The sequence below is a fragment of the Camelus bactrianus genome, chromosome 5 (genome assembly GCF_048773025.1).
Source record: "Camelus bactrianus isolate YW-2024 breed Bactrian camel chromosome 5, ASM4877302v1, whole genome shotgun sequence".
NCBI lineage: Eukaryota > Metazoa > Chordata > Mammalia > Artiodactyla > Camelidae > Camelus > Camelus bactrianus.
This window is the reverse complement of record NC_133543.1, coordinates 91,783,161-91,855,249: the sequence shown is the minus strand read 5'-3', so window position 1 is coordinate 91,855,249 and position 72,089 is coordinate 91,783,161. Positions and strand designations below refer to the sequence as shown.

Here is a 72,089-nt window from a genome sequence, read left to right as displayed (position 1 = left end):
GAGATGATTTAAAGTATACAGGAGGATGCATGTAGGTTAGACGCAAATATCATGCCATTTTATACAAGGCATTTGAACATCTGTGGATTTTGGTATCTGAGGTGGTCTTGGAATCAATCTCCGAAGATACTGTAGGACAACTGTATCACACAGCTGCTTGGTGCTAGAGCAGAATTCACCCACTATGTTATGAGGCCCCATGTCCATCACTCATTTAACTGGGGAGGAAAAGTCTCACAAGGAAAAAGAGGGCTCTGTGACCAGGAAGGTAAGTGGAAGATAAATTCTGAAATACCTCAAATATTAAGCAAAGAAATTTAAATTGTATCATTAAGGCAATAAGAAGCCATTGAAAGTTTTTGAAAAGGGAATGACTTGGTGAAAATCATCTTTTAGGGAGACTAGGCTGGCCACAGTTGGCCTGTCTGGAAGGAAAGAGACCGATGAAGGACCGATGGTTCCTGCATGAAGAGCTGGGGCCACACCTGGTGGTGACCCTAGGGAGGGAAGAGTGAGGAAGCGTGTGCCAGTGGGGCTGGGGGAACACACTGCCATGCCTGTCCATTAACTATGATACATGCCCTAGAAGGCGGAGGTGGACATTGTCTGTGCCCCACCCAGGTCCCCTTGGCTCCCTTTTTACAAATTTTGTGTCTCCCACTCCGTTTCTTGTGCTTTTGCTTCTGACAGCCAGCACCTGGGGTTCTTCTTCAGAGCCCAGAGCTTGGCTTCTGGATGGGTTTGCACCTGGGTGCAGATGGCATAAGTTGAGACTCTCTAGGCGTGCGGCCTCACCAGCTCTTGTCCAAGACAGATGGGGCGGAGATCTAATAACCTGGCTCACCTACCGTGGCTCCATCTCTGTGGGGGAACTCCCAGTCCAGGGTCTTTTGTAGGCTCCATGGAAGCTTCTTCTGTGGAAGAAGCCTAGAAACACGCACACTTGGCTTTCTCTCCTGCTTCTCCTGCTTCTCCTGCTGCTATTTCCTGAGGACCTGGGAGCACGTCCTTCATCAGCCACACCTACACAAATCCTCATCTCAATTCTGCTTCCATGCTGAGACCAGGGGGAAAGAGGAAAAGAGCAGCCCTGAACAGGAGGAGGAGAAGAAATGGGTGGAGATGAGCAGTCAGATCCCCATGTGGGGTGGGATGTGATGTGCCTTGAGGCCACATCCAACCCACTGAGGCCACCCGAGACCAGACGCAACCCTGCTCCGAGTGATCCTAGAAATGTTCTGATCTGCGAGAGATCTGGAGTCATCTCTCCGTATCACCCTTCCCTGGGGGGCTCCTCCGAGGGCTGGGCTTTATTGCTCCAGAACCTACCTGCCATGAAGAGGTCTTCCATCCCAGAGTTAAGAAAACTGTAAAAAAAAGAAACTTCAGAGTTCAGGAGGCAGCTAGACCTCTGATCTCAATGCAACCATGTTTAGCTCCTCTTTATTCCCTGAAACACACTGGAAGATGGGGTGCAGGGAGGTGTTTCTTTTTTATATTTCTTGTTTCAGAGTTTGGGGAAAGGGAAGAAGAGCTCTGTTTACATTCTGACCTAAAATGAGATGGATACAGGCATCAGACAGGAATTCCATGGAGGTACGTATCTCAAAACCAAACTATGCCTCTGACCCTGAGAAATACACATCTTTTCACACTTTGTGATTTAGTTCAGTGGTGGATTCTGGGGTTCCTTGCTCCGTGGGAAACAATATTCTCACCCCTGGGGAATTCATTTGCCAAAAGCCTCCTGAGTTCATCTGGTGCTGAGAAGTCACCTCCCACCAGTGAAATTCCATTTGACTGCTGGTGTGGTTTTTGATGAGATTGTGCCATTTTATTATTAACACTTACATCATGTTTTAGCCAGAACATCCGTAACAACTATTTGACTGATTTATTTTATTTCCATGACGTAAAATCAGAACTTAGTCCAACTGGATACTACTTGATATTTAATCATGAAGTTGGAGATGATGACATTTCCAATTATGCGATAATTCACTCAACAAATATTGAGCAGCTACTATGTCCTGGGTCCTGATGCTGGAGATACAAAAGTGAGACCAAAAAATAAGTATGGCCCAGGTCATGGAGTCATTAGGAGAGAAAGGCATTAGGCTAAAAATTATAAACAAGATATAAAATTGTGAGGGTGACAAATGCTATAAAGGAGGAATATATGGTGCAATTCCAGTGTGAAAAAGGGAAGTTGGATCTAACTGGGAGCTCAGAAAAGACTTTCCCGAGGAAGTGACACCTGTGTTGGGATTTGAAGGATGAGTTAACTAAGTAAAAGAGGAATGGATGGGAGTCCAAAGAGCTTTCCAGACTACAACTTAGTGAAGACAAGGGACCAAGAAAAGCCCACTTGGCCAAGTCCTAGAACATAGAAAGACTGGCAAGGCAGGTGGGTCATTCTGTGAGAACTGGGGCACCAAGCAAAAAGGGACTAAATTCATCACCCTAAGAGCCATGGAATGTCATTGGGAAGTCTGTAAAAGAGGTATGATTAACCATGCAACCCACTCCTAGGTGTAGACCCAAGAGAAAAGAAAACGTATGTCCACACAAAGACTTACACATAGGTGTTCAAAGCAACATTATTCATAAGAGCCCAAAAGTGGGAGTAACCTAAAGAGTCATCAAGTGATGAGCACGTAAACAAAATCTGGCATATTCACGCAATAAAATACTATTCAGCCCCCAAAAGGAAATGAATTACTGATGCATGCTACAACATGGGTAAATCTGGAAAATATTACACTCAGTAAAAGAACCCAGTCCCAAAAGACCACATACTATATGATTATATTTATAGAAAATGTCCAGAATAGAAACATAAAATAGATCAGTGGTTGCCCTGGGCTGGGAATGTTCAATAATAGGAGGTCACTGCTAATGGGTACGGGGTTTCTTTTTGGGGTGATGGAAATATTCTTAAAATTAGATTCTGGTGATGTTTGTACTACTCTGTGAATATATTAAAAAGCATGAATTTTATACTTGAAATGAGTAAAGTGTGTGGTATGTGAATTACATCTCAATACGATTTTTTTTTTTAAGTATGATTAGATTTAGGTTTTGGAAAGATCAGCCTGGTAGCAGTGTGGGAAAAATTAGGAGTGTAAAAACTGAACACAGAAAGACCAGTGAGGAGGCTGTTTTCACGTTCAAGGTACGTGTTGATGACAGACTGGACTACGTGGTGGTAACATTCAGGACCAGCAGGGTAGCTTGGAAAGACCCAGCAGCATTAACCAATAGAGTCTGGGGTCAAGGAGACTGGAGTTCAGCAAACTAGTCTGTAGTGTGCTTCAGACTGGGTGCCTACGCAGCTGTACCACTTATTCATTTCAGTGCTAGAAGCCTCAGCTCCCTCCTCTGTAAAGCAAGACGAACAAGGACACCCATTTTTGTGGCAGTGTCCTGGGAATTAACGCACATCAAATACTTAGCAAATTTCCGTACCCATAACCAGTTTCAACATCAAGGGCGTGGAGAGGACCGGTGGACACGGGTGTCTTGCTGCGGTGAGTCTGCATCCATCAGCCCCTCCACCTGTACAAATAGCCTTTCCCGCTGCACCAGAGTCCTCTGAGTCTGGAGACCCAGGCGAGAAAGGCCCCGTGTTTATGCCACTTTGGGAAGACGGGAAGCTGCGTGCGGCTGGTGAACATCAGCGTGCGTGGTGGACAGCGTCACGGGGCGATGATTCACGGGAGGAGAATGGGTGGAAGACGGTCGCCGTCAGCAGCATCAGTTATCCCCACACGGCCCCTGCTGCTTCCCGTCAAAGCTGCGGAGGAGAAAAGGCAAGCTCCCCAGCGGCAGGGCTGCCTCAAGTTCTACAGCAAATACCTGCGTGAGCCTCTGTTTGTTTGATTAATGGTCCTGGATTGAGGGTTTTTGTTTTTTTTTTTTTTTTTTTTTTTTTTTTTACTTATTAGTGAATTCCTGGGAAACAGCAGAACAAAACAATTCCACCGGTGACTCAAAAGGCATATGAAATTATAATTTATAATCAGGGGGAAAATGAGGAAAGGAGGAAGGGAAAGAGGGAAGGAGAAAAGGGGAAAATACATGACCAAAAAAAACTTAATCGGATGGTGTCTATAGCGGCTCATAGCGATGGGCCTGCCAGGGTCCTGTTGCTCACCATCTTTGCCCTTGTTCCCTGCATTTTAACCTGGATTAAAGGCTAATTGATGAAAATAAAACTGTAGCAAACACTTAACACCTTAGAATATTAGAAGAAAGACATATTACACTAAACTTGGCGGAATACGAAGAATCACTAAAGTACCCACATCTTCTGGATTTTAAATTTGCCCAAGGAGTTACGATATATACATTCAGAACAAAATACCAGTTGGATAACTTGCAAAAACTCCAAGGTTTGATCTAGCAGGTCCTGTATTAGGGAGCTATCCTATAGTGGGTTTGCACTTATGCACAGAAATGCTAGTAAGGGCTGTTTGTTGTCACATTGATCCTAGCAGTAAAAATTGGAATAATCTAAGTACCCAGCAACAAAGAATGACTAAATACATTATAATACATCCATGGTATGGAATACTATGAGGTGGTTAAAAAGATCAATTTCTTAATTAATGAGGTCAACTTATGCAAACTGACCTAGGAAGATGCTCCATGTACAGTCTCAATGAAAAATGCAAGTTCCAGAACAGACACCAGGGTCCAATTATGATCTGTACTCATTTGCTAGGGCTGCTAAAAGAAATACTACAGATGGAAGTGTTTAACCAGAAGAATCTATTTTCCTCACAACTCCAGAGGCTGGAAGTCTGAGACCAAGGTGTCGGCAGGGCTGTTTTTTCTGAGGTCCCTCTCCTTGGCTTGGCTCCTGTGTTCTTCCCTCTGTGTGTGTCTGTGTCCCAACCTCTCCTTATAAGGACACCAACCACGTTGGATTAGGGCCCACTCTAAAGGCCTCATTTTAATTTAATTACCTCATTAAAGGCCCTGTCTCCAAATACAGTCACATTCTGAGGCACTGGGGTTAAGGGCTTCAGCCCATGAATTGGGGATGAATATAACTCAGCCCATAGCTGAATTATGTGTTCATGTGTTGATGAGGATTTTCATTTTCATTCTATATTTCTGAATTGCTAGAAATTTTATAATGAGTATAAATTCATCTATTATGTCCAATCAGCAATTCATTAAAACCTATTAGGATATTTTTGCAATGTTTATGTCTGGAGTTACTTTCAAATGAAACTTTTTTTTAAAAAGTGTATCACAGTAGGGATGGGGCCACAGGCCTGGCCTTTAAAGGACGTTTGATATAATTGTCCCACAGCGGTGGCTGCTGGCCTTGGGACAGAGAACAAAAATGACAGGGACACACCAGTGCCAAGAACCAGAATCAAAAAAATCAGCCAAAGACAAAAGCAAAAGGTGAAGGAGAACTGAGCAGCTTTTGGGAAAAAGATAGAAAGAAAGTAACTCTCTGATTTTCCTTCTCTTGTGGGAGCTGTTTTTAAAGATTAGCAAATTATTTACTAACTTCAATGGATGATGATCTGAAAAGCCATACACCACCTGACCTGATACTGATAAAGTTATACGTTGGGGGAGGGGAAGACAGAACAAATCTACGCGACATACATGAAAGGTTCAGAAAAGACCTGCTTGGAGCACAAAAGTTCCACAGCAGCCGGCTCGAGGAACATTCAAACAGAGTAATGAAGCAGGAAATAAAGGGAAAAAATTAGATTAAGTGCATGAAAATAAAGACATTCAGAACAGGGAAGGAATTACCAGAGGGAAACATTTTTTAATGGAAGAATGGAAAACAGGGTCAGATATGCAAAATATCACATTATAAAGATAAAACAAACAGAACAAGGCTGATAAGCAAGAATGTAATTGAAGAGAGCCTTCAAAAAATATACAAATACAGTTATGGGCTGAATTGTGTTCCCCTGACATCCCGCTCAAAAAAAAAAAAAAAAAAAAAAAAAAAGTCATGTTGAAGTCCTGGCTCCTAGAACCTCAGGACGGGACCTCATTTGGAGACAGCCATTGCAGATGGTCAGGTCAAGATGAGGTCGTTAGGGAGGACATCAATCCAGCATGACCAACTCCTTACAAAAAGGGGAAATTTGGACACAGAGATACTGGCAAAGGGAAGATGATGTGAAGACACAGGGAGAATGCCACGTGAAGATGGAGGCCTAGGGAGATGCATCTGTGTTCCAGGGAACACGGAGGATCACGCGAACCTCCAGAAGCAAAGAGGAGGCAGGGAAGGATTCTCTTCCAGGTGGCAGAGGGAGCCAGGCCTGATGGATACCTTGATTTCGGACTTCTAACCTCCAGAAATGTGAGAATAGATTCCTGTTGTTTTAAGCACCCAATTTGTGGTACTATTTTATGACAGACCTTGGAAACTAGTATAAATACAATGAGATTAGAAAATAGAAGGGTTTCTGGGTTATTTCTTTACCAAAACATGAGACAATTTCAAGGCTTTTTTGTCTTAAAAATTATTAATTTTGCCAGGATAAGAAAAATAAAAAAGGTTTAAACTATTGATTCCCATAAGCTTGGATTTTTATGAGAGCCAAATTGTAAAAAAAAAGTTTTAATAAAGGAAAGCAAGATGAGAAAAATAAGTCAGCCACATTTCCAAAACCACCATCATGGTAACACATTTCCTTCCAGGCTCTTCTCTATGCAATATACACACAGCACACACACACACACACCCTACACACATATAAACATCCTTTTATGACCTGAAGTTCCTGCTGAACTTTTATCCTCACTTTTCTTCCCCTCAAATAGTTCATAATGAAGTAATCTTCATGGTATAAGAAGTTATATCAGTACTTCTCTTGCTCATATAACCAGTCAAATGCGTGCTAGATCTAGCTGTTTAGATCTTACTGTAAACTTCACAATGAAGTTCTTTGTGCAGGAACGCTCAACTTACATCTCCGGTATTTTCTGAGGTTCCTAAAAGTGGAATTAAAGGGCAAAAAAAACCAGGAATATTTTCAGCCTCTGCTGCATCCTGCTTTCCAAAATAAGACGAGCTATTGATCAACAGAACAGGTTTAAAACGGGCTCTGGCGGCTGCTTGTGACGGTGGCTGTAGAACGGCAGTCTTTCCCACATTTGTGGAAACTTTTCTCTATTCCACGAGGTCTTGCCGCTCTCCTCTTGAAGCAGAAATCACTCAGACCCAGAGAGGTAAGTAAGTGATGGCGTTGTCAGCGCTGCTGCTGAGCAGAGGGCTCTTTTGCAGGGCAGGCCAAGCACGTAGCCCAGGAAGGGAGTGCGCCCTGGGCTCCCCTGGGATGTACCCAGAGTGGGCAGGATGCCCGCAGTGGGCTGGGTGGCTAAAGGGCCATGAGGCCCAGCTCTCAGCACCCACACCAGGCCTTTCGGGTACACATTGCTGGGCTATTTTATATATCAGCCCCTCTCCTTCCTGTCCAACCCAGCCTGAGCCCCTCCCATCAGAGCCATTCTCTGATCTCATTCAGGCCTTTATCTTCAGCATCGTTCTGTTCTCCCACCGAAATGGACATGGAGTGCTTCTCGGGGATGGCAGGGTCCAGAAAAGGGCCGAGCAGCTGACGGAGCGGCTAGGAAGGGTGTTGGAGCTACAGGCTTTTATGAATAAAATCTTGAAAGTGGGGGCAGCACATTACTTGGACAAGACAGAGGCAAGTTTTTCTTTTTCCCATTCTTATTTTGATGAAGAATATGGGACTTTGCAACATCACAGAACAAGTAATTCACTGCTCTTTTCTTGCAATAGCTACACTTTTCCCCCAGAGGGGAGCTGGGAGTCAGGGGTGGGGACACACACACACCCTCCTCTCTACAAACCCCTTCCCTTGCCTCTCACTTTTAAGTTTTTATCTTAAAAAAGACAACGGTCGTCAAGGAAAACTGAAGTGAATGATTTTTAAATTCAACACATTTTATGGTAAAGCACAAACTCTTTAGAGAAAAAACTTGTGATGGTTTAAAATATCAACAGATATAAGCCACAAAATCCAGTTTTCTAGGGTCCTCAGTAATTTTGTCAGTTTTTTTCAGATAGTTAAGCGGTCTGAAGCCACAGTTATGAAATCCTATGACTGTAAAATACTGATAGTCTCTAGGGACTGCCCCCTCCCTTATTCTATGTGGAGAGTTTGTACAAATGGAAAAACAAAACCTTTACGAATGTGAAGAAGATGGGGAAATCTTTAGCTATAATATACCCTTCAGTCAACATCAAAGAATGAATTCTGGAGAAAACCCACAAGTGTGGTCGTCGTGGGGAAGCCTTCACTGGCAGCTTGCCCTTGGCAAAACATGAAAGAACTTGCACGAGGGTTCTATGGAGAAACCCTGTGAAGGCATTGTTGAGAAACCTGTAGCTCATCCCTCTCTGAGCACAAGGACACATTTCCAAGAGAATGTCTACCAAATGCGGAAAGACCTTCGCATGAAAAAACTCTTACTAGAGAGAAACCCTATTCTATACAGGTAACCTGTGCAGAAGAGGCTTCAGTGTGAGACCCTGTGTTACTGGATAACATAAAGCTCACACAGCAGAATAACCTTTCTTCACAAAGAACCAAGGATTAAACTAAGAAGGCATCACCACATGGGAGAAGCTGCTTCTGAATGAATCCCACCAAAGTGAACAGTGTTCAAATGTATCAGTAAAAAAGGACCCTGATGGTGAAGGGTTTGCTGAAAAGGGTTTTTAAAAGTCTGAACTGACTAGAAAGATGCACGTAACATTAAATGTGGACACACATACCCATTGCTGTAATTTTAACATTTTAATCCACTCAAAAACGTTCATGAAGGTCTACTCAGTCCCGTTAAGGCACTGGGGCTAGAGGTGATTTCCAACAGACGTGGCCTTGTGGCCTACGAGCCTGCACGTGGACTGGTTAGAAAGCAGCCTGAGAAGTGGGGGTTGCGGTGGGTAGGGGGCAAACCGAAGACAACGCGTTTGGCTTCCGTCAGGCTAGATAGGTATACGGCCTGGTTTTTATACAGTTATGTCAGAACCTTCCCGTGACAACAGACCTGCCCACCTCATCCTAAAATCACAGGTATGTCTGGTATGGTGCTAACATTAAGCTACCTGTGTTTACAATCTGAGCAAAATTAGTGACAGAAATGAGGCACAATCATCTTTCTAAACTGATACGAAACAAAAAACCACACTGAAGCTGCCAAATGTTGTTACAGTTTTCAAGACCACTACAAAGACCTACTTTTATAAAAGTTCGGGTTAGCAAAAAAGAAACAACACTGACTGGCAGCTGACGGCAGGGCCTGGCAGATCGCCCCCCGCCATAACCCTAGGACATAACGCTGGCACAAAACCTAGACATTTTGACACTATATTGCTTTTACCCCACAAATTTTAATGCCTTAATAATCTCTAGTCAAGACTTCATGCTAGGTGAATGTTTTAAGTGCAGAAAACCTTTTATCAGCACTGACACAGCAGACAGCACGGCACCTGCGCTGTCAGAACCCAGAGGAGAGAGAGGGAAGGAGGACTCAGGGGGGCTCCGGGCAGGTGAGTTTGAGAGAATGCTACAAAACAGAGCAGATCAGGAACAGAATTTCTAGGATAAAGTCTCCGTTCAAGTGGATTGCTAGGCCAAGAAAGACAATTCCCCTAACTCCTTTTCCAACAAGTATTTCAATAACGTCAATGAAGTCTGACCTCACTATGGAGAGAGCTTGCTTTCTTTAGAAAAACAAAATACTGAGTTTTAATATCAGAAACTTTTTACATATCTTTATTTTTCAAACTTAATGTCAGGTTACAAATAAATAGTTCATACCGTGTAACTCTGCTGCTGCTTTCTGATGTACACTCCTTCAGGCAGAAGCAGCAATAACCAAGACCACTGAAAATGAACCCACAGTGAATACGCAGTTTTAAGTGTAGGAAGGGTGCGTGACATCTCAGCGTGGGCCAGTATGTACACTGTTTAAAAGTGGATCTCCCCTAAAACATCACAGATGTACTTAATTGTCTTACAAAAGAACACGCACACAGATTTATTACGTTCTCAATTTGTACCACAGGGAATAACTGTTTAAAAACTATAAGATCTTATGTATTTTGGAAGCAAAGTTATTCCAGGTTCATCTATTTTTAAACATTGCTGGAAAAACTGCAAGCTTTAGAGAACATGGATGTCAAACTCATTACTTAAAAACACAAGCAGTATTTAGAAAACAGGTAACAGTTTTAGTTTTGCTCTGTTGTCAGTAAAAAAAACATATTAATTAACTTAAACTAAGAAATGCCAGCAGGGGAGGTGGGCATATGGGAAGAGGGGAAGACGGGAGGTGGCCACCATCTACCTGATAAAAACTACTAGACTTACTGTTACAGGAGAGATTCAAGAATTCTTCATACAGCTTACTTTCAGAAAACAGTTCTTAGAAAAAACATTCTTAGAAACTAGTCTATTTTCACATGTATTAGAGTTAGCAATTTATTTTGAAATTCCTGAAAATTCCCTTCCCCAAGTATCTTCTATTTAAACCAGTATTTTTCTCATAATAACATTGTAGTTGTTGGATGGCCTTTTCTTTTCCCCCCAAATCAACCAACTCTTTCTTTTTGAAAGGATATTAAAAGATACTATATTTCAAGTCACTAAAGATGGTTTGGATTAGAAAGGCGTTCGAAAAGGGGATTCTACTTATTTCACATTCTGCTGTGGCCTCTGACATCTGGCATCTGCTATTTTAGGACTGAAAAATGGGAAAAATGGGACTATATACAGATTAAACCATCCTTATTAGATATTTCTGAAAAGAAACAACTTTTATTGTGAATCAGTGATAAGATATATATTCATCTGCCTCTATTTCAAGTCACAATTACATTGATATCTCTCCTTTGAAGCACTGAACCATTTTTTCCTAAATACTTTTCAAAACATCATTTGAAAGCAAATAATATTCTAAAGGTCAAGCATCAGAAACAAAATCTCTCACCCAAGCTACCTTTAATTTAGATCACAATACTTTTAGGGAAATTCTATTTTAATTTTTCCTATTTTTACTTCTTCTTGGCAGTTCTTCCAGACTTTGTGAAAATTTAAACTACGGCAAGAAGAGCATTCAAAACACAATGCAAATGTATACAAGAATATAACAGAAGTTTAAAACAAAAAACACCATATTGCAATGTCTCCAAATATGATGTGTTCATAATATGACCAAAAACTATAGGGTCCCAGGTCCTCCATACTCCCACTATCCTAAATAGATCTACGTTCATATATTTTCATATATATTTTTTTGTTTGTTTTGCCTTTTGGTGCCTAAAAGTAATTGAGAATCAAGAAAATAACTAATATGACATGAAAAACATGGTACATATGACTTTTTTATGTCCTAATCTGAACACATCTTAACTGGTGCAATATTACTCTTAATAATAAACAACAGACAAGCAATACATATGAAAAGACTATGTATAATGCAATGTTTTTAGGATCACAATTTCCACACTGGCATTAAAAACCTGCAAAATTAAATCTTAACTCACCTCGTTATAAATTCTCATGTATTGCAGTAAGAATGCTATTATCAGAAGCATTCTAGATTATTTCACTTTTTAGTGTGGAAAGGTTATGGCAGAAAGGGTAAGGTGCTTTTTTTAATAAGCTATCAACAGACACTGACAGTGTCTCACACACACACACACACACTCAACCAGTGCAACGTATCCAAGAAAAAGTACTAATTTTGAAATGAGATACATGATTAAACAGCTAGACTTTAAAAGTAGGAGTGGGATAGAATAATTTTTCATGATTAATGTGACATACAGACAACTCAATGTACATATACAGTCAGTGAAATGAAGAATAACTTTTCATGCTGATTTTTTTTTCTTCTATTTCTACCCTACCTTTAAGAATTGTTTCCAATTCTAAAAGCTTAGGCATTTTGCTAATGCCCACAGCTAACTAGGAGACTCTGGGTATTTCAATGAGGAGCCACCAGATACCAACTACCCACTTCTGTTCCCTTGCTGTGTTTCCTCCATTACTATGAAACCCATAACCCGCTATTGCTATTTTGTTTCATGCAGAACCAACCTAACTTCATTCCTTTTTCTAAGAAAAAATAAATATATAAAGAAGACACTGTCAGGCATACGTTCACAAGGTCTCAATTTCTTAAAACATAAGTATGGGTATATTTATTTCTCTCAAATGCATACAAGACAATAATTACACAGCAACAAATCTTTTGTTCAAACAATGATTTGATTCATAAGCATTTGAATGAAATTTACATAATTTCACATCCATACCCTTGCATTTTTAAATACTGTAAGTAAAAAAGCCCCCCAAATAACCAATTCTTATATTTCCTATGTATCTCTCTATACATCCAAACTTTAAAAAGTTACAAACTGAACATTGTACAGAACATATAAATCATGTTGAAAAACTTGAGGTTTTAAAATCACTGTTCCCCAATATGATTCAGAAAAGTCCTCATGCTGACAAGTGCAGTCCTAGGTGGTAAAGGACAGTGGAGGAGGGGAAGAAAGAAGAGACAGACACAAGTTTGCTGTCTTAAAATTTTACTAATCCTGTCAGTTAAAAATGGCAATGTCATGAGAAGTTAACAGTTTAGGTTTAATATGAGGAATGGAGTCCGCCTCACAGTCTGAGACATGCATTTCAAGTATTTTCCTATTTGATCTGAGCTCCCTGCAGCAACCCGATGCTGAAAGAGAATGACTATTTTCTTCCATACATTCGCTCAATGTCCGCCTGGTAATGTGTTTTAAGCTCTTTGCGCTTCAGCTTGAAGGCATCTGTCACCAGACCAGTTTCAGGGGTCCATGGCTCAGGGCTCAAACGAATTTTTACTGGAATTTCAAACTTTTCCAGACTTGCTGTGATGGCGAAGAAAGAAAGAAAAAAAAAAAGCAACCACAAAGGCATGAAAAACATACAGTTAAAATTCTTAGCAAATAATTTAACTTCCTCAGTCTTTGATTACCCATTAAACCAACCAACAGCTCATAAATCACACTTCTAAGCTATCTATCCCTCAGAAATAATAGTAGAAGTAAAAAAAAAATAGATATGTATGAGAATTATAATAGCAAAAACTGTTTAAAAAATCTACATGTCCATCAACAGAATGAGTTGGATAAATTATGATATAGGCATAAATGTACAATTCAGTCATTTAAAATGAGATCCATTTGCTATATATATCTAATAATATTTGCAATAATACACTGTTAGGTTTAAAAAGACGATCTTTTTAAAATACTAGATAAACCTATATGCAACTAGATATGGAGGCCAAGGATGCATACCAAACTAAACCAGGTCCTTCAAGGGGCTAGGATCCAGGATTAGGGAAAAGGAACTGTCACTTTTTATTTTATGCCTGTTCGTTTTCTTTGAAATTATTATTTAAAAAATCACTTTAGAAACTAAAAAACAATAATGTTGAAAGAGAAACTTGTCACTGAACCAGGATATTCACTGTAAGGTAAGAGGGCAGAATGTCTGCTCACTACGTGTTCCTAACACAGATCTGATACCCAGTAGATTCTCAGCAGTGGAGGGATGAAGGGGTGGGGGAGAGACGCAGTCTGAAGGAACATCTTCTTAGTAAAGAAAGTAAACATCTCCTTGCTTCATTTTTCCAGCACTCACTTAACACATATTTACTGGAAAAAATTACTGTGTAAATGCTTTGCTAAACATTCTTTAAAAATATAAAAATGAATAGTTTCTGCTTCCAAGTGGCAGACAATAGGGAAACAAGTAAAAACCTCACCATAATAATGTATATACTTTAAAAGTACTAAATTAAAGGAACAAAAGTGATGTAATAACTCAAGCCCATAAAAATGAACAGAGATAACAAACAAGGTTTTATACTCTTCAAAGATTAAAAATATTTCAGGAGTGGTTTCCAAGAGGAAAAACCACTTTGAGAAATGGCAGCAAGGCAGGGACCAAGGACTTAAAGGACAGGAGTCTGACCTACTGAGATGTGGGGCAGACTCACAAGCGAGAACTGATGACCACGTTCAGCTTTTAAGTGCTCAGCACTGCACCCTATAACTTGACTCAAAATTATGTTAGGTGTGTGGTGATATTGTCTAGACCAGGTTTTAGAAAAATAAACACAGCTACAACCACATGATCAGCTGGAGAAACGGAGGCTGTAATAACTATGAGTTTTTCTTCCTTATTTGGTTGTGAATATGTTTGTATATGTTAAGCAAATACTTGTTTTCTTACCTCTTATTCTCTTACCGTAATGTGTATTAATGAGTTAACTTTTTATCATACTATTTAAGTTACATACAGGACACCAAAGGAGAAGAGTAAAAATCACTCACGGAGGTTGCATCCTCTTGTGGGGAAAATACTGTATTTTCATTTGTACACAGGACAGTTGTATAATATTAGGTGATAGTCTGACTTTGCTAATGTCTTTACTCGGAAATTAACTATGGTTCAAGAAAATGTGTATGGGTGCCAAGTGGACAATGGATGGAGTGTGATGGTCAGTTTTATGTGTCATCTGGGCAACTCTAGAGTTCCCAGTTATTCAACTAAACAAGTGTTTTGCAGATTTGATTAAGTCAGCTGAAAGGCCTTGAGAGCAGAGCTTATCCCCAAATAAGACACAATCCTGCCTGTGGACAGGACCTTCGGCTTGTGCCTAGATTTCCAGGCCACCTTTCAACAGTCTGCCCTACAGGTTTCCAACTCTGTCTAGCCAGCCCCTAATGATCATAAAAACCAATTCCTTATAGTAAGTTTCTCAATATATTTAACCTACTAAATATATATATATATGTGTGTATGTGTATGTGTGTGTGTGTGTGTATATATAACCTACTGATTCTGTTTCTCTGTGTAAACCTAATATAAATTTTGCTTAAAAATGAAGTTGGATCTCTTCTTCACATCATTTATAAAAATTAAGTCAAAATGGATTAAGGACCTAAATGTAAGATATAAAACTCTTAGAAGAAAACATTGGGCTTTCTTTGTGACCTGGATTAGGCAATGGTGACACTAAAAGCACAAACAATGAAAGAAAAAGAGAAGAAACTGTATCTTATAAAAATTAAAACTGATGTGCTTCACAGGATACCATGAAGAAAATATTTACAAATCACATTATCTGATTATGGACTTGTATCTAGAATATATAAAGAACTCATACAACTCAATAACAAAAAGACAATCTCACTTTAAAAAATGGGCAAAGAATCTGAACAGCCATTTCTCCAGAGAAAATACACAATGGCCAATAAGTACATGAAAATATGTTTGGCATCACTAGCCACCAGGGAGACACAAATCAAAGCTACAGTGAGACATCACTCCATGCCCACCAGGATGACTAGAATCAAAAGGATGAACAGTCACAAGTATTGGCGAGGATGTGGGGAAACTGGAACCCTCGTACAACATTCGTGGGAATGTAAAATGCCACCATCTAAAAAGTAGTCTGGAAAATAGCCTGGTAGTTACTCAAAAGGTTCAACACAAAGGTAGCACAGGCCCAGCAATTCTACTCCGAGGCATCTACCCACAAGAAGTAAGTATGTCCACACAAAAGCTTGCACACAAATGTCCACAGCAGCATTATTCACTAATAGCCGAAAGTGGAAACAACCCAGGGGCCCCTCAATTGATGAACAGACAACGTGTTACTTGGCACTGAAAGGGAATGAAGTGTTGATACACGCTGCAAGGAAACAAGGATTAACACAGATGAACATTACATACTAAGTGAAAGAAACCGGTCACAAAAACCCATGTATTACATGGTTCTACTTAAACAAAATCTTCAGAATAGGCAAATCTATATAAAGTAGCTTACTGGTTCCCAAAGACTAGGAGGTTTGAGGTGTGATGGGGAGTGACTGCTAATGCACACACAGTATTTCCTTTTGGGGTGATAACAAATTCTAAAACTGACTGCGATTATAGTTGTATAATTCTGTGAACACACTAAAAACTACTTAATTATACATAAAATGAGTTGTTTGGCATTTGATATCTCAAAGCTGTTAAAATATACATAAAATTTTAAAATAAACTAAAAAAGTATATAAATTTTAAATGTTTAATTATTGTTTCAGTGTTCCACCTTACTCAGAAAGTATGTGGGTTTGTAATATAATATCCATTAATTAATTCAATTTAGCATCAGCCCAAAGTTTTTAAATTACCTAAAAAAGTTGGAAACTATCTTCAAGCTGACATACAACAAAACATAATTACTGTTGAAATAAAGGGTCAGAATGATTTCATCTGATTAAATGCAATTAACATTTTTCATAATCTTGAATAACATTTCTAAGAATAAAAATGCACACTTGTACTATACTTTTTGCTGACGACTCAGAAGGTAGAGCTGTTTTTTTTGAAACCGCCAACATTAAACTAGTCAACCTGTGCTCACCCCCCCCCCCAACACACACACAAGGGTGCAGAGGATCTGTGAGCACAATCAACCAGCAGCACACAAACAGCGCAGAAGAGCCTCAGACGGCTCACTGTGGGCTGGGGTGTCCAGGAAGCCGAGCAGGGCCCTGGGAACGGCCAAGGTGAGTGGAGAAAACAGAAGCCGCCAAGAACATCCTGATACATGTACATCCGTGGTGGGAGTGCATGATTTGTGTGTCCCTACAGGGGCTTGAATGGGGGACTGATAAATATGATCTTCTCCCTACTAATGGTAGGAAAATATGATGGGTTTCTGAGCAGGAAATGTAACCTAAGCCTTTGTAATGTAACAGGATAAATAAATTTAAGTACTCTCTTGCCAGCTCAGTTCTTGGAATCAGTTGAACACTTACTCACCTGAAGTAGCAGCTTCAGAAAGCACTTTAAGTACCTCATTTTCCATTTCACGACTGTTACACAGCTCCTCCCAAGTCCCTTTAAGTCCTTTCTTTTGTGCTAGTTCTGTTAGTTCCTTTTGATTTGGCACAACAAATCCAATGACGTAAGAATGGTAACTGAAATGTATAAAACATAACTTAGCTAAGGAGCTAAATGGCATACCACATTAATGGTGGTTACTGACCACACTGACGTTTTAGGAATCAACTGTCTACTGAGGTGCTGACACACATATTTCGTGCAACAGCCACTTTTACTGTATGATTTATAACACGTTCCAATGCTCTGGCAGAATTCATTGCTAAATAAACCTTAATCTGTTTCATGCTAAGTTTCAATTATGCATAACTATTATGAATAATGTTTTTAAAAGAAAACTAGAAATATTAAAAGACTCACCTTTTAAAAATCAGTAATTCACATCAATAGATTAAACAAAAATAAAAGCTAATGTAAATAAGAAACTGTTTCTTAAAAAATTGGCAACAAATCAAAACAATGTGAATATATTTTTTTCTTTTGTTCTCTTAAGAATTGGTGCTGACAGAGGAACTCTGAGTATGCCCCCTGGGGGAAGCAACCTGAAGAAATGGCAGCAGCATCAGGAGGAGATGGTTCTGGTTAATATCACACAAGAAAACCCAGAACTGTAGCATCACTAAAGAAAATACTTCATGACTAATAAAGGGCAGAATCATTTATAAATTAACGTAATAAATCTTTAGCGTGGGCTATACCTCAAAGTCAATTTCTAAATAGGTTCTTCTAACATGAGGTTTTATTTTTTCATAGTAAGTGTTAGGTCATAAGCATCTTCTCACAGTAAGTAGGCTGGCCACAAAACGTATCTAACTGTTAGCCCCGGAGAGTAACTGCCACATGGAATACCTTTAAGGAAAATGCAATCAGAGTGCCAAGCCGAAATTCCAAGAGTGAACTTCTGGGACTTTAACTTTAAACTCTCCTTCCCAGCTGCCTCCGTATCATCATGGGCTAGAGATGCTGTATGTTATGCCACAGCTTAACACAGCCTGGGGCACAGGGGATGGAAGCCCATAGGCCTGGTTAGGGTCCCGAGCAGGCTCCAGTTTAGAAGAGGGTAGTCAGAAGGCAGCAGAGCACTGCTTGCTGACCCCACTTCTTTCTTTATTCCCCTGTCCACTGGACTGACTGTGGGAAACTTCCCTGCGCAGAGGGATAGGTAACTAGGGGGTACCAAGGCAGCAGGAAGGAGGATTTTATTTTCTTCATCTCCCTAGCACACAGAACACTGCAGTGAGATGTGAAACAGGAAACAGGGACAGAGGTAAACCAGGAGACTAAAGCACCACAAGGAAAGAAGCAGCTAACGGCTGTACTAAGAGGCTGTTCCCCGAGACAATGGATAAGAAGGAAGAGTTCTTGGTATAATATTACAAAGAAGGCCCTTATAATAGACAGGAAATGCCAACAGCACACCAAATGTTTTAAGTAAAAGTAGCATGAATTCTACTTTCTTACCTGTTTGCATATGCACAAATGTTATCTATTAGTGAGAGGTTTTTCAAAGCTGCCTCTACTTTCCCAAGAGCAACATACTCTCCTGCCTGTAGTTTTACAAGGTCCTTTTTACGATCTGTAAAAAACAAGGCCGGGAGAGGGGGCACATTAGAGGATAATATTAATACATCTTTACTACATACAAATGTTGGCCATTCCCTAAGTAATTTGCTATCAATTAAGTTCATTATAAGTTATGCTAAAATTAAAAATACGTAATAAAATTAGACCCTAATTTTTGTACTACCAAATATATTCTTAAAAAAATAAGCTTCTAATTAAGGGCACCCATCATCAGGGCTTCAGGTATGTTCTGCTGAACAGACTGTGTTCCTGGTATACATTCATACCAGAAAGATCAAGAATATACTCAATGCCATCTGAAAGCACACATTCTATCTAGAGAGAACCAAGACAAAAAATCATTACTTCAACACAATACAGCAGTGCTAAGTGATAAGACTCTCCAACCTGCTGATTTTGAAAGAATTCCCACAAGAGGGGCCTCAGCTGAGTCTTGAGGGAAGGCTGAGCAGTAGCCAAGTCGAACAACACTGGCAAAAAACAGAGACGTCCCAGCCTGAATTTGTGCAGCATCAAGGAGGAGGAAGCAATGGAGATGGAGGCAGAGAGGTGAACAGGGCCACCTAACAGAGGCCCCCTGAACCGAGCCACTGGAACCACCAAAAGGTTTTCAGCAGGAAAGCAGCCCAGTGAGATGGGGGTTAAAAATCACACGGTGGCAGTGAGAGGGTGCATTCAGCGAGGGTTAACAGAAAGGAATTTCTTGCAGTAGGGTGACAGAAGGTGCAGGCCTGACCTGTGATCACAGAAAGAGGGACAGGCAGAGGAGAGAATGACCTTGAGGCATATTTCCGGAGGTAAAGCAGTGGGATATGGGTTAGACATGGGGGCTGACTGCAGAGACTCTCATCTCCTGCCGGCGCCCAGACAGCATGACCGGGACAGACACGCCATTAACTGAGAAACAGAGCCGAAGAAGAGAAGCAGAGTAAAGTATTTTCACTCCACAGATCCCCGAACTGAGCTGCCAGGCCCTCCTCAGTTCTCACACGCAAGGGAAGAACACGGCTCCGACAGGAGAGAGCCCTGTCCAAGAACCTCTAGATACCAAAGTATTCACAGAAACGAATACTCCCTATTTAGAACTGAACTCTTTAAGGATTATCTAATAGTAATTAAAAATATCACTGCTGTTGAACAGACCTGAAGACCTCGGAATATGTCAGGCCTTATAAATTCTGCATGGTCCCTATTGTACATTTTTATATTCTGGGGATGATGCAACAGAAACCATCCCACTATTACATAAAAATAAATTCTTACATTATTAAACAGCTTCTTTTGTAAAGCTATTTCAGAAACATCCACTTTAAAAACAACTGTTAGTTGGCTCACCAATAATCTTTAAACAACCATCAGGGTCAAACTCTCCAATGTCTCCAGTACAGAGCCACCTCTGTCCATTTTCATCTTCAAAAAAATCAGCTTTTGTTTTTGCTTCATTTTTGTAGTATCCCATAGTCACATTTTGACCACCAATAAGAACTTCACCCCTTGGATGTGGTTTATCGGTATTGAAGTATCCACCTAATAAACACAGAATAATTTAGAGTTAATTTAACTCTTTTATCCCTATATGCGTCATGTGAAAATTTGAAATTATTACTTTCTAAACAGGGACATCCAACTTTGACCCAATTAGAGTTTCCCAAAGGAAATAAGCCAGACACTATGAACAAAACTCATCAACATAAATTTACAACTAAAACTAGTTGCAAATTTCCAGCTGCTTAACCGTAAGCACTTATGCTTTCAAACTACTATTCAAAGAAAAATATTAAATTCAAAAATCCAACATCTATTGTATAAAATAATTATATACATATACTACACAGGTTAATTCCTTTAAGGATTCTTAAATATCAAACCAATTAACTGATAAACAAAATTTTAAAAAAGCAATCAGTATTTAAGTGGCATGAACAACACATTTTTATGGAATAATACTGAAAATTTCCTTCTGATAATTTTGGGTTGAAGCCCTCAAAAAAAGAAAGAAAAAAAAAAGGTGTAAACATCTTCAAGTTTCACAGAATAAATTTCATGATTTTGCTTCTACAAAATAAAGTTATGATGATTTGCAATTTATGGGCATTATTCATTTAGCACATTTCTCAAGTTTTTCCCATAATTCTTACTTGCATTTTATGTAATAAAGTAAGCAAAATTAAAACAATTATAATTCTTCAAAATCATCTTTGAAACAAGCAAAATAAATCATTCATATAGCTCTAGATAAAATATTTCTATTATAAAGGACAAAAGCGAGCACTTGTGGGTGATTTTATATTCCAAAATAAGGAATGAAGTAAAGCATAATTCTAATTTTAAAGTTTAATATTAAACAAATTAATATTGTGGTTAAAACATATTACCTTCCTCCCAGTTCTTTAATTTGATTTCACAGCAAACTATTGGTGCTCCCACTCTGCCAGTGTTGTAGTCCCACACTAAGATGCAAATGAAAAATAGCATTTGATTACAGTAGTTAATAAACTGCCTCATTTTACTAGATTACAAAATAAATAAATAAATAAAAATGATGATTTATCCCAAAGCTTAGGTATCCCTAGGGAATTCTGAAAAGCGGAAGTCACACATCGGTGAACTGAGGGGTTTGGGTATTTTTTTTAAAATCTGAGTTGGCTGTGGATGTATAAAACTCAAGACATTTTTATACATAGGCATGAATCTCCAGAACAACGGGCCCACATTTTTCCAGCACAGAACAACTGTTACCCCCAACAGATGGGGCAGGCCTGCTCCAGTTTCCCCAGATTCCTTACCCATCACATTTTCTTATAACAAGGCCCACTTCACTCACTTAAGGAGATGCCTGGTTCATGAGTTTCTATTCTCTTCCAACACAATGCAGCACAATGATTTACACCTGTCCTACCTTCTTATTCGACTTAACAGCTCTGCAGTGCAGTAACCTCTCCATCCTTCTCCCGTGGATCACTATTTCGAAGTGAGACCTCTGACACGTCCCTCCCATCCACTTATGCTATCACACCCTATTTGAATTCATACAGTCAGACTTCAGACACCAGGCTGGAGACTAAGACTGTTAACTTCCAAGCTCTGGGAAAGGAACCTACCACTATTAAGAATTACTACTGCATTATGTTTCCTCTTCAAAGATCATTCAAATATCAGAAAGAAAAGGTTGATATTTAATATTTTACAGACTATTTATAACATAAACTATAACTAATCAATCACACATCCAATGGAATCCTTAAAATAGGAAGAAGTTAAGGCTCCTCAGGAACCATATATGCATGTATTTAAGATTGTTTGTTTATTTCCTGCCAAACAAGACTTACGAGTAGCTTCCAAGAATATACAAAATATTAAAGAACATAACGGAAAACAGGAAAATACAGAAGTAATGCAGGATAAACCTGGCATAAGGACAGTACACAAAATCACTCAAGGTAAGCCGGGGAAACTGCAAAGTTAAGAGGTTAGTATCTACGGGCATCGAGAAAATACAAATTAGAAGCATAGATTTTTCTAATACTGGAAAACAGAGTAACTTTCTTCCATAAAAGGGCACATGAGGCACTAGGGGATTCAATCTGGGAACTACTTGGGTAATGGGTCATCCCCTCAACCACATCACCACAAAAAACTCTGGAAATTACATTCTCTAGACCTAAATCTAAATTTTCTCTACATTTAACAGAGACCCTCCTCCTCAATAAAATTTCTGAATTTGAGCCTTACTAAACATACCTAAACAACTAGACAAAACACATTAATCTTTCTACATAAAAAGAAACTTCATAAGAAATAAGATAAGAAGAATAAATGCATACAGTACAGCCAGTGCTTGTTACTGAAACCTCTAGAATGCTAAGTAGTTTTTAATACATTATCATAAGTTTAATAATTCCTCTGGAGGAATTATTGAGAATTAGATGTACCTATTACATTCTAAAACCTGATATATCACTCGTCTCCTATATATTTGCAAAGAACAATCCATACCAAAAAATGCCCGGAGTTGCACCCTAGCCTCTGTTGGACACACCACTTTGTGGACAGCACTAACCTTCTGTGATTGTTCCAGCCCCAGCAGATTCAGTGAGCCCATATCCCTGACCAACAGGACAGCAGAAACAGATGTTCATGAATCGCTGTGTGGTTGCAGAAAGTGGAGCACCTCCACACAGCAGAAGCCGAATATTTCCACCTAGTAAGCTTCGAACTTTCCGGAAAACAAAACTTAAAAAAAAAAAAATCAATCAAATAATCATAGAATTTTAAAACTGAATTATTTAGACTAGTCTCCCAATTTCGATAAACAGAAAATAAAAGCACACTATTAATAGTTTTTAGTGCAATCCTTTTGACTTTTTAAAATAATTTTTTTCTTATAACATCTCAATTAATTGCGCTATTAATGTGAACAACACAATCAAATTACCAAGGAGAGGGAGAGCCCTTCTGTACTCACCTGTCACACAGCGGAGTACTATACCCCTTTGAAATCTGTTCCATTTTGTAATTATAGGCCAGAATAAACAGATTGCGTTGAAAACTACTCATTTCGTTCACTTTATTCATGATATTTTTGTAGATCCGATCCATGATTTCCTAGATGTATAAAAATGAGTTAATACAGTCAATAATGCTATGAGTTGCCTTACTTAAAATCTTACCATCAGATTACTATTTCCATCAATAGAAGCATTTTAAAAGATACTCTCTATCAAGAATAAACTTTCAAAATGGAACCACAAAAAAAAATTAAATAAAATAAAGTAAAGCCACAATTAATTTAAAAATGAGATTTCAGTAAAAGTAATTTTCCATAGGTGCTCATGAGCAATGGAAAAAGAGGGAGAATGTAAGAACATTAGGGCAATAATATGCCGTTACTGACTCTTTATACTGCTTTAACCTTATTTATTCTGAACTGAAAACCTATACTCAATAAATGAACAACTATATGAAGTGACTTTAAAATTTTCAAAATTTTGTAAGGACAGAAAGTACCACATTCTTTGCTCATAAAAAGACCATGAGGTTATTTTAGTCGCTTGTTTGATTTTTAATGCTGCACCCAGGAAAATGTTCCTTGTCTGCACTACATTTTACTTCCAAGGCCTGTTACTATGACGTATATTTTAACGACCTGAAACACAAAGATGATACTACTAAGGAAATGACCTGCCTACTGAAACTACTGGTCGTATATTTGACTTCAGAGTAACTATGTAATTTTGCTTGGATGTGAACACTTAGGTATCTAATAACAATTCCTAACACTTTCAAGCAAAATCAGAAAGCCACGTAAAATTTACATTAAAGAGACAGGAAATTGTTGCTGTCCCATTTCTACTGATCTTATTTCCAAGACCATCCCTATGTCTGGCATTACTAAGATGTATGGTGCTTCTTGAGTAATTCAAAGTTGCAGCAACATCTCTGTCACTTTTTTTTTGGTGTCTGGCCAGACTTTCCCTAAGAACTTGGGCAGTAATTATCTGGTTTGCTTAGGAGGAAAGGATCTCAAACCTTCCCTCCAACCTCCTGCTGGGCTTCAGGTTTCTATTAAAAGCAAACAGATAATCACAAAAATGATCTGAGCAAGAAGCTAAAGGAAAAGAGCTGATAATATCACATAGAAGCTAAAACTAAGTTGAGATTTTAATAAAAAAGAAGCTAAAACGAAACAATAAATCCTGCAGAGCTCAAAGCAATACAGATAATCAACAAGGAAAAAATCCTACATAAACTACCTTGTCAACAATACCTTTTCCACTAGCATTTATGTTGTATAAGTGCTTTCTAGCACTCAATGTTGATTAATGGTCAATTCTTACCGGGACAGCTGCCATCAGTGTTGGTTTCAACATGGATGTATCCCCTTTGCTTCCTTTTTTTATTTTTGAAGACTATAGAGAGAAAAAGTGATCTATATAAAGTGATCCTTATTTTAAAAATTCAATAGAACTCAAATCAAAAAAGCACATTATAAATTCATCATTGTAATTCATTTATATTCTAAATGGCACTTAAAAGGCAAGTGCCTTTAGAATGATTAACTGTCATCCTTACAATATATTGTCATACTGATTGAAAAATTTGTTAAAGATAATTATCATTTTTTAGTAACCCAAGTTACAGGCACTACTTTACCTGATCTGCTAAAGTCTGTGGTGAAGAGTAGCCAATGCAGCATCCATGAGAAAGACAGATAAGCTCAGCACTTAATTCTAAAACATGGGCCAGAGGCAAATATCCGATGTAGATATCTTTCTCCCTAAAAGAAAGGGAGATACAGAAAGTAATGGTCAGGTGCTGTTTCTGCTGAAAGTGACTGTAGAGGGAGCAGGCTCTAAAAGGCACACGAAGGACTCTCAATCTGGGCTCCCTGGGGGGGGGGGGTGCGTGTGTGTGTGTGGGGGGGTGTATTTTACAGAAGAGATTCTTGTTCTGAGAGTTAATTATACCTTACGTAATAAAATGTACATGTATGCATGTGCATATATTTTAAGAACTGCTCCCACTCCCATAGCATGAAGGGCAACTGAGACAAACCCAGAAGAAACCAGTTGCTCTGAATTTTTTCTGAAAGTTATACATAAATTTCTCTCTCCATCCCCAAATTCAGTTCCACAGTAACATGTATATAATTTCTGCGCATAAGGGCAACAAAAATATCTAACCACTGCACCAGATCAGTCATCAGAATACTGATTCCGTCTCTGGGAATGCTCTCTTTACCATTCCTAAAACTCCCATCTGGTATCCTCCATCGGCTTCTTTCCCACTCCTGTATACCCACACTCCCCCGTTACTGCTGGAATGTCTCTTAAAAAGGAAAACCACAGACTGAATAAAGAAGCCCAATAAATACTTACTGGGCAAATTATTTGTTCACTTGAATCATAACATTAAGGTATAAAAAATGACTATAGTGGCAATAACACCAGCTGATTAAAACATTTTAAGTCATTTAAAATTTGCACTTTTGAAGTAACAATGATATCCATAAACTGTAATTTAAATTTCACAACTGTAATTGTCTTGTAATTTTTAATATCCTTTTTTGAAGGAAATGCCTACTGTACACACAGATTCTGAAGGACTAATTTAACCAAATACTACTTAAATGACACAAATGTGAATGTGACGACCAATATAAACACTGGACGACCCCACATTTACACTATGACATACCCCAGTTCTGGAATCCTTTCCGCCATCCCAATTATACCAGCAATAATGTTACTGTGGGAGATCATGACCCCCTTTGGAAGTCCCGTGGATCCACTTGTATACATGATTACTGCAATATCTAAGGGCATTGGTTTGCTATGAGGTTTGTCTTCTGTATTGGAAGGAAAAAAAACACACACACTTCAGAGAAATTTAGCTGTATCATCAACTTTTTGCATAATCATTCGTTAACTCAATTCAACAACTATTAATTGTATTCATACAAAGGTCAACAAAACAGATCAAGTCCCTATACATTAAGAGACATATTTTACTGGGACAGACAGACATAAATCCGTAACATTATAAGAGCTATAAAGAAAAATGAAGCAAGACAAGGTAAGAAGATGACAGGAGAAGTGACAGGAAATGAAGGTGACGGAGCTGCCAGAACCACGATGTGCAGAGCCTCAGAGACTGCATTTCACTCTGGGTGGGAAGCTATGTTGTTTTGAGCAGGGACTTGTCATCAACTGTGACAAGGATCACTTTGGCTGCTGCTACCTAACCTAAGAAAGCGAAGAAAAGAGGTCAGGAGACAAAACGCTATTCCAGTAACTCAACTAAGAAATAAGGGTGGTTACACTAGGGGACCTAGACATTTGCTAAAAGATGTTAGCTGCTTCACACTTGGCTACACTCAGAATACTGGATTAAAAAAAAGACAATGTCCCCCATTTGCACAAGTCTAAACATAGCAGCCAACATCCTACAGAGGTGACACAGTAGAAAGACAAAGAGAAGTGGGTCATGGATAGCACTGCTCATCTGCCTGAATTAATCCTGGAACTACCCTGAATGTAGCCTTCTTAAACAGGAGAAAATATTTTAAACATGTTCCCAAGTAAACTCTTTCTCTCTTACCTGTCAAGATTTATTTCTTGACAACTGTTTTCATTCCAGTTCTTGCTTCCTAATCTGCCATTCACTCCTTCATCCCCTGGCACCATTCTCCACTGCCACCATTTCTAACTGCTTTCTCTAATGTGACATCTGCTAAGTCCAATGGTGTGTTGCAGTCCCTGTGTCACTGGACTCCTTCAGTGCACCTGGTCCTGCTAGAGACTCCCACCTCACCGAGAGGCTCCTTTCACTCAGCTCCATGAACCACACACTACGTGTTTTCTTCCTTCCTTTCTGACCAAGTCTCAGGCCTCTGGAGGCACCATTCTCAGACGGTGACCTCACCTACTCACAGCTTGAATTAAAATCTGTTTCTAGCTTCTAGATCTTTTAACTCCAAACTCAACTGCAGCATACTAGACTTGTATATGCCACTCCCCACTACATATCTACATTCGAATGTCGCACTAGCACCTAAATTCAATATGCCCCCAAATTAATCTCAGCTAAACTCCCATTCCCAGCTAACTGAATGCTTACATCTAACTAATCACCAAGGCTCCAATTGTGAAGGAAGTACAGTCCCAGCATTCTAACAGTTTTTGTGATATCCCTAAACACCAGTACATTCTCTAACACTTTGTGACACTTATCTGAGAGCAGGAATTTCCAGTCACCACACTTGGGCGTGCTAGTCAGAGGACAGAAAAATGTCCCCTCTGGAAACAGCAGGGGTGGAGCAGAGAGTGAGAGGAGGGATCCAGGTTTAGCCACTCTAGCCATCTGTTACCACTCTCAGACAATTCACAAAGGCCAAGTTTATGGCATTACTTGTAAGACTAACTTTAAACCATCTAAAACTATCAGAAAATGGAGAACAGGAAAACTGTATAATGTAAAAAGTATTTTAAATTAATTGCAAATAAATACTACTTTTAGACCGTTAATAAATTGCTTGTATTTTTCCTTTTTAGTAACTTTACTTCCCTAAGTGATAGCCTAGAAAACTGGTTTGTCACTTTATCCAACTTCAGAATCAAATATTTGTGACACTTGTGGAGAATACGGTCATTGCAGGAGGTACACAAGGACATACCCACGCCGGCCTTGGCTCCCAGAGCCTGCACTGCAGCCATGGTGTGCACGATGACACCCTTGGGGAACTCAGACCAGGTGGGCGGCTTGCCGTCCACGGTGATAATGTGCCGCAGGCGCGGGACCAAAGAAACTATGTCCTGGAAAAACACAAGCAGTCATCACTGTCCTCACTCTTCTTCACTAAACGGCCTGGCACATAGTCTGGGACACAAGTCCCACAAGCAGTTTACCACAGTCAGCAAATTACTAAAGTAATTCCTTGCCTCAAAAACACAAGGGTGAGAATGAAGATCCCTTTTTTCAGATGGAGAATCTACTGATCTGAAATTTAAACTACCGCTTTATAACATTAGATGTACTGTGTATACCAATTCTCCTTTGGTAAAATCCTTATCAACAAAGTTAGTTCCTTACAAAATGGTCATGTAAACATACACTGCCTGAACTGCATGGTAGCCCAATGTCCTTCATGCTTCTAAAAAGCAAATAAAGAAATGGGAAGAGAGGAAGGGAATTCTCTTATGAGCTTGTATTAAAAAAAAAAAAAATCAGATATTGTTTTCACAGGGAGCTGTCTAGAGATTAAAGAAATCCCTTTCTCCAGTAGTTTCATAAAGTTTTTTTTCCTTTGAATAATTCTGAAACTCATAATGACCTAATACTTCAGAAATAATTACTAGTTTAAAAATAACCCCTAAAAATTACAAATTTATTTAAAATAGACTAGAAGTTGTAATCCCTTCACTTTAAACATGGACATATTAACAATTAAGTTTATAACTTTCCATGCTACTTATAAATACATATAAAATCCACTTTTTCTTTTCTAAAGAAGAATAAAGTATTATATTCCCAGAAATTTACAAAGATATTAAAGATTTTAAAGATTATACAAGAACTAAGTATAAATAATGAGTCCACGACACTGAAAATTTTAAAGTATGAGACAGTTATTGAAAAACTATTCCTCACCTTCAACTTTGTTTGCAAGAGTTCCTTACTAGTAATGATGTTGGTCACTTCTGTTTCATTTAATCCATGAACAATCGCTGGACCTCCCAGAGTAGCATACAGCGTAACAACTACAGGGAAAGAAGGCCAGGTCATGTATTTGAACACTTCATGGAAGTACTAAATGAAATTAAATAAAGCCTCTTGACTGCAGCCGTGAATTATTAGAGAGCAAAGTAAACCGTAAATTGTTAGATCCATAGTTTGTGATCTAACTGTGCTGTGTTTTTATAAATTACTTTAATATATTAATCAACATATGCCTAACTCACCCTTATGTAATTTCCCTCAAATATTTTTAAAATGTAGCATTTTAAATTTTTTTTAATTTTTGTTTTATTTTGTTTCACCTATGAATACTACTGAGACTGTCACATTGCAAGGAATTACATCTGACTTCTAAAATGTTGAAGTCTTAGTTAACTACTTGATACTAAAATATGGAAAATACACCAACAAGGTATCACATTGAATGTCACATTTAAAATATTATATGTTAAAAAATTAGCATGAACAAGTGGCAGTACTGCTTATTCTAAAGTAGAAAAATCTAAAGAAAAATAATCTTAGAAATGTTGAAATTAAATAATATAATAATGAGGAGAAGGAGTCTAAGTTCTAATAATTCTAAGTTGTAACAGTTATCCACTGATTGGATACAAGGTAAAAATTAACATCAGAATATTAATCTCTTGAGAGTAAACATTTATAATAAAAAGTTAGTATCATCTCTCCCACAACAACATTAAGTCCACTGAGAAGATAGGAAAGTCTACATACGCTGGAAATTATACATGAAGCAGGCCTGTGCCACGATCATCCATTCGGCCCTGGTTTCACAAAAGATGGCAATGGTGGTCTTTGGTTTCTGACCCAACATTTGTAAGCCATTTCCAAAATTAAAGGCTCTAATGAAGACATCTTCATAGGACAGCCAATTATAGTTTCCAAGAATAACCTAATAAAATAAAACACAACCAAAATATTAATGTCGAGAAAGAAGCCGGGACATGCTCTCAATTTTGACAAACCAAAATGTTGTTTGTATATAAACTACTTTGTTCTAACAAAAAGCCAGAAAGTGAGTTTCAAGAGAAAAATTTATTTTGAAAATTAGCTATTTTGTGTTATCTTCTATGACAACTCAGAACTTTTTCTAAATCTTAAACTCTAATTTGGGGGGGGTTGTTTTTCTTTTAAAAATGTTCAGAGTTTGATGTGATCTTAAAGGTCAATTTTCTGGCTGAAGGCATATAGACTAATAATTCACTTACAGACTTCATCCACTTAAACAATTTAGATGTTAGTTTATAACTGAGCCTAGTGTCAAGTGCTACTGACGGCAAAATTTGTACTTTCCCTCTACTTACGAATCCTGGATTTTAACATCAGATAGGACAACCTGATAACACACAGAAACTGGTCAGGCCCAAGTTAACATCTGTTTGTGGCTACTTAATTTGAATTGCTGCATCTAACTCTGGATAAGCAAAGTAAACAAGTCTCCCTTCACACAGCCAGGTAGGGATCCGACCACTCAGCAAAGCCCCTCTGCTGAAAGCTCCTGGCACAGCTTGCCAGAAGCACAGGTAACGTCAAGTCTTACAGTATTAACAACTCCCTTTTAAGGCTCTTTAGGAATTTTCTCCAATTTAGATCAGACCATAAACCCCCAATTATATATAGATAAGATAAAAAGTTGCTCTCACTGCAAAAATATACACAGTTCCCAAACGTCGCTGTGTCATTAACATATGTCTTACGCACCTTATAACTGTCCAACCACACTCATTTTCAAACATTCACATAACATTCAGAAGAGTTCTAGAAAGAGGCTGAATGAAAATAAAAATGGAAAAACAGATAAATACTGCCCTCTAGTGTCCCATTCTGAATTGGACTTGAGAAATAAATTCTTTGACAGATAAGGCAACTGAATTTAAAATACTTATTTAACTTTGGTGGTCCCAAACTCTCATCATGCTCTGCACCACCATGAAATGCTCAGCACGGGGAGCTCCAATGACTTCAAAAGGAGCTCTGTGGGGGGTGAGAAGATGGAAGAGAATTTGGCCAAAACTATAGGAACTGGGTTACAGTTACTAAGAATTTCACACTCCAAAGATAAACATGAGCTATTTCCTAGATTCTAGAATCTAAATTACGAGTTGTGTAAGTTTCAGAGAATATATGTATCCTAAAAAAGCATTAGATGTAAAATCCAAATATGTAAACCCATATGATGGTTGCCACCATGTGGCAAAGAACTTACCGAGCCATGACTTTAAGTCAAATGTAACCAAAATCTGGATTTCATTTAATTCTTTAAACCACTGAATCTTCTAGTAGTGATCTTTACCATGAAGATTACATTTAAGAGACACTACCTACACCATAATTTTATCTGGCTTGTGCTGGAATAGGTTTCTAATGCTAACTTTGTCCCTACAGTTAGTTCAACCTGCAGTTAAACTCGTTTATTTGTTCCCTGCCTATACTGTTGAACCTTATTAAATCCAGAATCACAGTTCTCACCACCCAGCAGTCCTATGACACTTTCCTGGTATATTCATTTCCTCACCTTCTGAAATGGCTATGTGAAACCTCCTCTCTACTCAGATACCCTCCACCCTGGCCCTCCCTTCTCCACTTCCAGGTGATGACACTACCGCACACTCACTGAGAAATTGGAAATTAAACAGAACTTCCTTATCTTCCTAGCAACAAGTTTAATAACCTACATCTACCTGTACGCATACCCTTTGTAGTCCCTCAGGGTATTACAGTGGTTGAAGTGTCCATGAAAAAAGCCCAACTCCTTAGGATTCTGCTTCGAAGAGCTTCCCAAATTTCCATTTCTAGTTTGACCACCCCTACTTGGATAGCCAACCTACTCTTCTTTTACTTGACTATTCAACTAAGATGTCTAACAGATATTCCTCAAAAGCAGCCATTTCATTTCACCTCTACCCTGTCATCCTAGTCCATTAGTTTGGGAAATAATGAACACTAACTGGCCAACTCCCGTTCTAACTCCCCTACAGTCCCTTTTCCCTACAGTAGTGAGTTTTTTAAAAACATAAATCAGCTTACTCCTCTGCAAGTGTTTTCCTTTTCCAGTAGGAATGGATTCAAAGCAACTTACACTGGCCTACAAAGCCCTAAGGACCCTACATGTTGCCAGGGTCTCTGTGCCCATCTCGAACTCTCTGTCCTTTCTCACTTCCTGTAAATATAACTTTGTCCTTTCTGTCCTTTAAACAGGCTGGGCCAGGGCAGCAACCTGGATGAGGCAAGACAGGTGCTTAGGGCACAAAGTTTAACGAGGCACTGCCTCAGGGTCTGAATGCTGTCCTGAACATGACACCCTAAGTGCTTCACCCTGCTGGCTCATTCCTATTTTGGAGCCACTCCACTGCACAATCCCGTTCCACTACAGAGATGGTTCATTACCCAGATGTTTGCAACGATGGCTTCCCCGTGTCCTTCAGGCTTCCACTTGGCCATAACTTACTCAGAGGGGCTATCCCTGAACTCCAACCAGTTTTATTTCTTCACAGTAGTTATTAAGTCTGTTAACTTTTTATTGCCTCTCCCCCTCCCATACAAATATAAGATCCTGAGAAAAATAACCTGTGTGTCTTGTTCATTATTGTCTCCTAGTGCTCAGGACAGTACCTAGCACGTAGTAGGCACCCAGCAATTACTTGCTAAATGTGTGGAATGGACTCATGTAACTGAACAACTTCAATTCACTCTGGGCCTTGGAGCCTTTGACCTCTCCTCCAGCAGCCTCATTTTTGAAAAGATTGCTTTTTTAAAAAGTCCATATCCACCGGATCATCTAACTCCATGGCTTCTTTTGTGCTAATCACTATTCAATCGCATACATACTTTGCTGCTACCTCTTAAGTATACTTACCTGTGGCTCACGAGACATAAGTGTGTTCAACTGTGCTGACAGAGAGTCAGGAAAACAAATGGCCAGTGTGGCTATGTGGTGAGCACTGTGGGTCATCTATAAACTGGGGGCAAGGGAATGGAAATCAAGGATGGTTTGCCAAAAGTAGCAACTAAATATGACAAAACCAGGCATCATTATGATAGTTTTGCAAACTATAATCTACAGGCAGGAGAGGAGTAATCAAACATGCTTAACTACATGACTCCAATGAAGCGAAACACTACTAACCAACCCCAGCTAGATCTTAAGCTGATTTAGCAAAAAAAAAAAAAAAAAAAAAAAAAATTCATTTAAATGAGGCAAAACTAAGTTAGCAAAAGAAAACAAGGAACATGTCTTAAGAGTAGAGTGACCAGAGAATTTTTCCAAATCACTCTTGAGGTTGAAGGGGGCACTATTCATGTCAGAACAGGTGTAAGTCAAGACTGTTCCAAGCAAAATAAGATAAAACATCACTCTATTTGAACGTTAGGAACACACAGAGATCCTACTGTCTAGAGTTAAAATAGTGTTTTTTAATTTCTAGGAGTTACTGACATTAACTTGCTTGTCATCTCATTTATCTCTAAAAGATGACTGGAATTTGTATCGTAAGTGGCAAGATTAATGGACCATTCCATTAAACATGAGTCCCACCCCCTCCCCAAACCCCACCCCCCAAGAACAGGAGGAAGCCTGAGTGTCTCACTCCAAGGCTGTGCGCATCTGCACTCTCCTCCGAGATCGGAGAGTTCCTTCAGGACTGACGGAAAAAAAGCAGCTGGAGCCAGGATGCAGTTGGGAAAAGAGGACAAGAGAAAAACCACTTTGCCTACACAGGAATTAAACCTATAACCTAACCAAATTATCAGCTAAATGCAGGCAATCTCACTGCCTCTAAAACACATTTTATCTTCCATTTTCACCTAACGGAGCTTCAAGAACAGGGAACTATACTCAACATACTGTAGTAACTTATGGTGAAAATAATATGAAAATGAATATATGTATGTTCATGTATGACTGAAGCATTATGCTTTATACCAGAAACTGACACACTGTAAACGGACTATATTTCAATGAAATATATATACACACAAATACCCAAGTTCATAAGCAGCATCTTCATGCCATTTCTATACCTATCACCCTTTACAGAGCTGCACGACTGCGTGATACAAACCTTCATATTCACTCAGACAACTGTGCTTGTTCAATTCCCAAGATGATGATAATAAAAGCATTTACACTCATGTAAATTACTGTCATTAAAGCATTTACAGTGGATGCCACCATTGTTTCACACACACTCACTCTCTCTCTCTCTCAATTAATCCTCTCAATAATTCTCTGAGCTAGGATCAGTTTAAGAAGTATGGAGCTGGACGGTCTAGGTTCCGGTCCCAGATGAAGCTGCTAGCTGTAATGCCCTTGAAAAAGTTACCTAACCCATCTGTGCCTTAGCGTTGTCTTCTGTAAGGGAGGGATATCCCCATAACATTAATCCATAAGGCTACTGTAAGTCTTAAATAAGATAATACATGTAAAGTCCTTAGAACAGCCTGGCTCATAAGAAATGCTAATCAATGTCGGCAATGATCATTATCTCCATGTTACAGATAAAGAAACTGAGGCAAATTTGGTTCAACAGCTTTTCCAAAGTCACACAGCTACTGAGTGGCAAAGCCGAGTTTCAAATCCAGTCTGGATCTGGAGTCCAGGCTCTTAACCACTACCTACACTGCCTCTAAAGATGTCTTAACCTCTGTTTCACATCAATAATGGCAAGTTCTTCTTGTATTTGTGAGAAGGAAGTTTTTAAAAACCACGCACTGCCACACCAAGTACCAAGACACTGAACATCCAATGGAACCTACATTATAATCAGAAACAGCAGGTCGCATCCCAAAACCCAGAGCAGTCTCAAGCACACACAGGTGCTTCTGGAACTAGCAGGGAATATACTTGCAAACCCAAACTGCCCTAGACATTCTATTCCAAGCCCTGGTAGACATGCAGGCTCAGAAGTGGCCCTCGCCACTGGGTGATCTCAACGTCTTTATGAGAGTCTGGAACAAATCCATGCCGGAGGTACAGAAGGAGATTAGAGCACAATCTAGTCCCTTCTGCCCTGTTTCTCCCGCCACACCAGCAAATTCCAATAGCTTGTCCCGTGCCACCATTCCTAAGCATACACTTTATTCAGAAAGAATTCAAAGGCAATAAAAGGTCACGTTACCTTTTTAAAAACTTTTCCATTTGGTTGCACTTCATCTTCCTCATTTAAAATTTCACGTGTTCCCAAGAGTCTTTTGTCCTTAAATTTGTTTTTTGCATGCATAAAAACTTTATCTAGTGTATCGCATCCAGGGTATAATACTGAAGCCAAACCATCCAAGCTCTTAACAGATCTGTATGCAGACCCAGGTTTTGAATTTATGGGCTTCGCTTTAATTTGGTTTGATTTTTCTCGTCTTAACTCATACAAAAAATAATATGGAATGTATGTTAAAATAGTATAAAGTGATATTATAAAATGTATGAAATATAAAAGAATGGGGTTGATGGTGTGCTTTAGCTTCATGGTAGATGGTTTTGAAGATACGTGGTTATTCATAGTGCTCAAAAAGTAGAATTAACAGATTTCCGTAAGAATCTAGAAAGAAGAGAAAGAAAGGTTATTAGTCAAAAATCATTCTTAAACAACTTTAAAGAAAAAGTCTTCATATTAGAAAAAGAGACGATTTTTTCCCCAACAAGCAGCAGCTGGTATATTGACCACCAGCCAGGTCCCATCTACTCCTGGAATTTGGAGGACACTCATTTGTGCCATATCTATTAGAAATGGAATTTCCACAGAAAAGTTTCCACATCATTCTGTAAACAGGTGGCTTTCCCAGCCTAACCCCAAGTATCCACAAATACTTCCCGGTGGTGAGGAGGAAGCCAGCCAGGAGACCTACAACAGAATGGAGACCAACAATGCACCCATTTCCAGTTCTTCAGTGCCTCATTCAGTTAGAGAGGCAAACACTTCGCACATACGCCACGTTCTCCTCTCTCCTGGCCGTCACAGCCACTCACTGCTAAATCATCACTGCCTTCTTTCCCAGTGAGCCTCATTCTCTCACTCTAGGCAGCAACAAGTAGTTGGAGTTGGCAAACAACATGAAATTCACTTGCCATGGTGATTCTAGATATTTTTCAATTTAAGCAGATTAAATTGTGAAGCAGGAAGGCAGTAAACTTTGGTCATTTCATATGCTGTGTTCAGATTTATTGAGAATCTACTATGTGTCAGATAGTGTCCTAAGTACAGGGATTATAACAGTAAACAACAGTGAACAGTCTAAGTCTCTTCTCCTGTGGAACTTTTACCTTCCTTGGAAGAGGTAGACAAATATACACACATATGCATGCCAGGTGGTGATAAATCCTACAAGGAAAAATGAACTCAGTAAGGGAAATACCAAGCAACCGGGCGAGCCTGGAGAGGCGCTCGGTATGCGGGTGGTCCGAGAAAGCCTCTCTGGCCAGTGACATCTGAGCTGAGCCTTCAAGGAAGAGGGAGAGTGGGGAAGAAGCACGAGGCAGACGAACCAGCCTTTGTACAGTAGGCAGGCCATAATATTCGTGAAGAAAACAAAACTGAAGCAAACTACTAACTGATTACTCCACCCAGCTCCAAATTCAGGATTATGTTTTGTAGCATTTCCCATCTCCATACTGTAGAAATTCTATGCCAGGGAAGTGTGGCCAAGAGATCTAAGGAATCCTTTCTTTCACCCAGACCTCACCCATAGGGCAGAAGCTCTACTGCAGATGCAGCCGGCAAAGAACACAGGGACTGTGGTTCACAAGGCAGATGCAGGAGAGAAGCTCCCGACACAGACCAGGGGCTACAGCCACCGCCCAAGACCCCGCTCACAGAGCAGAGGTTCCCCACAGGCCAAAGCAGCAGGCTGTAAGAACAGAGAACCTCTTAGCAATCCCTAAGAGGACTGACCTCGGAGCACAGAAGAGCGAAGCTCAAGCCTAACGTCACTGCGGAAAACAATGGAGCCTGGTGAGGAGCAGCCTAAGATGAGGCTGGTAGTTCCATGACAGAGACAAGCCAAAAAGCAGATGAGAAATTCAAAGGCATCAGGTGTCTCTTTCCCTCCTAGCTTCAGGGCAGCTCCAAGACTGGCCTCAAACACAACCCCTACAAAGGCCATCTAATTTACCTGAAGCACACTATGGGGCAACTTACGGCCCAGAGCTTTGTTCAGAACAGTAAAGCAACTGGCCAGCCATCAGAGGAGAATACTTGCTGGGTGTGACGCCAGAAAGACCAGGGGATCAGACAAACAGGCTGTTAGAGAGCCCTACCAAAACCGTGCTGCCACTGCTGAAGAGAGTAGTGCAACGTGACTGCATGCTCCCAAGGCTGTGCTCTCAGAAGAGCACCATCAGAGGATGCACACTGCAGAAAATACAAGCTTCACCAAAACAGGCCAGCTGAGACACTAAATGAAAAGAAACAACACAAGAAGGTGTGGAAGGCGGGGGAGGGAAGCTAGCATTCAAAATTACTATAAAATACCTAAAATGTCCAATTCACAAAATATTATAAGGCATGCAAATAAACAGTAAAGCATTATCCATATATGGGGGGGAGGGAGCAACAGAAATCCTCGAGAAGACCCAAATGTCAGACTTAGCAGACAAACGCTATCAAAGCAGCTACCACCAATGTGTTCAGAGAACTGAAGGAAACCATGTTTAAAAAAACTGCAACTTTACAAGGTAAGGGCCACCTCCAAATTTGCCCCCACATACTTGGTGAGAAGCCAGGACTCTCAATTGATTTCTGTGCTCTGCTGATCGTTCCAATCTCCTTTCTGTGACAGACAATATACTGTATAGCACCCTAGAGAATGAGTCCAGAGAATCTAGATTTCTGCCAGAAAGGCATGGGGAGCCATAGGTTTCTGTACAGAAAAATGGCACAACAAAGTCACCGGTCCTACTGCTTGCAGGACATCAGAGCTGCAAAGAACAGATGCACCTCCGTAACCCAGGAAAACGATGACGCCTCGCTAAGTATTCTGAAATCCCACTCCGTGCTCTGAAGTTTAATGTTCATGCTTTTATTCTGAGTTTCAAAATACTGTGATTTATTTTTTAAAAACTACATTTATCCACAGATGAAATGATTATAATATAGAAAACCCTAAGGAATCCACTGAAAAACTAGTAGAACAAAGAGTTCAGAAAAGGTTGCAGGATATAAGATGAATATACAAAGATCAATTGTATTTCTGTATACTAGCAATGAAGAATCAGAAGATGAAGATAAGAAAACAGTTATATTTACAATACTTTCAAAAATACTTTGGATTAGATATAACAGGAAGTGCAAAATCTGTACTATGAAAACCACAAAACACTATTTAAAGATATTAAGGACCAAAATAAACAGAAAATGTCCTGTTTATGACTGTAAAACTTAATATTGTTAAAATGGCAACATTCCCTAAATTGATGTACAGATTCAACATAATCCTTATCAAAACCTTTGCTGACTTTTATACAGAACTTCATAAGCTGATCCTAAAATTCACATGGAAATTCAAAGTAGCCAGAATAGCCAAACATTTTGAAAAACAACAAAAATCTTGAAAAAGAACAAAATTGGAGGGTTCATACATCTCAATTTCAAAACTTAATAAGAGCAATAGTAATCAAGACATTGTGGTACTAGCAAAAGGACAAACATACAGATCAATGGAATAAAATTGAGAGTCCACAAATAAACCTTTATTTTATGCACAACTGATTTTCAACAAACGGCAAATAATTCAATAGGGAAAGAACAGTCTTTTCGACAAACGGTGCTGGAACAACTAGATATCTAAACATAAAATGATGAAGATGGACCTTTATAATAATACAAAAAAAAAAAAAAAAACAACTCCAAATGGATCATAGGCCTAAATCTAAGAGCTAAAACCATAAAACTTTTAGTAAGCACTAATCACTAAGTATAAACAGCGTTTCAGGAAGAGTGAAGGGTAGAGGCCAGTTCTGCCTTTTTCTGAGTAGTCTTCTCGGACCAAACCTCAATTTATTACGGTCTTAAAAGGCCAGGGGTAGGGAGGGCAGAGGAATGGAGGTTTTGAATAGATGACAGATATCACATAGCTTGAACAAGCACCAAAAGCAGCAGCCGCTCAGCCGCCCAACAGAGCAGGATAGAGATGAGGAGATGAGGGCAGGTGTTAAAGGCCCAAAATTTTAAAGGTCAAATTCTTGTGGCCTTTGGTGCTGAGAAAAGAACTTAGTTTGCATTCCAAGGTACATAAACACAAAGTTTTAGAGAATAACTGTATGCAGAGGATAACCTGAAGGCAGCAAGAACTGGAGGGAAGGAAATTTACATAAAGTAAATTTACACGGAGTCAGCAGCTAGGATTCCCGGCTCCCGGATCACCCGGAGGGTGGCAAGGGGAGCAGCTGTTCCTCCAGCCTTCCCAACAACTGAAATCTTTCTGCTTAATATAGTGAGGGGTGTACTGTATCTAAATCATGAACAGAATAAGGTCACAAATTAGAGCAGCGGCAGTGAAAGGAGGGAAAATAGTTTCGGTGCCTTCAACTGAGTCAGAAATGCAAGCCGCGAAGGTGGTCAGTGGTTGGATGACTGGTGGAAAGGAGATGAGCACAAGTACTGAAAATAATGGGTTTAAGATGCCTGTGAGTCATCCAAATACACAAACTGTGAAAGTTGAGAAGGGTCAGGGCCGTTCAAGGACAGCACACAGATGAAATCTCCAAGATCAAGTCCAAGAACAGAAAACTCTGGAGGGAAACCAATGCCAAGACTGAGAGGAGGAAAATCCCACTGAAAAGTCCGATTAAGTAGGAGAACTGGAGAGGGCAACGTCATGAAAGACAAGGTGGGGGAGTCAAGTGGTATCAAACGCAGGCTAGATGTACCAGCCACATGCAATTAAGACACTTAACTTTCCTAAAATGTTTTAGGAAAACTAGGTAAAGTAACAAAACTTTGGCCAACTGCACCCAATTTGCTGAAGTGGCTATAGAAAATGTAGACTAGTGTCAACTGAAAAAAAAATACAAAACTGATAAGGTGAGAGTTACGTTTTCATTGCACAAACTGAGGGCTTAAGCCCAGGAGACAGAGTCTCAGAAAGCTCTGAGGGACTGTTCCAAAGAGGTAGGGGGAAAAGCCAGGATATCTAGGAGTTTTACAAAAACAAACCAGTAGTTGATCACAAAGAACAGACATCTCTAGTTAATGAATTTAGTGCTTTTCTATGTACAGGAAGATGCAAGAGTCTGGGCTCATTGTAATCATTTCTTTGATAAGCATCTTAACTACCTAGGGCCAGTATCCTGTTTTTCTCTATCCTGAATCCCCTCAGGGTGCACGCTCCAAGGCTGCAACTGGCTGATGGCTTGATGGCCACAATATTCTTTGTTTACTGATATGACAGGTTGCGTTCTTCATCCACACTAGGAAACCAGTCATAGGTACTTAATTACGTTGCCACATCTTAGAATGAGTATCGTTTTCAGAAAGTAAATCTGAACTACTAAAGCTGTTCATCTTTTCCTTCACAGCCTCTAGGTTTCCAATCTCCATCCCAGGGTTAAACTAATGGTATCCTATATTTTTCCTAGTATTGGTAGAATCTTTATATTTGGACCTTTAATCAACAAAGAGTTTATTTTTCTCCATTGTGTGAAGGAGAACGCTAACTTTTTCTTTCAGATGAACTGTCTGAATCATTTACTAAATAAACCATCCTTTCTCAATTAACCAAAATGTCATCTTCAGTAAGTTCTTATTCACACTTGCACCCATTTCCAGACCCTATTCTATTTCTTGGATCCATCTGTCTACTGCTTTGCTAATACCACACTACACTGAAGACAGCATATTTACAGTAATCTTTCTTCAACTGTGAGCCATGGTCCAATCGTATCAGATTACCTTAGAGAATATTTAAAATGAAGACTCCTCAGACATATCTCTCTTTTCCTTACCTTCCCAACACCTATAAACTGAAAACTAGTGGCAGACTCAGTTTTAAACAGCAATCGTGATTTCAATATGCACTAATGTCTGAGAACTACTGCTTTAAATATCTGGTAAGACCCTCACTAGTCATAGTTTTCAAATTTTTCTTATTAATTCTTACAGAGTAATTCCATGTAAGTTTTAAAGATTTAAAATTTCTCTATGAGGAAACAAAATTTTAAAAACCAAAAGGAAAACAAGATTTAGGGAGGAAAAAAATGACAAAATATTCAGAGAAGCCTTATAAATTAAAAAAAAAAAATGCAAGCAACACAAAGGAAAACTGGGCAAAGAATATGTATAGAGAAGCCAAAAGAGGCAATGCAGATGGCTAATACATACAGACAATATGTTCTCCTTAATTTGTAACCAAGATCAAAATGCAGCCATACTAATTTTCATCCAATAGTTTTACAAATATGTAAAAGACTACAATATCCAGACTGCAATGAAGTAATCTGGCAGTATATAAAACACACACACACACACACACACACATTCTTTGCAATCCCACATTCAAAACTCCAATCTACAGAAAAGCAAGTGCACACAATGATTAAATCATTCATTTGCCAAACATATATTGAATACAGACTCCATGCCCAGAACTCTTCCAGAAAATGGAATCACACTCATGAACAAAACATAGGAGGCAAGCAGACCATGCACAAACAACTAAATATCAAGAGGTAACAGGAGCTACTGAGACAAATAAAGCAGGTTAAAGGGAATGAATTTGGGGTAGGAGAAGGCTGTCGCTTTATAAAGCAGTAAGGAAGGCATCTCAAATGTGATCAGCAGACAGTCACGTGGATATCTGGGAGAAGAGTACTCTAGCTGAGCCCAGGGAGGGAGGGGGACAGTGACAGGAGATGGGGTCAGAGAGGACAGCGAAAATGGGGCCAGATCCTGAAAGGCCTGGCAGACCACTGAGAGAACCATACCGACACGAATGAAACCATATGACCTACCACAAAAAGGACGACTATGACTGCTGCAGGAGCCTCACCAGGGACCAGATGTGAGATGACACCGGCTTAGACCAGAATGAGGATGATGAAGGCAGGGAGAAATGACCCAATTCTGACTCTATTTTGAAGGTACAGGGAGAGAGAAAAAGGTGTGACTCTAAGGTTTTTGGCTTGAGACACTGAAAAATATTGAGGTGTCCTTTATTGAGAAAGGGGAGACCATAGGAGGAGAAGATTTAGAAAAAGAATCATTTCATTTTATAATAGGTAACTTTGGGAGTTCTCAGCATATTCATGGTATTTCAGCCATGAGACTGGATGAGATGGTCTAGGGAATGAGAAGAGGTGCAAATGGCAGATCCTGGGGTCCGTCAGCATTTAGAGGATTCAGAGATGTGTGGGACCAGCAAACAGAGCATGAGGAGGTTCAGTGTTGACAGAGGAAAACCAACAAGGTGGAGTCAAGAAGGACTGACCAGCTTTACACACATCACCGTAAAGTCAACATAGATAAGGACAAAGATAAATGTAAACAGAAGCATCAATGAGATAAGACTTCACACCCATTAGGATGGTCATTATCCAAAAACAAAACAAACAAACAAAAACAAAAACACCTAGAAAACCAGAAAATAGCAAGCATTGGTGAGGAGATGGAGGTTAAGAAACTGGAACCCTTATTCATTGCTGGTGGGAATGTAAAATGGCACAGCTGCTACTGAAAACACACTGGTGGCGCCTCAAAAAATTAAACGCAGAATTACAATATGATCCAGCAACTCCACTTCTGTGTAATTTCCAAAAGAATTGAAAGCATGGACTCAAACAGATATTTCTATACCAGAGTCCACAGCAGCATTATTCAAAACAGCCAAAAGACAGAAACAATCCAAATATCCATTGACAGGTGAATGTATAAACAAAATGTGATAGCCACACAATGGAATGTTATTCAGCCTTGAAAAAGGAATGGAGTTCTGATACACACTACATATATGAACCTTGAAGACATTTCACTAAATGAAGTAAGGCAGACACAAAATATTTGATTCCACTTACATGAGATATCTAAAATAGGCAAATTCATGAAGACAGAAAGTATAATGGTGGCTGCCAGGGGCCTAGGGGATGGGGAATGGAAAGTTGTATTTAATGGGTACAGAGTTTGGAATGATGGGAAAGTTCTGGAGATGGCTGATAGTGATGGTTACACAAAAATGTGAATATATTTAATGCTAACGAACTACACACTTAAAGATGATTAAAATAGTAAACTGTTGCATGTATTTTACCACAATTTTTTTTAAAAACCGGAGTATGAGATCATTTAAGGGCAGGAGGTCAAGGAACCGAAAGGCTGTCGTGTTGGAAAAATACTGAAACCACGAAGAATCATGATAGGGTAGTGGTAGAGTCATAGGAAGCCTGATGTTCCAGTATTTAAGGAATAAGGGGACAGGTGACAATAATAAAAAGGAATGGTAAGTAGTACAGTCTGAAGGCAAAGTTTAGAAGACATGGAAGTATTGTTTCAGGGGCAAAAGGCTGTGTTAAAGTAACCAGATTAATCCCAAAATGGAGTCTCTGATGCTAAGCCCAAAATCAGCAAAGCAAAACTTAGCTAAATTTCTATGCTCTGCAGTTCCAGACAAGGCAGGCCTAGGTCACCCAACCAGCAATGGCTGCTCAGCACAAGTCACCTGATCTGGCTCCAATACCACCACTTTGCTCCATATAAGGAAAGCAATCCAGCTTTAACCAATCAGCAAATGCCCAGTATAATGCCCTTGTCCCTGATAATTGCGATCTATAAAAATCTCTTGCTTTGTACAGCTCTTTGGAGCTCCCTTCTGTTTGCTAGACTGGATTCTACAACACCAAGACATGCATCAATACTATATAACTATTCATATCTGGAAAAAAAAATACAGCTTAACATTTTATCTCTAATGAGGTATAAGTAAGTGGATTGCACAGCAATAGATATCAAGGAATCCATAGTAGCTAGCAGATCATGCCCAAAGACACAGCTAACAGATGATTTTAACTAACGTGTTTAACTCCAAAACCCACCTACATGCTTTAATTCCTCCATACTTCCTAAGCTCTAATATTGTACTAGTTTTTTTTTTTTAATACTGGTCTAGTTTTTAAAAGAAAAAAAAATAGATAAAGTCCTTCATTACCTTAGAGTCTACTTTCCACAAAGGTCACAATCATATACACTCTACAGAAACCAAAAGTCCCTGATAAATTATCCAAATTACTTATTCTGAAATAAATAACTGAGGTCAAGGGCGGAAAGAAAAATTTCCTTCCCAGAACTAGTCTCTAATGAGTTGTAATGGAAAACACAACCAGCAAATATGATTTGCTATCAGGAAAGTTTCTTTAGAGGTGGGCTCCTGGCTCTGATGAACATGTTTGCTTTTTGCTTCCCAATGCTAAATCCCTAATAAAGATATGAAAAATACATTATCTGATTCAGAAGAATGGCTTTGAAATATTCACTGACTATATTCCCTGCTGCCAAAAACAAAACCAAACAAACAAACCAAACCCAGACCCAACTGTAGGAAAGTTTTTTTTAATTCTTATAACTATCAACATACAAGCTAACTTATTATGCTGACTCAGCACTGCACTGGTTATCATTCTTTCCTTATTGAAAGAAAAATAGTTTTTCCTTTCTAAAACTCCAAATAGTAACACAATCTTTAGCAACTTTAAAAATCTGAACTCTGACCCCACAGCTATTACTGTTCTATGAATGAAATCATAGACTGCGACTAAAACTCGAGCTCATTAATCCATGTAAGTACTTCCTTAATACAACAAGTTAAAAAGGTCAAGAAATTCTGGATCAGAAAGTCATTATTAAAAGATTGAGTCATCTGGATTAAATGAACGTTCATTCACAACTAGGAAATCTGACAAAGAAGTCATAGTTTAGTCTTTTTCTTTTTAAGAAACTATGGAGCTTATATCCATTCTAACCTCAGAAAATAAAATTTTGGCCCTAAAGGCATATATTGGAAGACAGAGAGGAAGAAAGGGAAGAAAAGAAAGGGGAAAGGGGAGAAAAAATTCAAGTCTTCACCATAAATATATTTAAATTAAAAATTGAAAAGCAGTTTTTTTTAAATCCCATTTAAAATTGCATCAAAATAAATAAATAAATAAATTACCTAAGAATAAACTTAACCAAGGAGGCAAAAGATCTATATGCTGAAAACTATAAAACACTGTTAAAGGAACTCAAAGATGATTCAAGGAAATGGAAAGATATCCAATGCTACTGGATTAGAAGAATAAATATTGTTAAAATGACCATACTACCCAAAGCAACCAACAGATTTAATGCAATTCCTATCAAAATATTCACGACTAGAACAAATAATACTAAAATTTATATGGAACTACAAAAAACCCAGACTTGTCAAAGCAATCTTAAAGAAAAAAAATAAAGCTGGAGGCATAACCCTTTCAGACTTCAGGCAATACTGCAAAGCTACGGTAATCAAAACAGTGTGGTAGTGGCACAAAAACACACACATAGATCAGTGAAACAGAATGGAGAGCCCAGAAATAAACACACACACCTATGGTCAATTAATCTATGAAAGAGGAGGTAAGAAAATACAATGGAGAAAAGACAGTCTTTTCAGCAAGTGGTGTTGAAAAAACTGGACAGCCACATGTAAATCACAGAAGGGAAGTTAGAACGCTCCCTCACACCATACACAAAAATAAACTCAAAATGGTTTAAAAAGCTAAAAACACGACACCAAAAAATTCTTAGAAGAGAATATAGGCAAAACATTCTTTAATATGAACTGTGGCAGTATTTTCTTAAATCTGTCTCCCAAGGCAAATGAAATAAAAGTAAAAATAAACAAATGGAACCTAATCAAACTTACAAGCTTCTCTGCACAGAATGGAAACCATAAAGAAAATGAAAAGAGAACCTAAGGAATGAGAGAAGATATTTGCGACCAATGCCACTGACAAGCTATTAATTTCCAAAATACAGACAGCTCATACAATTCAATAACAAGAAAACAAACAACCCAATCAAAAAATGGGCAAAAGACCTAAACAGATATTTCTCCAAAGACGACCTGCAGATGGCCAACAGGCACATGAAAAGATGCTCAATATCGTTAATTATTTGAGAAATCCAAATCAAAACCACAATAAGGTGTCACCTCACACCTGTCAGAATGGCCATCATCAAAATATCTACAAACTATAAATGCTAGAGATGGTGTGAAGAAAAGGGAACCCTCCTACACTGTTGGTGGCAATGTAAATTGGTATAGCCATTATGGAAAACAGCATGGAAGTTCCTTAAAAGACTAAAGATAGAGCTGCCATACGATCCAGCAATCCCACTCCTGAGAATGTATCTAGAGAAGATCAAAACTCTAAATGAAAAAGATACATGCGCCCCAATGTTCACAGCAGTATTACTTATAATACTCAAGAAATGGAAACAAACCAAGTGCCCATTAGGAGATTTAAGAAGAACAGGTTTAAGAAGATGTATCTGTGTGTGTGTCTCACACACGCGCGCACGCATACACACGTGTGCGCACGCTCGCGGGTATATTACTCAGCCATAAAAAAGAATGAAATATTTCCATTTGCAGCACCATGGATGGACCTAAAAAATATCATACTAAGTGAAGTAAATCAGAGAGATTGACAAATATTATATATTACTTATATGTAGACTCTAACAAATGATACAAATGGATCTATATACAAAACAGAAACAGATTCACAGATATAGAAACCAAACTTACGATTACCTAAAGGGGTGAGAGGGATAAATTAGGAGTATGGAATTAACAGATACAAACTACTATACACAAAATAGATGAGCAACAAGGATCTATTGTATAGCACAGAGAACTACATTCAATATCTTATAATAACCTATAATGGAAAACAATCTGAAAATATATACATATAACTGAATCACTTTGCTGTACGTCTGAAACTAACAATATTATAAATCAACTATGCCTCAATAAAAATATTAAATAAAAAATTAAACCTTTGGAAATATTTTGAAAAATTAAAAAGCAACTGAACAAAGACAACTTTACATAATCCTCAGTTATCCACTGTAAATTTTAAATTTTCAGTCCTTTTATTATAATAGTTGAAATAACAGAGGACCTTTGGGTATTCTCCTTGAACCACAAATATAGTAACCTAACTTCCCTAACCTGATTGAGATATTTTTATTTTTAATCTACTACTTTTATTCCATTTTCCTTTTCTAAATAAAATCCAAGCCAGATGCTCTTTCAAAAAAAAATGCTGGATACTACCATAAATTCAAGTATGAAACAGAGAAATTAGACAAGGGAATTTACACTTTTTTCTGCTCAACATAAAACAGGGATTTTAAATACATCCATGCACAAGAATACACACATACACACCTACACCAGTCTCAGCTCATTACTATGAGACCTTGTTCCAAGTCACTAAAGCCTAATTTGTTCACCATTGATGTTGAGGAAATCCAACTAGAATTATTTCAAGACTATATTCTACTGATGACAAGGACTCCCAAACTGATTTAGAAGTACTGACAACCATTAAACACTGGAAATTTAAATGACCTGAGCAACCCATTTCTGTCTTCTATGTAAGGTGTTTCCCTCCACCTTTTGGGAGTTAGGGGAGGAGTAGGAAAGAGGTTCCCTGCTTCAAAAAAAAAAAAAAAAAAAGATGAAAACACTCAACAAGAAGACTTCTAAAAGTCCATTTAAAAAATTCCAACATTTTCCAATTAGATCAGAGTCTCCATGCTGGGGAAAAGGAACAGGTGCAAGAAAGGGGTGGGGAAAGCCTTTACTTCTTTTCATTTTGAATCATGTGAATGTACTACCTTAACAACAACAGAAATACTTTTTAACACATTAGACAATGTGGGTGGTCTGTGAGACTGCAGTGTTTGACAGACTGATCCAACAAAGAGGAGAAGGGCTCAGATTTAGGTTAAGTTTCCTGAAAAAGTAAAGGAGAATTGCTCAAACCAACACACGCTCACGCTCACGCTCTCGCTCTCGCTCTCTCACACACACTCACACACACACACACACACACACCAGTTGTAATGCATTGGCAAAATCTGGTTTCATACAATCATCCTAACCTCTCACACCTCTGTTCACTTGGCTAAAAGAACAAGTCAAGTACCCCAGAAAAGGAAACTGCCAGATGACGATGCTTCCTTAAGCAGATAAATGTATAAAGCCTAAGGTCCACACAAAAAAGCAGGAAGTGGACTTTTACCCATTGAAATGTCCCTTCATTCTTCCTTAGGGTTGCCAGATTTAACAAACAAAACTACACTACACCCAGTTAAAGCTGAATTTCAGATGAACGACAAGTAAATTTCAGCATACATATGGTCATTCAATATATGGGACATAACAGTAAAACATTATTCAATGTTTATCTGAAATTCAGCTTTACTATGTTCCCCGTATTTTATACGGCAATCCTACTTCCATCCCCAACTTACCACAAAGTGGGATAATTAATTAGAATGATCTGGGACTTCAGGATTTCCTGGACACAGAACTTTCAGTATTAAAACTAGGAAAGTTCCAGGCAAACCAGAACGATCTAGTCACTCTACAATTAATCATTTCAAGAAGTTAAGCAAATCAACTGTAGCCTGGGCTCCAGTTAAGTTTGATCTTTTTTTATAAAGTAACTTTTCTGTACCTTATATATCCCCATATGCACAAAATTTCAAGTGTAGATAAGGTGAAATGCAGTAGATATAAGGGACTCTAGAAAATGTAAAGGTGTAATAAATGCTAGTTATTAGTATAGCTGGTTTGGGTACAAAGTTCTGTTTCATTGGAGTTTCAAAACAGACAGGTATTTGTTTTATCTACATACTTCACATGACCTATTGAAGGTCCTATTACTTGCAACACTAGTTTGATTGCATATAAAAACTGTTCAACAGGCTTGCTCCTTTTAGAACTACAGCTGTGCTCTGGATTTGATGCTGGTCCCCAACTTACTCCCTGTGTAACATGGGGCAAGTCAACTAACCTCACCAAGCTTCAGGTTCACTGTAAAACCAGGAGGATAACAAATCCTCACAAAACAAATGCCTCCGGAAATTCCCTTAAGGAACAAACGAGTAGGTGAAAGCACTCAACATAAATTATAAAATAACAATGTATGTTTTAGTAGTGCTTTAAATTTTGTTTATACAAAACTAAGGATATCAATATCAATATCTTTCTTTTATCTTGATTATTTCTTACACCCCTCTGATTCTGAAGACACTGAAGCCAATTCAACTGTACTCTTATTGAGAGCTTAGAATACAGAGCCAGACTGCGTTTGACACTTAGCTCTACTACTTACTAAATGTCACCTTAGGTAAATTACCTTTCTAAGCCTCAGTTTCACCATCTGCAATATGTGGACAATAATATCTGTATCACATAAACAGTTAATACATGTAGAGGATGTAACATTTGCCTTATAATAAACACTCAGATCTCAGCTGCTATTATTACCGATCCATGTTTAATAAAGACTTCAAAGATTAAGAGGCTGAAATCCATCCATCAAGTCCTTTATAAAATAACAGCAAGCAAAAAGAACAATGATGTTTAACATATCTTGTATTTGGAATTGGTACTACTCCATCTATCCCTAGATAGCCAGTCAGTTTTGGGAATTTCTCTCCATGAGCTTCAGCCAGATGATTACAAATTTGTTTAAGAAAATATATACATACTAATATCTTTTCCTTATGTCTAGTACTCCATGCAGATTTAAATATCCTTAGACTTTATGACACAGAACTATTGAATCCCACACTCTAGATCCCACTCAAGTCCCAAAAGTAGACAATACATGTGGAATATACATGTGGAACTGAGGACAAACTCTGTTTAACCAATTCAATTTACACAGCATCCATACATCTAAAGATGATCCTCAACGAGCTTCCCCAACTCTCAAGGGTTTAGGTCTATCCTTAATAACCTCATGCCAGGACCCAGCAACACACAGGGGAGTACTCGGAGGTGGCTCTGCAGTCATTCATCTACATCACTGTAGTGCGGTCTACCGCCAACCACTTCCTACCCAGACAACCACACACATACCCACCCCAGGTTCAGGGTTCTGAAACATTCTGCCTCAACCTCCTCATCTATGCGAAAGTTTATTCCTACTGTGCGTTCTCCTTACGTTCCCAAGCTATACACCCTCCTCTTTCTATTATTATATCCAAAAGAAATGATAAAGACATTCTCTGTACAGAAGTACAGCTTTTTATATTAGAATTTTGCTCAAGGTTGATTCATTGAAGGGGAATGGGGAGAATGGCATGTTCAGTCACCATTACATTACCCAAATGGTAGGGCAGAAAAACATTCCTTATTTATTCCAATTATCTCATACAAAAAGTAAATGAGAGCCAACTACATAAACATTTCAGGAAATATGAACTATTAAATTATATAATGACATCAGCCTGTCTAGTTGGTACCTGAGGGTCTTTATAATTCCAATTCAATCCAGCTAAGTAATATATTTAGTATTCATAAACTATACCTAAGAGAGTCAAGAGATGACCTAATTTTTAAGTGAAGGTTGATTTAGCTGGATTAAAAATTTCACCTTTGAATTTACCTATTTCCTTCCCTAGGATAAAATTAAAAATAAAATTAAAGAAAATTCTAAGGCCAGAGGCTAAATATAAGTTTCAAATATATGAAACATGTCAGCAAAAGTAAATGTGCTTATAATGAGCAAAATATGAACGTGTGATTAAAGAAAGCTCTTCTGGTAAGTTTAGCCTTTGAGAATATAAAGAGATTCAGGTGTCTAAGATTTCAAGATAGTTTAATCTAAGATAATTTTAAGATGCTTATTCTATTTATGAGTAAAAGCTACAATAGCCTAGAATAATTCTGCAATACTGAAGACTAGCCAACCTAACTCTATGTCTGTTATTTCACGTTCAAGGATTTATAAATTGTCCAGTAAGATTCCTTAGACGTTTCCTTTTCCACCATTTACCTCCTCATCCAAAGAGCCCCTCTTATCTATATTCTGGCATATCAGTTAAAAACAAACTTAAGAAAAAGCAAATAACATATATAATCAGGAAGTTATAACTACACTGTGGAACTACATATAACTGGATGAATGACAGTATCACCATTAAATCAACTTAATTATTTGTACTATCTAAATGTTAAATAGTTAAGAAGGTTTAAACATGCAATTACTTTCTTTAGTCAATACTCAGTCTTTTTTTTTTACATTTTATTCATATGATCTTATTCCTTTCCTTTTTAAATTATTTACATAAAGTATTTTCTTCTTTCCATTAATTCTCAACTATTTTACCACTAATAAAGCTTTTTCTAAACAGGTTTCAAAATCAAAGCTACTAAGATAAAGAGTTGTCCTCCCTCTCCTCCCCTCCATTCTCCTGTGTGCCCAGTTTTCTGGCCTCTGCAGCTTTCCCATAAATTTTCAAAAATTAGATTATGTTTTAAAAAATAGAAGGTGTAAAAAAAAAGAATCCACCTTCAATAACTATGAGAAGTATTTAGCCTGACTCTAAGAAACCTTTTCATGTTCAGCCAACAGAGTAGCAAACCTGCTGCTGTCCCCATCTCCTTCCAAGCGTCTAACCTAGGGCACCTTCACATACGGACGAAAGTATTCTGAATACTTTGTCTCTACTGCACGACTAACACTTTCTGCTACCATCCAAATGTTTAATATTCCAATGGGCTTATATGGAGTCAGAATTAGTTTAAAAGCTATCTCCTCATACCCTTCATAATTCTACACTCACAAAATGGAAAGAGAAAGTTTTTTCTTTGACTGTTTACCAACACTTGGTTTTAACTTAATACACTGTATGCCTAATAAAGAGAAATTTTGTAGTTAAAAAAATTAAACATTTTACCAGTTGACAATGGTAGGAGGTGCTAGTGCCTTCAAGGTATGTGCCTTTGTTTCAATACCTGTCAAAACAAACACATGAAGACAAGCATTACTATTCATGATCTGGTTAATCACAGCCAAATATCAACCTTTTCCTGGAGACATTTCTACCTCCAAACCTTATAGGAAATATTCTGTTGAGTTTTTCTGGAAACATCGTCTATCATACTAGCAAATGACATCTCATCATGTAAGCTTTCAACAAAAAAGCATATTATATACCACCACACACCTATTAGTACAGTCAAAATCCAAAATCACCAAATGCTGACAAGAATGCAGAGCAACAGGAACTCGCATTCAGCTGGTGGGAATGCAAACTGGTACAGCACTTTGGAAGACACTTTGGCAGCTTCTTACAAAACTAAACACACTCTTACCATATGATCCAGCAATCAAGCAATCAATATCCTTGATATTCACTCAAATGAGTTGAATATTTATGTTTAGAGAGAAAAACTACATGCAACTGTTCATAGCAGCTTTACCCGTAACTGACAACACTTGGAAGTAACCAAGATGTCCTTCAGCAAGTGAATGTTAACTGCTACGTCCGGACAATGGAATATTATGGAGCACTAAAGAGAAAGGAGGATAGTGACCTATAATGAAAAAGAATATGAAAACAAATATATGTATGTGTATGTATAACTGAACTGTTATGCTGTACACCAGAAATTGACACACCATTGTAAATTGACTATATTTCAATTTTAAAAAAAAGTAAAAGAACAAAAAAGAAATGAGGAAACTCAAATGCAGACTACTAAGTGAAAGAAGTCAATCTGAAAGGTTACATACTACATGCTTCCACCTATACGACATTCTAGAAAAGGCAAAGCTATTGAGAAAGTATTGAGACTACCAAGACAGCAGAAAGTTGCCAAGGGTTAAGGAGTAAGGAGGGATGAACATGCAGAGCAGAGAGAATTTTTAGAGCAGTAGAACTACTCTGTATGATACTATAATGGTAGAATACAAATATGACATTACATATTTGTCAAAATCCATGGACTGTAAACACCAAGAATGACCTCTAATGTACACTAAGGACTCAATGATAATGATGCATCAACATGAGTTCATCAGTTGTAACAAATGTACCACTCTGGTGTGGGATGTTGATAATCGGGGAGGCTGTGCATAGGACAGGGGGTATATGAGAAATCTCTCTACCTTCTGTTTAATTTTGCTGTGAACTAGAAAACACACTTAAAAAATAAAGCTTATTTTGTTAAAAAGGTATATCCAAAACTTTTATAAAGTATATTAAGTTTTTCAATCATTATTATGATGGCCAAGAAGAATTACTAAGATTTATAAACAGTATGTCACTGTATATACAATACTTCTACTTACCGTCTCAATGCTTTTCTTAATCACTTGCAGATAGCTTAGCCGTCATTATAGTCATTAAAAAAAATATTTATTAACAACAGCCCAAGTTCACAGAGCTAGTAAACAGAGCTAGTATTTAAGTATTCTGAGTCAAAATTCAGCACACCACTGCCTCATTATTAACTTCCTCATTCTCTGCAAGGCAGCCAAATATACTCTAAAGAAGAGGCTTTAAAACCAGATACAGGTGGGTCCAAAATCCCTGCTCTATTTTTTAATCAGCTATGAATCTAGACGTGTTCACTCACTTATTCATTCACCTATCCATCTGTCCATTAGGTGGGGGGGGGGGGAATCTTTTCAATTTACTTATTTCTTGTGCCAGTTTCCTCATATGTAAATAAGGATAGCAACAACCTATATGAACAATTCATATCCATAGTATTTGTAGAATTTCTATAAATAAAAGAGAACTCAATAGAAAAAATGGACTATGTATATTCACAGAAAAAATCCAAATGTCTATTAACTATGGAAAAAAATGGTCAACCTCACTAGTAATCATGGAAATGCAAATTAAAACAGTATCATTTGCCCCCATCAGATTTTTTTAATAACAACAAACAAAAAAAATCACACGTATTGGCAAGGATATAGAAAATAAGACAGCTTTTGACATTACTGGGGGAAGTGCAGCTACTTTGGTATCAACCCGGCAGCTAAACCTAAAAATGTAAATCCCTATGACTTAGCAAATCCCTTCTGAGAAATTTGCGCTGGAGAGGTTTTGGTGCAGGTGCACACTTACTATACCTTTCGTTTTCCTAATTAAATAGTCTCTCATAGCAGGTCCTAGTATTTAATACTCAATAAATGTTGAAACTCCTCAACAAATATTTACTGGTCCGTACATTTTTGGTCAAGTAGACAAGAAGAGAAGCAACTGCAGGCAGTTATAGTATTTGCAACAGAAGAGGTATTCAAGAAAAGGGCAATTTAAGAAAACTCTAAATACTTGTTGTAGACTGATAAACAACCTCCAAGATATCAGGTCTTAATCCCTGGAACCGGTAAATGTTACCTTATTTGAGACAGGGTTCTTTGCAGGTGTTATTAAATTAAGGCTTCTGCAACGGGGAGACAGTCCTGAATTAACCAGTGGGCTCTAAATGCCATCACCAGCGTCCTTGTAAAAGAGAGGCAGCACACAGTCTGACACACAGTGAAGGCAAAGTGAGGGAGAAGTAGGGAGAGAGATTTGAGGATGTTGGCCTGAAGGACTGGTGTGGTGCCACCAAATGCAGCAGTCACAGAAGCTAAAGAGGTAAGAAAAGATTCTTCTCTAGAGCCTCTGGAAGGAACCCAGCCCTGGGAACACTTTAATTTCAGCCCAAGAATGCTGATTCAAACGTCTAGCCTCTAATAACTGTAAGAGAATAAATTCCTGTTGCTTTGAGTCACCAAATCTGTGGTGTGACAGCAGCTCTGGGAAACAAATACTGCCTCACTGCCATAGCCCCACGTGCTGTGCTAAGTGATTTAGACATTATCCAAATCTCTGATGAGCCATTTGGATTTTTATGCAGGAATATGGCATAATCAGATCTATTTCTTAATGTTAAATCTAGTGCCAATGTTGAGAATTTATTGATGAAAAAATAAATTAGGAACAGGAAGATATAACAGAACCAAAATCCAGACAGAAGATAAAATTCTAAATCATCAGATATTTGAGTAAAAAAATATCACAATGAAAAACAGAGATGAAAACAAAAGAAGGGGGAGAGACGAAAGGGAACAAAATGGAAACAGACAATGCAGAAAACAGAGGAAACACTTTAAATATGTATATGTAATTAATATTCTCAAAGGGATAAGAGAGACTATCCTGTTGATTAAACAACAGGATGGTATATAGAAGAACTAAAAATAAGGAAAAGCTTTTGGAAATTAATAACAATACCTGACATTAAAAATTCAAAAGACTTTCTAGCTACTGAACACCTGAAGTGTGCCTTGTCCAAACTGAGATGTGCTCTAAATGTAAAATATTCATGGGATTGCAAAGACAGTATGGGGAAAAAAAATGTAAAACAATCCATTAACACTGTTTATACTGATTACATGTTGAATATATTGGATATACTGGATTAAGTAAAACATATTAAAGTTACCTGTTTCTTTTTACTTTATTTGATATGCCTACTAGAAATTTAAATTACAGACACGGTTCACATTCGTGGCTCTAACTGTGCCTCTTATGGACAGCATTGTAGTCCAGCAAATGCAATGATGAGAAAAAGAAATGAGGAGTATGAATACTGGAAAAGGAGGGACAAAATAATCACTATTTGCGTATAATTAGCTGTGTGACAAGAAAACCCGAAAGAATCATCTGAAAACCATCCAACCAGAGAGAAAATTCACTAAGATATCTGGGTATTAGATAAATAATAAAAATCAATAGTTATCCCATATACTAGTAATAACCAGTTAGAAAATGAAAGGGGAAAACATATACATATATGTCTGTGTGTGTGTGTGTAAACTAAATGCAATCCCAATCAAAATTCTAATACAATTTTGTTACTTGTCAGTTTTGCATGATTATTTGATATATTAATTCTAAAGCTCATCCAGAAGAAAGCAATTTTAAGATTAGCTAATAAATTTGAGAACAAGAATACACAGTGCGTATCTGCACAGTAAATGCCAAAATTAACACTAACTATTCTTGAACAGAATTTAAAAACCTGAAATAATCATGGGACATTTATATCTGATGAAAGTGGCATTTCAGATCAATGAGTGAAGGACAGATTATTCAATAAATTAAACAGCATCAAAGAAAAACCAGAATTGAGCCAATGGCTGAAAGATGAGGAATACATCCCTGAAGCAAACAATCAGCCTAGCAATATCTCTCTTCCACAGCTCTCATGTCACCAAAAGGATTTGTTCCTAAGTCTTTTTTCTAATTACAAAACCATCTCCGGTGCTACGACAGCCCACACAGCCCGTACTGCCTGGCCTATGACTCTGTTGGTTCTGTCTGAACTACATTATGTCACTTCAGTCCCATCTCTACCCCAGCAGACCATGGCAAACACAGGCGACCACAAGGATCCAGCAGCCTGTGATCAGGGAGGCCTGTGACCAAAGCATGGATGTACTGGTTCAGTAATATTGTCTCTAGAACCTGGAACTGGCATTTAACTAAAAGAACTGGAGAGAATTAAAAGAAGCTAGAAGGACTGCTGAAGTAAACTTATCCTTCAAGATCCAGTTAAAGATTTTATGACTCCTTGGTCCCACAGACAAGGGCTAACTCACTCCCTCTGTGCTCCAATTCCTCCTTCCAATCCTGCCTAGCAGACATGAAGGCACTCAGACTGAGGGTCACAGGAAGCTTGAGATAGTTGGAACACAAGAAACGTAGGAAAAGTTAGAAATAAAAATGGAATATGGAAACATGCTTAAGATAGAATGAGATAGGCTTTTAAGTAGGGCACTTGACCAAATTTGTTTTTTCAGAATGATTACCTGGGTCAACATCAAAAACAAGCCAGAAAAGATTCCAGGTATATAGTTATTACAAGAGCCCAAGTGAAGGATGAAGAGGTCCAGGGTTTAGGGCAATAGATACAGAGGCAGCAGGACCAACTGTAGAAACTTTTCTGAGGTAAAACCAATAGGATGTGGGAAGATGCGAAGATTTACCTTTGAAGATTAATGTCAACATTTCTAGAATGTTGGGTGACTTGTAATAGGTATAAGGGATACAGGAGGAAAAGCAGATACACAGGAGAGTCCACGAGTATAGGGTTGGATACCAAGTTTATAGGAATGACCAGAAAAGATATTCACAATACTGTCAGAATTACAGGGCTGGGGCTCCAGACAGAGCTGAAGATGCAGATTTTAGAGTCATCACTGACTCTATCCATATTAGAGGCAAAACCATGAAATCCCTCAAAAATAGTATATTCAGTTACAATATAAAAGCATTACAGACAGATGTTATAAAAGCCAGCTAGAAGGGTAAAGAAACCAAGAGAAGTGTCCTAGAAGCCAAAGGCAGACATAAGAGTCAATGAAGACACTGTTAGGAATGTCAAAGGCTACAAGCGGTTATGATATTAAAGTACAACAAGCAGTTGACCTGGCCTGAGACAATCCATCACACTTTCTTGCCTTCTTTATCCAATAATTGTTAAATTATGTCTGTACATATTACTCAAGCAGCTAACTTTTCAAATGCATATCAACACTAAGTCTACTCTTTCTGAATTCCTGAGCTCCCACTAATAAGTGTACACTGGCCATTCTGATGTCAGGTTTCTAGCCTTTCAAATTTTTTTCTGGAATTACGTTCAAATCTTTCAACTCAATTTAATAAACACTTACTGAGTATCTCATGTCCATTGTTGTGCTAGGTGACAGGGATGCAAAGATTGATTCTATCAACTATATATGAGTATCTTCTATATTTTGGGCACTGGGTGTGTATTAGTGACTAAAACACAAATATCCCTGTTCTCATAGACACTTTCTTTCTACATTAAACAGCTACTCTCCCTTAAGGAGCCCAAAAGAAATACATTACATTTGAGACTTATCTAAAAAGAAAAGATAGCAAATACATTTATTTCATAAAGCAATTTGAAATTAATTACAAGAAACACAGAAATGTAATTATAGTTAAACTATAGTTAACATGCCTGTCTTCTGGCACCATACAATATAAACAAACATTAACTTAGACCTACATTCGTCAGCTCTAAGTTACCTGTGGGTAAACCATCCATGCATCAAAAGCAACTCCCTAACATTGACTCACTTTTCTGGGTTAAGTTCCATCCAATTTCTACCATATAATCTTCTAACACATAAGATAGTGTAAGAATGTAGTTTAAGATTTTCACAAAGTAACTCAAATCATTACACATGCCAGTTATACTGTGTCTATCATTTTTCAAATGAACTTGCAGACATGCTCCCTAAATCTAATGCCCTTCAATTCATTTCCCAGAGCCAAATAACCCAAGCTCTTCTACCCTATCCCCAATTCATCTATAAACTGCCCCCAAACTAATAAGCTTCCAAGCATGGGCCTGGTTATCTACTACTTCACCATCCCTAAACTTTAAAGATCACAAGCCTCTTTGGTAAAAGTGCTGGCATTTCAAACACGTGTACCTTTAACACTGTACATATGGTCTACTGTTCTAGCATACTATCAACATTACAAATCATGCACAAAATATGAAATTTTTAAAAATTTCTAACATTTTCCTCCAGCACCCCAGAAACAGGTTGCGTGCACACCCTGGAGCATGCTGCAAGACAAAAACCATTCTTAAAGAAACTTAAGCTTGAAGACTAAGTAATTTGCTGTGGTCACAAAACTGGAATGAGGTAGAACCAGATGTGGGAATTCAACTAACAATATGGTCACAAAGCACAAGCCCTCCATCACTCCTCTCTAGCACATCAATCTTGTTCCTTATACCTGGGGTCCCATGAGCTTCCTCTGACCTCACACATCACTCCCAAGCAGCCACTACCTCTCATAACCCTCCAACCTCAAGACACTGTTGGAGAAAACAGGTATTCTTCTTATGTCTTAGAAAGTGACACACAAACTGAACATTCTGAGTTTCTAAGGAGAGCAGGCACCATGCAGAGAAGTCTAAACAGGCATCAGTCTAGAGGTCAGTACTACTTTCAGGGTAAATGATGAATATGAATTCTTAGACTCTAATACAGGAGCAATATGGAAAATTACAGTACAAAAGTGACTGATGACTTAGGGAAGCATTAACTGTGAATATATAAAAAATACTTATTCCATGTAACATCATCCATGTGGTATAATTTCAATTAAAGTCAATTCTCTTTACATTAAAATGTCAAGTATAGTTCCAAAATTCATTCATTCTGATTTCCTATGGAACTAAAATAAACTCCTTGCTTTATTTTGAAAAGAACTCAGCTATTCCATACTTCCCCCCCAAAACAGGCAGTATCAAGTCCAGAGATGAAGTCTGTTTCCAAAGGGAAGAGAAAAACTTCTGGTTGTTTTAGGGTTACAGAGAGAGAGAGAGAGAGAGAGAGAGAAAAAAAAAGCCAACATCAAGGTCCAAAATGAGGACTGTTACAATCCTTATGAAAGTAAAATAAGTAAAAATAAGAAACTTCTGTGGTTGAAGTAGGAACTTTTCATAATTCTGGCCAAACTGATACTGAATGTTTTATAATCCCGAAACACTGATGCAGAAAAATGAACTGCTTTATGCCTACAAAACCAACTTAGAACCTAACATTCAAAAGGTTAAGATCTATGCAGCAGTCAGTGTAGTTAGTATCTAATAAAACCCATGCAAATACCCCAGCCAATTGCAAATAGTAAACACATAAATAAACACACATGGGGAAAAGCACAAAGCTAACTGATAAAGTTTCAAAGAAGCCTAACAAAGAAATATGGCAGAAATAGCACAAATCCTGAGCCAAGTAAAAGGAAGAGATGGAAAGGGAGGTAAAAGAAAAAGAGCACTGATGGAGAAGCAGTTCATAACAGTGCTGAGCAAGAAAGGTTTACAGACAAGAAACTGAGCTCCACAAAGCCTAAATGGTATGAACAATGCCACAGTGCCAGGGACAATGTGGGCAGTGCCACATGGACAGCCAAGCAGCAGGCATAGAAATAACTCGGGCCAGACCACAAATGATCTTCCTGTAACAACTCAGAGCCCACATGGTTCACCTGCTGGCCACTCAGTCTCCCTCCCTCTTCCTACTACCTTACATTCATTCAACAATTAAAGTTAACTATTGCACAACTCCGGATTTAGGGGCACCAACTCTCCACACAGTCAAAAATCCCCATATAACTTTACAGTCGGTCCTCCAAACCCAAGGTTCCACGTCCAGGGATTCAACCAACCCTGGCCTGTGTGGTGCTATAGTACATGTTGAGTGAAAAAAATCCACTTATAAGTAAGTGGACCCACATAGTTCAAACCTATGTTGTTCAATAGTCAACTGCACATCCTCAGTTGAAGGAATCAAAGGAGTTTAGGCAAGGTCTTTGTCCTCTAAGTCTCTGGGAGATTTCTGCTGCCCACCCCCAGGGGTATGATTTATTATCCCAGCTTCTCTAGTCCCCCAGAACAGTTGATGCCTCAATTTTATCTGTCAGTCCTGCTCTTCCCCAACTGCCCTGGACATCACCCATTTGAGAACCTCTTCCTCAAACTCAGCTCTTTCTTCAAATGCAACCTCTGTCTCAGGTGTTCAGCTGACCTTTCCCTGGCTGCCTTGGCCAAATACGATGTCTCCATCCTCTGTACTACTCATTCAATATTAACCACATCCTGGATGTATCTTCATACAGCTTGAACACTCTCGTCCTGAAGGAATTAGCATTTCCAAGTCCCTTTTAAGTGACATATGCTTTTATTTGTATGATGATGGGTTTGCTCACATGATGGATTCAAAATACCTTGTTACCGCTTACCAAAAAACTACTTCTGAAGGACAGAGATAAAAAAACAAAACAAAAAACAGAGGCACACAGAAATTTCTGGAGATAAATGAGTATGTCTATTACCTTAATTGTGATGATGGCTGCACAGGTGTATGCATGTCCAAACTCAAATTGTGTACATTAAATATGTGCAGATTTTTGTATATCAATGAGAGGATAGAGAAAAGAGAGAAGAGGAAAAAAGGAGGAACAGAGAAGAAAGAAAACAGGGTTGAAAAAAGTAAGAGAAGACAGAGATAAGCAGATAAGTAAGGAAGCAATGGGGTCAACTGCATACCCTAAACTACAAACAGCTGTCTCCCTCAATCCTCATGAAAACCCCATGAGGTAAGAATTAACATCTTTATGTCACGGAAATTGAAATGGAAGGCTTAAAAAGATTAAGTAACTAGTTCAAATTTACATACCAAGTTTTACACACATATATGGCAATGATTCCTTCTCCACTCAACACAAAGTTGATGACACAAGACAATGTATTTAGAAATGCTACCTCAATTGTTATCAAGGTCATATTACAAAAAGTGTTTAAAATGAATATGGAGATTCTTGTTAAGTTTTCTGAATGAGAAATACACCATGTCAATCTACCTTTATACATATCTCCAAAAAATGAAAGCTCAAGATAAATCCTAAATTATTGATGTTAAAATATAACAAAACCTACTTAATGTCCCTCAATTTACAGTTTACTATTTATATCTCTTCCCAATTTCCATTACCAAGAGGTTTTAATATCTTAGACATGTCCTTAAAGTATATTTGTCTATGTGAAGATGATAATGCTGCTTCAAAAGATAAAGCGATAATAAAGAGTGGATAGACTTAGAAAATACTGTATACTCTGAAAATAAACAGAATTAGAATAGTTATTATTTGAATGCTGACTGTGTGACAAGCACTTATCTCTTACAAATCCCAACAACTATCTACAGGTTTTCTTATACCTCTTTTTTATAGAAGAAACTGAGGCACAGAGGTTAAATAAGCTGCCCAAGACTATACAACCAGTAAGTAGAGCCAGGGTTCAAATCCAAGCAGTCTTAACTCCAAGTCCACGTTTCTACCCACCAAAATTACAATGGAATAGGTGCATTTTAGAAGAAAGTTCTTAAATAAGCACTAAAATACAGAACTGGCTAAGTCAAAAGTAGATTTATAAAAATTTTCCAAAAGGAAGGACACATGTGAATTGTCCCTATAGACATTTATGGGATTAAAAATGAGATAACATTAGATACATCTGTAAAATTATCTACTAAGAACAAAAAAAGAAATAAAAATGAAAGTAAAGCAAGGCTAATTAAAATTAATGAGCTAAAATGACATGTACCTACATTGATGAAACTCAACTGATGGAACTACACTGATTAAGTGATATGGACTGAAAACAAGTATGATGCACAAGAATAAATAAAATACAATCTATATCAAGTTTAAAAATAAACTTAAAACATAAAACAATACTATGCATTGTCTGGGAATACACACATGTGTAGTAAGACTATAGAGCAATGCATATGAATAATAAACACCAAATTCTGATCAGTGGTTAACTGGAGGATCTGGGAGAAGGAAGTGAATTTCTTTAACTGGATCAAATATTATGAAATATTTCTCAGACATACAGAAAGCAGGTCTACTTTTGTTTTAAAGAAAGAAAAGGAAGCAAATGGAATTAGTGGATTATAGCATCCTAAATTGCTTTATATTCCTGATTCAAAAAATTCTAAAAGGGCACTGTTAGTGAAAGAATGTTAAGAAGAATATATCCTGAAGTATTTATGTTCAAGTACAAAAAGAAAAATAGATATAAACAATGTCCCTAAATTTCATTACAGCTTCTTTCCATATATAATCAATCATGCCTTCAGAGGTATATATGAACTTCAAGCCAAACTGTCACCCTAGGGAGGAGATGCAGCACCTGGGCTAAGAAAACTGCCTGGGATGAGATTCAGCACACACTTAGGCAAGTCATTTAATTTCCTCATCTGTGAAATAAGAATGATTTTAAAAAAAAAAACTATTTCATAAAATTAAGAAGAAAATCAAAACAGTACCTGGCCAGAGGAAGTACTGTAAAGGTTTTGGCTATTACCCAAGATCATCAGTTTAGAAAAAGAAAAACCAGGCTTTGTATCAGAAAAATATTATTTAAATGTGATTACTTTCCAAATTAAATAGGAGATAGAAAAGCTGACCATAACAGATAAATGGGCAGCTTTTCACCTCTTCTTGAGCAATCAGTATCAGGATAGCAAGATAAGCTTTTTAATTTTCTAACAATATTCTTTGGTATTGTTACAACATCTCCAATGTATACATTTTTGTGTACACACATACCTGGTACAAATTCAAGGTAAAACATTCCATTCCCTGGCTCTTTTGTTCACCTGACAAAAGCCCAATTCATCTTGGAAAACTGGGCTACCACCACCACTGTAAAATCTCCCCTTCTTCTGCTCTGCTCTGATTTAAGAACTATACCATACTGTAATATATCTGCTCTTATACCTTCTTCCCTTACACCATATAATGTTCATATACTACCTTTTGTGAACCCTGAGCTCTTTGAGAGCATGGACTATCTCTTAATTATCTTCAAATTCCCAATGTCTTGCAAGATATACACTAAAGAAATACATGAATAAATCAATGCCCCTATATAGCCTCATAACAAATACCTTCATGAACAAGTGGGAAATTATAGTTTGAGGCAGTTTATCTAACAGGTTGGTTATTTAGGTACCTTTAGCGCCAAATAAAAAATAGCGTATCAGTTAATCCCACTAAGCATTCACCCTCCTCAAAATAGGAAAGATTAAAAGTAAAGATATTCCAGTAAAAACAGAAGTTAAAATTTTATATTAAAAGGATTAAGGCACTTAAAATGTCAGGAAAACAAAAGCAGTCTGAAAACTTTCTTATGAAACTAAGAAATAGCATGAAGGGAAGAAATCACAAGATTTAATGTTTATAATGTCTCCTTTCCAGCAAAGAAATATATAATTAAAAGTCAGATGAAAGTATATACCATATTAAGGTGGATAAAAATCAAGAGTAAGTCACATGTTAGATCAATTTCACACAATGCTTTGTAGTGAGGCTATCTAAAAAGCTAAGTCATGAGTGAGCTAAAATTGGGCTGACTTTTAGGAATTTAACAGTTCTTGGCAATTTGGGGGAAACTGCTCAGGGCTCCATACTAAGGTACTGACTCCTGTCAGGTGTTGATTAGTCCGTCTTCTATTACTATAGATGAGCTGTCCTTCCTCCTAGCTAAGGCACAGGACTTACTTTCTTTGGATCCCATGCTCTCCCATATTCTCAGGAACTTTGCACAAATTACACCTTTCTCATCTATATTCAACTTCTCCCTCTCAACAGACACCTTCCCATCAGCATTTAATCATGCTGAAATCAAAACTCTTGCAAAGTTTCCTATTCTTTCTGTTTCCATTTTCCCCACCTTCCACTTGCTTCTGCTCCCCACCCTACCTATACCACATCAGTATCTCCTGCCAAGGTCACTCGTTGACCTCTGAGTTGCTAAATCCAACGGATGATACTCAATTTTCCTCTCGGAGGAGCATTTCAGCACTGACTGCTCCCCCTTGGCAGCAGGGGGACCTGCTTCTGGCTGTCCTCTCACTCCCCTGGCTGCTCCTCTGGTCTCCTTTGCAAGCTCAGTCTCCTCTACCCAGCTCCATCCCTGGCCTCCTGCTCTCAGTCCAGCCTCCTCACAAGCAGTCTCACCCACGCTCATGGTTTCAGCCACCATCTCTACACGAATGGCTCCAAAACAGTAGAGACTAGTAATCACTCAACATCTCCTCTTCTCAACCCATATACTAACAAATCACCGTGTCTGGCAATTTAAATCTCATTTTCTCAATATTTCTGCTAATGATATAAGGCTCTTAAAAGGATTAAGTGAGCTTACATGACAGTACTTTGAAAAGGAAAAAAAAATTAAATCTGAGCATTAGTATTCATTAAGTTGAAATCTCCTTGAAAGCAAGGACTTTACCAAGTTCATCTGTTTACTTATTCCACATGGTACACCTAGCCGCGTGCTTTGCATTCAGTAAGTGTACTGCAATGAATTATCCGTATTGGCTTAATATATGTTCAACTGAAATATTCACACATTTAACAGCTCTTATTTCCCAAACCATGTCACCATTTGTCTCCTAAGAAGTTGAGAATTTTAAGTTAAATCGCTCTATAAAATGTAAACTATGCTGGACAATTTTAATACTTACACTGTTAATTATCTAAAGTTAGAAAAATTTGTCACCTTTTTCTTAGCGTGGCTTTCCTCAAAACATCCAGATCCCATCCTCAAGTTCCAATCTAATATAAAGACTCTTGCTTCCCAACTGATCATGTGAAAGGGGATAGTTTAAGTGCTACAGGTATATTTAAGTTTTAAGTACCCTGAAGGCAGGCAAAATGACTGCTTGGAAAAATTCCCTCTCTCAATTTCATGCCTGCTTGGAAAAATTCCCTCTCTCAATTTCATACATTGCAACGAGCTGGAGTGACATTCTTGGTAGGAACAGACATTGCAATGAAAAGAATATTGTTGCTCAAGAGTTCTCAAACTCTTGCTTTATGTACATTTAGTTACAGCCTCTGAATGTAAGATGTCATCTAGCATTACCTCACCTTATCAATTCAAAACACTCCCTAGGAAAAAAGACAGTCTCTACACCAAGTGGTGTTGGAAAAGCTGGACAGCTACGTGTAAAACAATGAAATCTGAACATTCTCTCACACTGTACACAAAAATAAACTCAAAATGGTTTAAAGATAAGACAGGACACCATAAAACTCCTAGAAGTGAACATAGGCAAAACAGTCTTTGACCTAAATCATAGCAATATTTTCTTAGACCAATTTTCCAATGCAAATGAAATAAAAGTAAAAATAAACGGGATCTAATCAACCTTAAAAGCTTTTGCATAGCAAAGGAAACCATCAACAAAACGAAAAGACAACCTAGGAGAGAAAATATTTGCAAATGATGCAACCGACAAGGGGTTAATATTCAAAACATACAAACAGCTCATAAAACTCAATATGAAAAAAACAAACAACCCAATCAAAAAATGGGCAGAAGACCTAGACATTTCTCCAAAGAAGACAGATGGCCAACAGGCACACAAAGAGATGCTCAACATCATTCATTATGAGAGGAATGCAAATCAAAACCACAATGAAGTATCACCTCACACCTGTCAGAATGGCTATTAAAAAGTCCACAAATAATAAATGCTAAAGAGGTGTGCAGAAAAGGGAACTCTCCTACACTGTTGGTGGGAATGTAAACTGGTGCAGCCACTATGGAAAACAGTACGGAGCTTCTTTAAAAACTAAAAATAGAGTTGCCATATGATCCAGCAATTCCACTCCTGGGCACATAACCAGAAAACTAATTTGAAAAGATACATGCACCCCAATGTTCACAGCAGCACTATTTACAACAGCCAAGACATGGAAACAACCCAAGTACCCATCAACAGATGACTGGTTTAAGATGTGGTATACACACACACACACACACAAACACACAATACATAAAATATATATATACACTTACACAGTGAGATATTACACAGTCATAAAAAAGAATGCAGTATTGCCATTTGCAGCAACATGGATAGGCCTAGAGAATGTCATACTAAGGGAAGTCAGAGAAAGAAAGACAAGTATTACTTGGTAAAATTTGTATGTGGAATCTAAAAAATAATACAAATGGGTCTACATACAAAACGGACACAAACTCACAAAGAAAACAAATTTATGGTTACCAAAGGGAAAGGGGGGATAAATTTGAAGTATGGGATTAACAAACTATATATAAAATAGATAAGCAACAAGGATTTACTGTATAGCACAGGGAACTACATTCAATATCTTGTAATAACCTATAATGGAATATAGTCTGTCCAAAAAAAAGAAATAAATAAGTAAAATTAAATAAAGGGAATCTAAAAGGTCAAGAGATGCCAGGGAAAATGTTTACTTGCCAGATCTTGAAACTTAAATCTGATAAAATTTTCTTTCTACCATACTGACACTAGGCAATCTTAATTTAAACAAAATTGGAATCACTGGAAAATGATGTCGTTTATTTTACATATTCACATATTTATTTTCTTAGTGTTCTGTACCATTTACTATTACAAATAATTATTAAAAGTAAAATCATAAAAGGTAAATTTTAAGATAAGTATTTAATATTAGGGAGACCTAAAATAACATGAAAACAAAATGCCACCTTGTATCATGGATTCAACCCTAGAACAGAAAAAGGGGCATTAGTGGAAAAATTGGTGATATCTGAATAAACTCTGTAGTTTCGTTAGTAGTATAGTATCAATATTAATTTCTTATTTTGACAAATGAACCAAGGTTATGTGACATGTTAATATTACAGCAGGAGAACTGGTATGCAGGAATGTTCTACATTTGCAACTTTGCTGTGAATCTAAAATCATCTCAAAATAAGAAGCTTAAAAAAAATTAGTATCTGAGTCAATAAGCACTGTTGGTCACCCGCCATTAAAAGAAAAAGAAAAAACTTCCTAGATCAGATTTTCATCTAAAACACAACCCTCAGTATAATCATTCACACACTATCTTTCCTTCACTGAACATACAGTAATTTGTAATTATATACTATTTGTGTGATGATTTGCTTTATGTCTGTTTCCTCCATGAGGGCAAGGATCACATCAATTCTGTTCACTGTCCTATTCCGAGCATCTTACATGATGCATGGCATAGAATAAGAGTTAAAGGCTATAAGTGAGTCATTAATTGAATGAGGAATGAACTAGTCTTTTAAGCAGAACCAGACAGCAGAGGAGCACATCACATAAGCAATGAGAAAAATCCTGAAGCTTTAATACCTGACCCCCTCAAACCAGACAGGGATTGATTTTCCCCTTATAATTTGTCCATCCTTTTTTCCTTCCTTTCTTTCAAGGAGGACATGACTCACAGAATATTTCAGCTTAAATCATCCAGTGCAAATGTCTTAAAAACCCAGTAACCAAGAGTCAGAGACACTAGGTGCCTTGTCACCGTGACCCTTAACATCCAGTGGATGGATCTCTGATCTACACCCAACACTGCCATCCTACAGAATCAACTCTTTTTAGAGGGAGAGAGAAACCAGGGGTCTAAGGAGAAAATGCCAGAGTGACTAAAGAAGCCCTACTCATCCTTAAGGGTGAGAATTGCGCAGGAAAATGCCAGAACACAAAAGAAACGAATAAATTGTGTGCAACAGACTCCCATGTCACAACACCTCTTCCCCTGTAATAACCCTCTAGTACTTTAAGGAGCAACTCAGCGGCATCCTTCAACTCTCGGAACTAATGCAAGGAAGCAAAAAAGGTTGAGGTGATCCTGAAAGAAGGTCTCATCAGACCGACAACTATTCAGCCAGTCACCAAGGAGAGGCAGTATAATATAAAGAGTGGTTAGATGTGGGAGCTCTGGATTTTTAGATAGGCAGGCCAGAATCCCAGCTTCTCCTCGTGCTTGCTGGGATCTGGAGGCAAGCGGACTGCGTCCAAACTGCAGTTTCTCCAGCTGTAAAATGGGAATAACCACCACCCAGGAGGGCTGTTAACAGTGTAGAGATACTATACGTGAAGTTCTTAGCACCATGCCTGGAATGTTGTAAAGGCTCATCGGCTGTTTGTCATTTTATTCACCTTTATAATCACTTTCACGAGGCCTATTCTCTCTCCAGCCGCCACATAATTTTAAAGATGCTGTTCTGCCCCCCATCTATTTTTGAAGGGTCATACACACATTAGCTTAGAGCATACTTTCTAAATCCAGCCTGGACAAACTAGTTCTGTGTCTCTGGGCCTCGGGTTCCTCATCTGTGAAACGGGTCTTACCATCCCTACCCCAGCGGACTGCTGGTAAGAAGCACTCCCTCGGTATTACACATTCCACCCCTGGTGTCTAATTTAAATGCACCTGGGGAAAAGTAAGCCTTCAACTCCCAACCCCAGAACAGCAGTATTCTTCCCAGCCCCACCACCACCGACCGTGGCCAGAACGAACACCAAGACGCACCCACCTCACACCCCGCATCAACACACCCCCGTCCGGCCCTCCAGTGTGGTTTTCCGAAATCGCAGGGCTGTTTCCTCCCGGGGACCGCGTCAGAGCCGAGCTAGTGAGAGTAGCCAACCACCTCCCCCAACGCGCCCGGAGAGACCCCGCGCATCCTTCCTCCCCCGGACGCCGCGGTTGTGCGGTCTGCGGTTCCCCCCGCTCGCGAGGACCCTTCGGCCCCACCACACCCGCTTCCCGAGTCCCACGGCGGCGCCTCCCACCCAGCCGGGCTGCTTTTCCCCACGCCGCGGGCCGGGCCGGCCCGGGAGCCCGCACCGCCTGCGTGTACGCGCCGGTGCCGGGCTGGGCGGCCACGCCGGAGACCCAGGGCCTCCAGGCCAGCCGCTTCCCTTCCCCAGGCCCGAGCGTCCTCGGGCCCAGCCCGGCCGCACGCGAAGGCCACGCCGCCAACCCGGCCCCGCCGCTCCCACAGCGGGCGCCGCACTTACCGCGACGCCGGGACGCCGGGGCCCCGGGGGCCCGGTTCCTCCGGCCTTGGGCCCACGCAGGCCTGGCTGTGCCCCCAGAGCATTCACGCCCGGGCCGCCTCCTGGGGACCCGGACGCAGCCCGCCGCGGTCGCACTGCGAGGGGGCGGCCGTCTCCTGCCCGGTCTGCAGCCGCCGCCGCCGCCGCCGCCGCCGCCGCCTCGTCCCAGCCCCGGCCGCGAGGACTACCGCAGCGTCGCTCTGAGGCGCCGGCACACCAGCGTCTGTTGAGCCGAACCGCCCGGGATGCGCACCCCAAGCCGGCGCTCGTTGCATATGCAGAGAGGCCGCCTCCCATTGGCCCGCGGACGGTGGCGCGTGCGGGGCTGGGCCTATCGAATTCCGGCCCGGAGCGCGGGGCGGCGCGGAGCGGGCGGCCGGGGGCGGGGTGGGGTTACTACGGGTCATTCTTGAAGCCGCGGCGGACGGGACCCAGCCGCAGCCAGCGCGGGGCGGGGACCCGACGGCGGGGGGAGCTGGGGGGGAACCGCGGCGGCTGGGGGAGGGGAGCCGGGCAGTGCGGCCGCGACGTGGGCGTTGGAGGGGCGGGTCCGGCAGCGTCTGCAGGAGTGCCGGTGCTGGGGGCTGGGGGCGCAGGGGGGCCGAGGCGAGCGGGCTAAGACCAGCGTCCCCTCCGGAAAAAAAAAAAAAAACTGCAAATGCAGTTATTGCTGTAATATATAAATCTTCATATAGATTAGGAAAAATATGTGTATTATTTTAATTCTTAACCTGATTAGTTGTTTTGTTCTTGCACAAATTTGTCAAAATTTTTTTAAATCATTTTGGGGAATGTTGAAGATAGAGGGGTTCAAAAATTCGAAGCATGTTTATTAGTTCTCTTGTTCTGGCTTCACCGAACCCAATAAATAACCCATCTCCACTCAGTGCACTCACTATTCATACAAGATTGATACTTGTTTTCAAAGGATAAAGTTTACCCCTAAAATTACTGTTTTTGGACGTTCTTGTGAAGCTAAAAGTGTTTCTGTATTTTAAAGAGTTTGCCGTAATACCTCACTTTAGATACAACAGAAGGAAAGAAGACATGGAATCAGGTAGGCTGCCTTCCCACAAGCAAACAAAGCAAAACACAAGTGACTAAAACCACAACTACAATACACTGAAAGATGGCTTTCATTACCCGAGCAGTAGTGAAGTTGAGCTTTTTATTTTTCTTAAATCCGACATATTATTTAGTTGATCTGTGAACAAAGTTGTATCATTAAGTCAGATTTGATACCACAGGAAATACAACATTTGGAGGATTTTGTTTTGTTTTGAAGTAGTGAAGGAGCTAGAAATAGCTACTTGAATGGATCTTGCAAGGATGCAAACGTTGTCTTTAAGTAGGTGAAAGGTGACGTTCATGAGCCAGCCTCAGGCTCAAGCTCACTTCCCGAGAGAATCTCAAAATTAGCGAAGCCGCCTAAACTTGGGCCCCAGGTGAGTAAACTACCTAAAGGAAAGGATAACTGACTCCCGTAACCTGTTCTACGAGAGGGATAGTTTGCTCGCTAATCCGCTGAAATGCTGTCAAAAGGACACGCCCTGAAGATAAACGGAATGCAGGATTTCTCTTCTGAAAATACCTCCACCACTCTGCATGCAGAGGGAAGTGGTACCTTAGAAGTGGTAGTTCCAGGACCAGGAAAATCCTCTAGCAAAATATGTAATTTCTAGAGGAGGAACCTTTTTTTCCATTAATAAGCAGACTAGTAGAATTCCAGCAACATCTTAACACATTTCTTCATTATTTCTTTCTACACTGCGTGTGTGTGTGTGTGTGTGTGTATGTGTGTGAGAGAGAGAGAGAGAGAGAGAGAGAGAGAATGATATGTATCTTAGAAGAAAATATCCCTTGGAATTAAAATGCTAAATTCTCATCTTGTTTGCTCAAGGTAAACAGAAATGTAATACTTCCAGTTTCTAAGATGTTTCATCTTTTTAATAAAATAATAAGTGCACAGTTGCTTTTCTTTTACACAGGGTTTCAGTATATTTATATTTTTATTTAGACCTTTTGAGAGAATTGTGGAATTTGTTTGCATTTTCCTTTTTTTTAGAAAAATTCATTGCAGAAACTGTAGTGGCCAACTGAATGAGAACATCCAGCAGTTCCTTTTATAGTTTTGTTATTTCTCCGAATTACAAGGGTTTTGAGAGGAGATGTCTTTGTAATTTTCATGAATGCCTAATGATCTGTCTCATGTGAAGGGTCACAGAGTCTCTGACTGTATAACAAACTACATGGTGCTCGCATTTTCCACGATCCTTATAACGTAAAACCAGGACCAGCTGATGTTTGAAAGTTTAACAAAAACTTTTTTGTTCTTTCATTTCTGGTGGATTGGGGGTGGGGGCAGTACTTGAAGTGGCACACTGTACTATATGTTTGAGTTAAGGTGGCTCTGGCTTCAAGGAACAGAACATCCAACAAAAACCAACTTAAACTATGACATTTATTTTCCTCACTTAGAGATAACTCCAGAGGCAAGGCAAGTCGAAGATGGGTCCAGTGACTCTGCCACGTCATTGAGGACCTGAGCGTTTACATCTTTTGCTCTGTCAGTTTCAGCACATTGACTTCATCCTTAGACCGTCATAGTCATAGATGGCAGCCAGAGCTTCAAGTGTCACATGAGGACACAGCAGCATCTGGCCAAAGAATAGGGGCATGTTTCCTAAATACCGCTTCTTATTAAGGAAGAAACCCTTTCTCAGAAGGCTAACCACTGGCTGTTCCTCAAGTCTCACCGACCAGAATTGTGTCACATGATCATA

At 38.8% G+C, this 72,089-nt stretch overlaps 1 protein-coding gene across 2 annotated transcripts; it reads right to left on the bottom strand.

Annotated features, from left to right (window-relative positions):
- Window positions 1-12,198: 12,198 nt before the first annotated feature.
- ACSL3 (acyl-CoA synthetase long chain family member 3) lies at window positions 12,199-69,552 on the bottom strand. Of its 2 annotated transcripts, XM_074364387.1 has the most exons (16): window positions 69,268-69,552; window positions 51,740-51,797; window positions 34,931-35,347; window positions 29,529-29,706; window positions 28,710-28,819; window positions 27,736-27,874; window positions 25,758-25,908; window positions 24,714-24,837; window positions 24,398-24,469; window positions 23,026-23,165; window positions 22,621-22,793; window positions 20,936-21,010; window positions 19,896-20,087; window positions 18,438-18,552; window positions 16,896-17,053; window positions 12,199-12,937 (listed from the first exon to the last, which is right to left on the bottom strand). In XM_074364387.1, exons 3-16 carry the CDS (start codon window positions 35,306-35,308, stop codon window positions 12,780-12,782), a joined length of 2,163 nt encoding a protein of 720 aa, XP_074220488.1. In that variant the 5' UTR covers window positions 35,309-35,347; window positions 51,740-51,797; window positions 69,268-69,552; the 3' UTR covers window positions 12,199-12,779. The 2 variants fall into 2 exon arrangements, with proteins under 2 accessions (XP_074220488.1, XP_074220489.1); XM_074364388.1 differs by lacking the exon at window positions 51,740-51,797.
- Window positions 69,553-72,089: the final 2,537 nt, after the last annotated feature.

Excerpts from the sequence above, each read along its gene's own strand:
- ACSL3 (XM_074364387.1), bottom strand. The coding sequence starts at position 35,308 with ATGAATAACCACGTATCTTCAAAACCATCTACCATGAAGCTAAAGCAC. Across the intron at positions 29,707-34,930 it reads ATGGAAAAGTTTTTAAAAAG|GTTATTCTTGGAAACTATAA; the intron begins GTAACGTGACCT and ends TTATTTTATTAG. Across the intron at positions 28,820-29,528 it reads CTTCATGTATAATTTCCAGC|TTGTTACGCTGTATGCTACT; the intron begins GTATGTAGACTT and ends CTTTCCCTGTAG.